Source organism: Vipera berus, assembly GCF_964194415.1.
Source record: "Vipera berus genome assembly, chromosome: 1".
NCBI classification, from domain to species: domain Eukaryota; kingdom Metazoa; phylum Chordata; class Lepidosauria; order Squamata; family Viperidae; genus Vipera; species Vipera berus.
Window position 1 is genome coordinate 352,889,858 of NC_138202.1, and position 72,089 is coordinate 352,961,946.

Consider the following 72,089-nt stretch of genomic DNA (forward strand, 5'->3'; position numbering starts at 1 on the left):
CCAGGTCATAGTTATCCCAAAGGTGCTTTTTCAGGAGGCAATTGGATTTTCTTGTTTTTCTTTTTATCTTTAAAGGCGTTTCGCTTCTCATCCAAGAAGCTTCTTCAGCTCTGACTGGGGAATGAGAGGATTTATACTCCTTGCTTACAGCTGGTCATTTGCCTTCTTTTAGAGAGTCGTTGAGGCCACTTGGAGGTTTATCTGTGTCCTCCCCTGAGTGGTGCAAATGGGTGTGGGGCCTTCTGGGAACTGCTGAAAGGACTGTGTTATAAGCAGTGCTTTTTTTGTAAAAGAAAAAGGTGCCGGAACTCACACATACAACCTGCCTTGCCTACCCTACAAGGTTCTATCCAAAAAAAGGTGCTGGAACTGCGTTCTGAGCATTCTATGACAAAAAAAGCCCGGGTTATAAGTAGGTGTTATAGGTAGGTGGTGTATCCCTCTCCCTCTGTTGTTCCATTCTCCTCCATTGATCAAACTGATTCCATTATTGGCTCCATCACTTGCACTGAGTTCCAGGAAGAAAGAAGAAAGAAAGAAGAAAGCTCCTTCTGATAACTTTTGCTTATCCCAAAGGTGCTTTTTCAGGAGACAACTGGGCTTCCTTTGTTTTTCTTTGTGAAGACGTTTCGCTTCTCATCCAAGAAGCTTCTTCAGCTCTGACTGAATGGTGGGGAATGGAGGGATTTATACTCCTTGCAGACAGCTGGTCATTTGCATTCTTCTTCTTCTTTTGTGGGAGGGATGAGAAATGTGTTGAAAGAAAAACAGGAAAAGTCCAGCTGCCTTGTGGAAAAGCACTTTTGGGATAACGAGGACCTGAATGACTGAGAATCTCCATGGACATCTTTTGCTTATATTTGCCTTGTTTAACAGCATCTTGATGGCCAATCTGTTGAGGATATCTATATGTCATTTTTCTTAAGCTGTCCATCTGCTGGTCTTCTACTTTAGCAGAGCAGATCAATACACTGGAGTGAAGATTGAGCCTGGAAGACCAGAAACATATTAGTTTCATCAGCCCCTCTAGAAGCCTATAAAAAAACTCACATTTGGTTTCCTCAGAAAAACTGCACTTGGGGGCGGAAAGGGTCCTGAGGGCCCAACAAGGGAAGAAACAGCCAGAGATCTCCTTGTCCTATGGGCCACCACTTAAAAAGCAATTAAAATGTGAGACTCCCACGGAAAGTGGCAAAACAACTCTGTATTCATTCTCCATTCATAAGTAGCTTGCTCTGTCAGAAATGTACAGATATTCAGGGTGAAAAGCTGCCGCTTATTTGTCAATTGTCTTTTTGGGCCTGCAGAAAATCCCAACCAAATAGGAAGGAATTTGATTAAAAGGCGTAATTTTCTTGTGGGTTGCAGCTCACTTCATCAGTTCATAATAAAAGGTGTTAGTCACAAAAAGTACTACCGGATTTTTTTAAAAAAAAATTTTTGCCACCAAAATTTTTTAAAGATGCCTTACAGGTAGTCCTTGACTTACAACCACAACTGAGCCCCAAATTTCCATTGCTAAGCAAGATTTTAGGACCGTTCTAGCCACAGTTGTTAACTGAATCGCTGCAGTTGTTAAGGTCGGAACATGGTTGTTAAGTGAATTTGGCTTCCCCGCTAACTTTGCTTGTCAGAAGGTCACGAAAGGGGATCACATGACCCCAAGACACTGCAACTGTCATAAATACCTGCCAGCTGCCAAGAGTTTGAATTTTGATCATATGACCATGGTGATGCTGTAACGGTGATAAGTGTGAAAAACAGCCATAACTTTTTTCAGTACCGTTGTAACTTCAAATGGTCGTTAAATGAACTGTTGTAAGTCGAGGTTTACCTGTACTGTGCTTCTAAAGGTCCCTAAACAGTTGTTATACCAGCAGGACTGGGGCCCTCAAGGGATGGGTGAACTTATGAGGTGGCTTCGTTACTATTATTTCCATCCCTCCATCTATTATTCTCCTTTCCTATTTTAGTTCTACTTTTAGTTCTGCTTTTCTCTCTTTTAATAATTATTATACACTGGCTTTAGATAATGATTGTGTTATTTATGGTACTATTGGATTCCTATACATACAACACCCAGAGTCGTTTTGTGTGAAATGGGTGACCATATAAATTTGATAATGAACAAATAAATACGTTTAATAAGGGTCCCTTCCTAGCGTATTTTGAATTATAAATAAAGAATAAAGAAATAAATTAATAAGCCTCCCTGTCTATCACATTTTGATTAGTAAATAGATTTAATAATGTATATTGATTTATAAAGAAATGCATTTATAAGGAGCCCCTTCTATCATATTTTGAAAAATAAATACATTTAAACAAAGGACCCTGTCTATTAAATTTTAATTCTAACAGTTTAACTTTTATGTAGGGTTTTTATATTCACACATATTATTGCACACTGCCCAGAGTCCCTCTTTCACTGAGATGGGCAGCTAAAGAAATGCGAAAGATAATAAACGTATTTAATAAGGGTCTCTTTCTATCATATTTTGATTTCTAAATAAATAAATGCATTTAATTGGTGTCCCTTTCTATCATATTCAAAATGACAATGTTATGACAAATTTGGGAGAAACAGATCTAAAGCTTTCAAGGTCACACGACCTTGCATTATAATCTGAATTAGAAAATAGATGAGGATCACTTTGTTTCTAAGCCATCGTCCTTAACAGTGCTCAGTTCTCTGCCTGGGCTGAGTTTGGCTGAAGTGTCAGGAACTTGATCTATTGCTCCCAGACTGCTGATACAGTTAATCTTTGGACTAATTTAGATGAAAGTCACTGCATTACAGTTAGAACAAATATTTCCTTTCTCTTCTTTTGGGTTGGCATGCAATTTCCAGAGCAGTTTAGAAACAGCAAGAATAATTTTAAAACTAACCATTCAGCTAGCATGCCCTTTACATTAGAGGAAATTACCCCTGCAGCTAATCAGTAAAGAAAATCAAATAAATGATCACTGTTATTTTTACTTGAAATCTCTATTTTGCCTAATAGTACAGACTTACGACCACAACCGAGCCCAAAATTTCTGTTGCTAAGCGAGACAGTTAAGTAAGTTTTGCCCCATATTACAACCTTTCTTGCCACAGTTATTAACTGAATCACCACAGCTGTTAAGTGAATCTGGCTTCCCCATTGACTTTGCTTGTCAGAAGTTTGAAAAAAGGGATCTCATGATTCCAGGACATTGCGACCGTCATAAATGTGAGCCCAGTGCCAAGTGGCTGAATTTTGACTAAGTGACCATGGGAATGCTGAAATGGTTGTAAGTGTGAAAAATTGCCATAGGTCACTTTTTCAGTGCTGTTGTAACTCTGAATTGTTAAAGAAACTGTTATAAGTTGAAGACTACCTGGACAAGAAGCAATGGATGGAAAATAATCAAGGAGAGAAGCAACCTAGAACTGAGGAGAAATTTCCTGACAGAAGAACAAGTAATCAGTGGAACAACCTGCCTCCAGAAGTGGTGAATGCTCCAACACTGGAAGTTTTTAAGAAGAGACTGGACAGCCATTTGTCTGAAATGGTGTAGGGTTTCCTGCCTCAGCAGGGGGTTGGACTAGATGACCTCCAAGGTCCCTTCCAACTATTGTTATTTGTTATTGTATTTAAATGTGGAAACCTATAATATACTGTCTCCTTTTGAGAAATAAGAGGACACTGCAAATTTCAACCTGAATTTTCCAGCACTGACTCCATTTTATATCTGTTTGGCTTTAAAGTTAGTATTTTACACATTAAATCCTTTATCATTACCATCTCCTAAATAGCTCCTTACGTTTCCCCCCTACAGATTAGACACAGATACTAGACAATAAGCCTTAATGCTAGAGCAAGCAAAATGCCACACATTTAAAACCGATTTGCAACCATTTATTTGCCTATAAGCTGCAATTTTGCCTCCACAATATACTATTAAGGATCGTTCTTTTTTTGCATAAAGTAAACACTGTCTTCTTCTTAGATGTTATGTTACAGTTGGGTAGACTTTTAATGCAGCAGCCAAACGAAGCATTTTTCCATTCGTCTTTCCTAACTCTTATGGAGAAAATGGGTTTAAGAATAATTTATATATGCCTGGAATTTTTCCCCTGTGTTTTCAAACAGGACCACAGTAACGCTATAGTTTTCCTCCTCCTCCGGACAGTTAATCATCAACTTATGACCACAATTCAGCCCAACATTTCTGTTGACAGTTGTCAAGTGATTTTTGCCCCATTTTATGACCTTTCTTGCCACAGCTGTTAAGTGTATCACGGCAGTTGTTAGTAACATCTTTGTTAAGTGAATCTGGCTTCCTCACTGACTTGGTCAGAAGGTTGCAAAAGGTGATCACATGAGCCCAGGGTACTTCAACTGTCACAAGTACAAGTCAGTTGCCAAGCGTCTGAATTTTGATCACATAGCCACGGGGATGCTTTAACAGTTTTAAATGTGAAAAAAAGTCAAAAGTTATATTTTTCATTGCTAATGTAACTTTGAACGGTCACCGAATGAACTGTCGTAACTCGAGGACTACCTATAGTAAGGCACATCACTGGAGTTATGGCTTTGGAGAGGAAGCAGAAAGTCACCCAACCTAATTCATGCTGTTCATGATCTGTAGGACACCAGCAGACAACTACATGGTCCGTGACAAACATTTCTCAGAAAGAATGTCCACCACATTGTTAGGAGAAGAGGTAGTGTACATATTACATATTAAGCCATTATTTGTACTAACCAGCACACCAAGCCATACATTGATTTGTGTCTGGGGACCAGTTTTTGACTCCTGGCAAACCAAAGGGACAAGTCCCTTCAGTTTACTTGACAAGATTTCAGAACTGGTTTGCCATTATTACGTAGGTCAGGAGGAGGGCTGAGAAAATATGTACAGACCCCTCACATCTTGAACATAATCTGTTTCAATTCCTCCCCTTGGAATGCTGCTATAGGGCAGGGGTCCCCAGCCCCCGGTCCAGGAATCGGTACCGGGCCGTGGCATGCCAGCAACCGGACCGCACAAACAAGCAAAGCCCCATCCGCGGGATGCAGGCAGCACACAAAACCACGCCCCCTCTGGTCCATGGAAAAACCACTCTCCACGTTACCGGTCCCTGGTGCCCAAAGGTTTGGGGACCTCTGCTATAGGGCATCACATGACAAAACAAATAGACACAGGGATAGTTTTTTTCCCTGGTGCCATCACTCTGCTAAACACCTAATCCTCACAGTACTGGCTTATGTCTAATTATATTCACCCATGTTGTATGGCTGTATTATCTTCTCATCTTCTCTACTACCACCTCTTATTGGTATAATTATACTATTAGCCTGTTACTTTGCATGTATACTGACAGCTTCTGCACTGGAGAGAAATTCCTTGTGTGTCTAATCACACTTGGCCCATAATGTATAATATGGTATGTGGTATGGTATGTCACTACCTCCATTTCTTCCCCATCTATTTGCCAGGAATTGAGAGGGCCGGATGCCATGATCTTAGTTTTCTTAATGTTGAGTTTCAAGCCCACTTTTGCACTCTCCTTCTTCACCTGCATCAAGAGGCTCTTTAGTTCCTCTTCATTTTCTGCCATTAGAGTGGTATCATCCGCATATCTTAGGTCAGGGCTTTTTTATTTTTTATTTTAATCCCATTTATATCCCGCCCTTCTCCGAAGACTCAGGGCGGCTTACAATTTAAGCACAAACCAATGTGCTTAGCAATAGCCTTCATTCTATGTATATGCCTGCTTATTAGGGCTTTCTGTCCCCGCCAAGCGGCATTATTACAAAGTCAGCTTATTGCCCCCAACAATCTGGGTCCTCATTTTACCTACCTCGGAAGGATGGAAGGCTGAGTCAACCTTGAGCCTGGTGGGATGCGAACCTGCACTAATTGCTTTTCAACCTTTTCACCCATTGTACCACTTTTAGGATATGGCAACATCAAAATACCACCAGTCGCCTAGCAAGGTGTCAAAAACCTGATGACCCCCCCCAAAAAAGGAAAAAAGTGATAAGTACAGGTAGTCCTCAACTTACAAGTTCGCTTAGTGACTGTTCGAAGTTATAATGGCACTGAAAAAAGTGCCTCCCCCCAAGCCACAGCAGAGCAAGAGACCTGCCTGCCCGCCCGGTGGTGCTCTTCCTCCTGTCCAACATTTTCATTGTTGTGAGCATTTCTGTTAAGGATTGGCAGTGGGGGTGGGGTGAGGGGTGTTTGGTTTTTATTTCTCCCCCTCTGCTGGGTGCTTGCAGCAGGTTTTGGTCATTTCACATGACCCTGGGACTCTGTGACCGTCATAAATATGAATCAGGCGGTGATCCTAGCGCTTCCACTGAGCCCTGACAGCCCCGAAGAAGTGCTGATCCTGGTGCTTGCCCTGACAGCCCTGCAACTCCAGCCATCTCTCGCTCAGGCTTGTGCGGTGCTGCCACCGGTTCAGCTCATTCCCCTCTCCCGCTACTTTTCTAGGATGGTCGCGTACCACCTGCCAGGTGCCACTGTACCACAGGTGGTACCCATACCACTGGTTGAAAAGCCCTGTCTTATGTTGTTGATATTTCTCCCAGCCATCTTAATTCCAACTTTTGATTCATCTAGCCCTGCCTTTCTCATGATGTGCTCTGCATGTAAGTTAAATAGGCAGGGCGACAGTATACAGCCTTACGGGACTCCTTTCCCAATTCTGAACCAATCAGTGGTTCCGTGTCCAGTTCTCACTGTTGCTTCCTGACCCGCATATAGGTTTCTCAAGAGACAAATAAGATGGTCTGGCACTCCCATCTCTTTAAGAACTTGCCACAGTTTGTTGTGATCCACACAATCAAAGGCTTTAGCATAGTCAATGAAGCAGATGTTTTTCTGGAACTCCCAAGCTTTCTCCATGATCCAGCGTATGTTGGCAATTTGATCTCTACTTCCTCTGCCTCTTCGAAATCCTTCCTGTACTTCTGGAGGTTCTCGATCCACATACTGCTGGAGTCTAGCTTGTAGGATTTTAAGCATAACTTTACTAGCATGTGAAATGAGTACAGTGGTGCAATAGTTTGAACATTCTTTGGCATTGCCATTCTTTAGAATTGGAATGTAAACTGACCTTTTCCAATCCTGTGGCCACTGTTGAGTTGTCCAAATTTGCTGGCAAATTGGATGTAGCACTTTTACTGCATCGTCTTTTAAGATTTTGAATAGCTCAACTGGAATACTGTCACGTCCACTAGCTTTGATGTTGCTCAGATTTCCTAAGGCCCACTTCACTTCACATTCTAGGACAGTGGTGGTGAACCTTTTAGAGACGAAGTGCCTAAACTGCAACCCAAAACCCACTTATTTATCACTGGGTGCCAGGTGGGCGTGGCCCACTGGGTGGGTGTGGCTGTGGTGGTCATGGAAGATTGGGTGGGTGTGGTCACCTCAATGTTGCTCATGGGGAGGGACACCTGTGGGGGGGGGTTGGGGGAGCTCCAGGAGGTCTCTGGCAGGTGGGGCAGTAGGCAGGAGACTCATCCTGTTGGGTGAGGCGAGGCAGGGTGGGGGTGCCATTGCCATGGGGCAAGTCAAGGGCTGGGGCAGCTGCTGCCTGACACCATCGGCCCCCGCACACAGAAGCCAGCGACTGCATGGGGGCCAACAGTGTCCGTCAGTATCCAGAGCCTGCCGGTCCCTTGACAGGCACACTCTGGGTCTCCGCAGCCCGTCGCCAGCAGTTCAAAGAAGCCGCCTCCGAGATGGATGGTCGGCCAACTGCTGAGGAGGTGATGCAGTGGGTCGTGCCTGGGAAAAGGAGCATGCGAGGCCAGGAGGGACGGGATGGGGGGGGAGGGAAACCAGCTGTGCTGGGATGCATTCAGCCATGTGGGACCTCGGCAAATTAGCAGGCGGCTGGTTGAAGAGGGACAGTTGCCACCTCCGGGGCATGGCGTGGGTGTCCACAGAGAGGGCTCTGAGTGCCACCTCTGGCACCCATGCAATAGGTTCGCCACCACTGTTCTAGGACAGTGTTTTTCAACCTTTTTTGGGCAAAGGCACACTTGTTTCATGAAAAAAATCACGAGGCACTCCACCGTTTTCCGCACCGTTGGACCTCCCCACGGTCGCTACACGAACGGTCGTAAGTCGAGGATGGCCTGTGTTCTCAAGGGGTTGGACTAGATGACCTCCAAGGTCCCTTCCAACTTCTTCTTCTTCTTCTTCTTATTCTTATTATTAGCCTCTTTATTTTATTTTATTTTGGGGCTTTTGTTTGTTTGTTTTTGCTGTGAAGGAAAAGGAAAGCTTGCATTTCTTTTTAATTTATCTTTCTGTATTTTCTTTTTTCTCTTCTTTTCTTCCTTCCTTCCTTCCCTCTCTTCCCTCCCTCTCTTTTCTTTATCTTCCTTCCTTCCTTTCTTTCTCCCACTTTCTTTCCCTCCCTCTCTCAATTTCTTGCTTTCTACATGTTGTGGAAATTGGAAGCTACTTGCATTTCTTTTTAATTTTTCTTTCTGCATTTTTCTCCTTCATTTATTTTTCTTTCTTTCTTTCTTTCCTTCTTTCTTTTCTCTTTCTTTTCTTTCTTTCTTTCTATCTTCCTTCCTTTCTTTCCTGCCTTTCTCTCTCCCACTTTCTTTCCCTCCCTCTCTCAATTTCTTGCTTTCTACTTGTTGTGGAAACTGGAAGCTACTTGCATTTCTTTTTAATTTTTCTTCCTGCTTTTTTTCCTTCCTTCCTTCCTCCCTTCCTCTCTCTCTCTCTTTCTTTTCTATTCTCCTTTTTTTCTTTCTCCCTCCCTTTTCCCCTTCCCCCTTTCTCCTTTTTCCCCTTCCTTTCTTCTTTCTTTCTCACCTTTACCATCAAAAGCACTTCACTCCAGAGGGGGGGGGGAAAACCCCAAAGGTTTTTAATTGCTTTGGTCCAAAGGACATTTTATTATGCAACGTATCAAAAGGACAGGTAAAAAAAAATCAGCCATGTAATTTTTCAGACGCAAGCGAAGCCTCCAAGAGCGAAGTGGTCAGATCCCTCTATTTCGGGCTGGGGCGAGGGGTCGCGGCGAGCAAAGAAAGCGGAGCCAGGCAGCCGACCAGGCGGGAGTCTCGCATCCTCAGCCGCGCGGGGAGTAAGGAGTAAGCGGCGCGTGCTGGGGAAGAAGAGCTTTTTCGAACGTTGCAGGCAACCAACCACGCGACAGCTCAGGCGAGCCGGGCTGGCCGCCCGTCCGTCCTCTTCCGATAAGCGAGCCGGTCGCCTCTCCCCAGCTTCTCTCTCTTCAGCAAGAGACCCTCCGAAGCCAGAGAAGGGGGCGGAGCTACGCTGCCGTGGAGCCCTGGTGCCTAGAGAGGTCGAGCCCACTTCTTTTCCCGGGCTTTTGCTTCCAGCTTAGCCAAGGCTCCGGTGCCCAGCGCTCCCCACCAGAGAGTCTTGCAGCGCCGCTCCGCCCGCGGCTGTTCCTCCTCCTCCTCCTCCTCTCACCGCTGTCTCCTAGGTCAGTATTTTTTCAATTTTTCCCACGGCACACCAGGCAACATCTCGCGGCACACTAGTGTGCCGCGGAACAGTGGTTGAAAAACACTGTTCTAGGATGTCTGGCTCGAGGTCAGTGACCACCTCATCGTGGTTATCAGGGACGTTAAGCTCGTTCTTGTATAGTTCTTCTGTGTAATTTTGCCACCTCTTCTTAATCTCTTCTGCCTCTGTTAGGACCCTGCCATTTTGGTCCTTTATCATGCCCATTTTTGCATGAAACGTTCCCTTCATCGCTCCAATTTTCTTGAAGAGATCTCTGGTCCTCCCTATTCTATTGTTTTCTTCTATTTCTTTGCACCGTTCATTTAAGAAGGCATTCTTATCTCTTTTAGCTATTCTCTAGAATTCTGCATTCAACTGGGTGTATTTTTCTCTTTCTCCCTTGCCTTTCGCTTCCCTTCTTACCTCAGCTATTTGCAAAGCTTCCTCAGACGGCCATTTTGCTTTCTTGCATTTCTTTTTCTTTGGGATGGTTTTAGTTGCTACCTCTTGTACAATGATGCAAACCTCAGTCCATAGTTCTTCAGGCACTCTGTCTATCAAATCTAATTCCTTAAATTTGTCACCTCTACTGTGTATTCATCAGGGATATGATTGTAGTTCATATCTGAGTGGGCTAATGCTTTTCCCTATTTTCTTCAATTTAAGCCTAAATTTTGCAATGAGAAGCTCATGATCTGAGCCACAGTCAGCTCCTGGTCTTGTTTTTACTGACTGTATAAAGCTTCTCCATCTTTGGCTACAGAGCTCATAGTCAATCGGATTTCTGTGTTGGCCGTCTGGTGATGTCCATGTGTAGAGCCGTCTCTTGGGTTGTTGGAAAAGTGTTTGCTATGACCATCGTATTCTCTTGACAAAATTCTATCAGCCTGTGCCCTGCTTCATTTTGTACTCCAAGGCCAAACTTGTCTGTTATTCCGGTTATCTTTTGGCTTCCTAATTTTGCATTCCAATCCCTCACGATGATAAGGACATCATTTTTTGGTGTTAATTCTATACAGTGCTATAGGGCTTCATAGAACCGGTCAATTGCATCCTCTTCAGCACCAGTGGTTGGGGCATATACTCGGACTACTGTGATATTGAATGATTTGCCTTGGATTCGCACTGAGATCATTCTGTCATTTTGGGGAGTGTATCCCAGTATTGCTCTTCCTACTCTTTTATTGACTATGAAGGCTACTCCATTTCTTTTGAGGGATTCTTGCCCACAGTAGTATACCTGATGGTCATCTGAATTAAATTCACCCATTCCTGTCCATTTTAGTTCACTGATACCTAATGTTGATGTTCAGTCTTATCATCTCTTGTTTGACCATGTCCAGCTTGCCTTGATTCATGGATCTTACATTCCATGTTCCTATGGAGAAAAAAATCTTTACAGCATCGGACTTTCCTTTCACCACCAGACACATCCACAGCTGAGTGTCCTTTCAGCTTTGGCCCAGTCGCTTCATTCTTTCTGGCGCTACTAGTACTAGCCCTCTGCTCTTCCCCAGTAGCATATTGGACGCCTTCCGACCTGAGGGGCTCATCTTCCAGCGTCATATCGTTTTGCCTTTTGGTACTGTCCATAAGGTTTTCATGGCAGAGATACTGGAGTGGGTTGCCATTTCCTTCTCCAGTGGATCACGTTTTGTCAGAACTCTCTGCTAGGACCTGTCTGTCTTGGGTGGCCCTGCACGGCATAGCTCATAGCGTTATGCAAGCCTCTTTGCTGCGACAAGGCAGTAATCCATAAAGGGGCCATACATATATTGTTTAAATGATTAAGCCTAGCTTCTCAGTTGTGCGATAAACCTAAACGTTTTAATAATGGTTATCTTCTTTCCTCTAAGAGGAAATACTTTTGGAAGCCTTCAGGATTTCAATCAATAATGGCATCGTGCTCTTTGCTGACCCACAGATCACCAGAGCGCATAGCTTCCGGGGAAGGCTCCACAGAGGGACCCGGAAGTGGCGTCAACCATAGAGTTGCGGCGGCCTCCTATATAGTCCATAGTGGGTTTCATCCGGAAGTTAGGCCTGGGCGTCCCTCCTCGGCCTAGTTGCCCCAGCAACTGACAGGCGAGCTGGAAACATGGCGGCCGAGGCCTGCATGGCTGGAGGAGACTGCGCGGCGGCGCCAACAGCAGCAGAACCGAACCCCGCCTGGACCGAATCCGGGCTCTGCTTGCAACGCTACCTGGCGCGGCTCAAGGCTCTGCGGCTCGCTCCGGACCCCAGCCAGGCCCCGGGAGGGGAGAACGTCGACCGCCGCCGCCCCGAGCTCCACCTGCTCTTCGACGAGCTCATTTCCGAGACCTGCGGCCCGGGGGGAGCGGCGCCGTGGGGGCCGAAGCCGGAGGCGAGTACCCGGAGAAGGGAGAGGAGCGGGCGGGGAGCCTGATGGGGTGGAGGAAAGAAGACTCCAAGCAAGGGTGGCTCCTCCAGGATCATCGTCCACAGGCGGGGCCAGTTTGACTGGCCCTTTTCCATTCCATCATTCTATAATATTCTTTTTTAATTCTTTTCTCCCCCCCCCACGATTTTGCGTAGCTGCTTCAGCTTTTGTGTAGCTTCTCCTGGCTGTCTTTGCATGCAAAGTGTGTATGTCAAGTCAAGTTGCTTCACTGGGAGAAAAATAGGGAGAGTTATTGGGGAAAATGTGAAACACTTGTGCCTGTACGTCCACGAGGTGACTTTTTATTTCCAAAGCAATAATAAAATGTTAACCTCACAGCAACAAATTTATCAGATAACTTGGGTTAAGAGATGCTGACCTGCTCATGATGTTTGGAGTTTCCGTAAATGACTGAATTTAAATCCACCCCCTGTCATACCCTAGCACCATAACTTCTATGTCATATTGGTAGTCCTTGACTTCTGACCACAAAGAAGCCCAAAAATTCTGTTGTTAAGTGAGACGGTTAAGTGAGTTTTGCCCCATTTTACGACCTTTCTTGCCACAGTTGTTAAGTGAATCATTGGAGTTGTTAAGTTAGTGACACGGTCATTAAGTGAATCTGGCTTCCCCATTGACTTTGCTTGTCAGAAGGTCGCAAAAGGGGATCGCATGACCCCAGGACACTGCAACTATTGGAAATATAAGCGCTTGAATTTTGATTATGTGATCATGGGGATGCTGCAATGGTCATGCGTGTGAAAAATGGTCATAAGTCACTTTTTTCAGTGCAGTTATAATTTCAAACAGTCACTAAATGAACTGTTGTAAGTTGAGGGCTACCTGTATTGACATTCAATTTTATCTCACTTCTCTGTTTACTTTCAGAGCATTAAAAATAACGAATGCACCTTCTTTTGTCATCTTTTATGTGGCAGGACATTTGTGAACTGATTGTCCAAGCTTGTAAACTAGTCCAGCTTAATCAAGAACATCTTGTTAATAAAGTATGCCAATTAATTCATCAGCTGCTCAATAGATTCCAGGTGAGAAAACTATATATTTTTGCCATATTCTGATGGAGCGTCTAATTTTAAATCAGCTACTATTTCAAATTCTCATAATTGTTTTCATTGACTTGATAATATATTGAGCCTTCTTGTATACATTATAAAAGAAGAGTTATTATGCTGCCATCTGTGGGCGCGCCAGACCTGTGGAACCGCCTTCCGGTTGAGCTCCGGATGGCCCCCGACCTGCGCTCCTTCCGGCGTGATTTAAAAACTTATCTATTTGAACAATCTGGCCTGGTCTGATGGGTTTGGGGTTGGATTTAAATAAGTTTTAACACATTTTTAGTATTGTATTCTTGGGCATAATTATTTAATTCTTTTAACCTCTTTTTTAACTTTTGTATTTACATTTTGATATTTATTGCCCTGTACACTGCCCTGAGTCCTTCGGGAGAAGGGCGGTATAAAAATTTAATAAATAAATAAATAAATAAATAAATAAATAAATAAATAAATAAATAAATAAATAAATAAATAAAAAATAAATATGATATAGTTACTATAAATGCAGCACAGTTTTTTTCTCATTTCAGTATTCGGATGAGACAGCCAGTGGATTTATTAGCTGTTACATTCTTCTGCTTCTGGATGTCATTTTTCATGGATAGGAAACAGTGGTTAATGAAACTGCTTTTATTTAATTTTTATTTTAATTGACTGCTTGCCTAATAAGCTGTTATCCTGAATTCTCCAATGCAGGATCATGCCAACTTAATTTTTCTTTCGGCAATTGCAGGTTGCACTTGATGAAGAGAGCCTGAATTATCTTCTGCCTTACTTTATCTCTGCTCTGAGAAAATGCAGCACTTGGACACATGTTGAAATTCTGCAAGCCTTGGCAGCGTCTGTCTACAACAATGGACACAAGTGCCAGAAGGTAAATTGGAGCATAATTTTTAATATCTTGCTTAGAAGCTTTTTCTGTTTGCATAGTGCAGAGGAATTATGGGCTGAATTATGCTCTTGGACTGGAGGCAAGTCGTTCCACTGATTAATTCTCAGGAAATTCTGCCTTAGTACTAGGTTGGATCTTTCCTTGATTAGTTTCCATCCATTGTTTCTTGTCCTGCCTTCAGATGCTTTGTAGAATAGGTTAACCCCTTTTCTTTGTGGCAGCCCTTTAGATATTGAAACACTGCTATCATGTCACCCATATCATGTCCATCTTTTCATTAAACTAGACCAGCGGCTTTTCTATACCCCACACCTCTAGAATGTTTCTGATATATTCTTGCACCCCTTACAACATTTTGAAACAACGGCACCGAATTATGCATATACACTATAATTTTGAGAACCCAAGTTTTCGCACCCCCTGGAATATCCCCTCGCACCCCCAGTTGGGAACCTCTGAACTAGACATACCCAATTCCTGCAACCGTTTGTCATATGTTTTAGCCTCCAGTCCCCTGAGAATTGCATCTCAATAGCAGAACCATAAAGAAATAGGTTCATAATTCAGCCCATCCCTTTGGATCCCTATGTATCTACCTAGTAACTCCAAGCAGAAGGACTAATAAAACTTTGTAGGTTCTGGTATATTTCTTGAAAATAGAAGAGTTAGTGGAAATGTTATGATCATCTTGACAGAAAGTAATCTGGAGTTCTTGAGTAGTGTTTCTACATCCTCAGTTCTGTTTTTATATTTTTATACCACTTTCACAATATAGATAAATTAAAAATTAAAAAAAATGCTAGTTTTTTTTTTTTGGAAAACTTCAAATATCCTGCGGTAAGGATATTTTTCTAACACCATCCTTCAGATATATTGGTCCAACTCATGTAATATACCGTATTTTCCGGCGTATAAGACGACTGGGCGTATAAGACGACCCCCCAACTTTTGAGATGATTTTCAAGATTTTTCGTCTTATACGCCGGAAAATACTTACATGCCAGTTGCCAAGTGTCCGACACAAGCCCGATTCAGACCCGTCTGATGCAGATGATGCAAAGCCCTGCCGGTTTCCGCCCGATGCCGGACGGCTCCGCCAGTGCCGCCTCGAGAGCGAAGGGCGTGAGGCGCCTGCCACGGCTCCCCGAGGACTCCTTAACACCCGGGGAGCGCGCGCGTGCGCAGGACTGCCCTGCCGGCTCCCACCCGACGCCGGACGGCTTTGCCGGTGCCGCCTCGAGAGGGAAGGGCGTGAGGTGCCTGCCACGGCTCCCCGAGCACTCCTTAGCAGCCGGGGAGCGCGCGTGTGCGCAGGACTGCCCTGCCGGCTCCCGCCAGATGCCAGCCTGCCCTGCTTCCTCCACAGTGAGAGGGGAGGGCGTGCTTTCCCGGGCTCGCTGACTTGCAGCCAAGCCGGAGCCGAAAGGGGCTTTTCCTTCCACCCACCCTTTGGAATAGACGCAAGAGCTCCCGGGGTCTGGCGTTTTCAAGGGGGAGGGGAAGGGGCTGAGAGGCTCTTGGGGGTGGGAAGGGGGAATCACGTTGGAGGGGGAACTGGACTAAGGAGGCTTGAAGTTGCTTTGCAAGAACGAGGGCGCTCGATTGATTTATGTACTATTTTCCGGCGTATAAGACGACTGGGCGTATAAGACGCCCCCCCAACTTTTGAGATGATTTTCATGGGTTAAAAAGTCGTCTTATACGCCCGAAAATACGGTAAGCAATAATCTGTACAGGGAGTGCAGAATTATTAGGCAAGTTGTATTTTTGAGGATTAATTTTATTATTGAACAACAACCATGTTCTCAATGAACCCAAAAAACTCATTAATATCAAAGCTGAATATTTTTGGAAGTAGTTTTTAGTTTGTTTTTAGTTATAGCTATTTTAGGGGGCTATCTGTGTGTGCAGGTGACTATTACTGTGCATAATTATTAGGCAACTTAACAAAAAACAAATATATACCCATTTCAATTATTTATTTTTACCAGTGAAACCAATATAACATCTCAACATTCACAAATATACATTTCTGACATTCAAAAACATAACAAAAACAAATCAGTGACCAATATAGCCACCTTTCTTTGCAAGGACACTCAAAAGCCTGCCATCCATGGATTCTGTCAGTGTTTTGATCTGTTCACCATCAACATTGCGTGCAGCAGCAACCACAGCCTCCCAGACACTGTTCAGAGAGGTGTACTGTTTTCCCTCCTTGTAAATCTCACATTTGATGATGGACCACAGGTTCTCAATGGGGTTCAGATCAGGTGAACAAGGAGGCCATGTCATTAGATTTCCTTCTTTTATACCCTTTCTTGCCAGCCACGCTGTGGAGTACTTGGACGCGTGTGATGGAGCATTGTCCTGCATGAAAATCATGTTTTTCTTGAAGGATGCAGACTTCTTCCTGTACCACTGCTTGAAGAAGGTGTCTTCCAGAAACTGGCAGTAGGACTGGGAGTTGAGCTTGACTCCATCCTCAACCCGAAAAGGCCCCACAAGCTCATCTTTGATGATACCAGCCCAAACCAGTACTCCACCTCCACCTTGCTGGCGTCTGAGTCGGACTGGAGCTCTCTGCCCTTTACCAATCCAGCCACGGGCCCATCCATCTGGCCCATCAAGACTCACTCTCATTTCATCAGTCCATAAAACCTTAGAAAAATCAGTCTTGAGATATTTCTTGGCCCAGTCTTGACGTTTCAGCTTGTGTGTCTTGTTCAGTGGTGGTCGTCTTTCAGCCTTTCTTACCTTGGCCATGTCTCTGAGTATTGCACACCTTGTGCTTTTGGGCACTCCAGTGATGTTGCAGCTCTGAAATATGGCCAAACTGGTGGCAAGTGGCATCTTGGCAGCTGCACGCTTGACTTTTCTCAGTTCATGGGCAGTTATTTTGCGCCTTGGTTTCTCCACACGCTTCTTGCGACCCTGTTGACTATTTTGAATGAAACGCTTGATTGTTCGATGATCACGCTTCAGAAGCTTTGCAATTTTAAGAGTGCTGCATCCCTCTGCAAGATATCTCACTATTTTTGACTTTTCTGAGCCTGTCAAGTCCTTCTTTTGACCCATTTTGCCAAAGGAAAGGAAGTTGCCTAATAATTATGCACACCTGATACAGGGTGTTGATGTCATTAGACCACACCCCTTCTCATTACAGAGATGCACATCACCTAATATGCTTAATTGGTAGTAGGCTTTCGAGCCTATACAGCTTGGAGTAAGACAACATGCATAAAGAGGATGATGTGGTCAAAATACTCATTTGCCTAATAATTCTGCACTCCCTGTAGTGACGGGAACTGAAACTCAATACAGCTTAGTATATAGGCTGTTTGGTGGCTAAATAAAGGAGCTAATTTCCTATCCCATTCTAACTAATCCACAATAATACCTGCTATCTGATGATGGGAAAAACAGTGAGATGTCCTGAATAAAACTTTTCGACTTTTACCTCTATTTTTATTTTAGCCTGAACCTGACCCACATATTTCATTCTGAAACCGTAATAAGACAGAAGGTGACTGAGCCTCTAGAATTCATGCACTAAGCACGCTTTTGTTGTATAACTTCGTTAATTTTAAATTCTGTTTTGCATCTGTTCTCCAATTTGTTCAACAAATATGTGCTGACTGGTGTTTTTTTTAAGTATCTCCCAGATTTGCTGGGGGAAAATGGACTTCTGATGCAGTTCAGCAGCCCGGTTCAAACTGATGCTGAACGGAAAAGAGCTGCAATACACAGCATGGCAAACCTGTGCCTCAGGTATTATCGAAACAAATAGATATGACTTGACTCCTTTCCGTTATGTTGTGCCTCTTCTAGGGATAGAGAATGTAAATATTCCAGCATTGGGGGGGTCGAGAAAAAAATGTCTAAATCTAGTATATAAACATGCCTATACATTCCAGCTTAGGGCACATTTTGGTGGAAGTGTGTTTTCTTTAACTGTAATAATAGGCCTCCAAAATAGCTGCTGTTAACATTCTAGTCCAAAGGTTCTTCACTAAAGAAATACAAATTTAACATATTAATTTTAATTGATTTAATTGTTTTAAACATCAATGGAAGTGATGGAGATGCTACTGAAGAGTACTTTTTCAAAAACAAATTGGTACCCAGCACTTGATGCTAAGCCATAATGTGGTTTATTTGTTTATAGCTTAATGCAATATATGAAACCAGAGTTGCGGTTTGGATGTAAGGGTTGTGGCAGCTTAGTTTGTTCAACAAAGTCTCTGTGTGTTGTTCAGCAAGCCATGGCTAAATGCAGTATTTGAACTCAGTCACTGTTAGGCTATAATATTATTCTTAATATTTTCCTTACTTTAATCACTGTTACATGGAAGAATCTAGACCAGACATGTCAAACACAAGGCCTGGGGGCCAGATCCGGCCCGCGAAGCCATCCTGGAAACAGTGAGGGAACGGCCCCCACTGCCTTGGCCCTGGCCCAGAGACCCTCCTTCTGCCAGAGACCCTCAGATCTGTCCCACTCCTGCCCAGGCCCCCACAGGCACCCTTGATGCCAATGATGTAGAGCTGGCCATGCCCACCCAGTAGGCCATACGCACTCTAGCCACGCCCACCCAGTAGGCCACGCCCACCCAGGCCATGCCCACCCAGCCCCCTGAGGGCAACTGCAATGCTGATGCGGCCCTCAATGAAATTGAGTTTGACATCCCTGATCTAGACAGCTGTAAAAAGATCTGTAATTTCAACACCTTGCCCCAGAAACTCCTAGTATTTAACATTCTACAGCAGAATTGCAAATACAGACAGTACAGAATGAAGCTTTCTGCAGAAAAGACCGGTCAGGCCACATACCTGGAGATATTTTTTAGCTTAAACATGCTTGGAATAAACCCCAAAACTTAACAAATTAAAAAAAAGAGCCCTCAAAGATCAGACTCAGTGGACCACTAGGCTTTTTCTGCCATCGGTTTTCTATGTTTCCGTGTTGCCTAATACTTGGAAGAATAATAGCACAGTGAGATGTTGCTTTTCTTAATAAATCCTTCCTTTATTTCATTGGATAAAGCATTTTGCCCCCTTTCTGCAGAGTCTCAAGATACAATGACCTTTCTGACGTTAAGTGGCTGCTTCTTTCCTTCCACCGCATTTTCTAAACAGATGGGATAAAAAGCATTGCTTCTTTTTCTGCAGTTCATCTTCCTCCTTTGCCTCTGCCTGTCTTTCAGCCTACCTGGACAGCCGTACCTAGAGGAGTCTTACAGAGAAGTCTGTTTTCAGGCTTTCTTGACCATCTTACAGTCTTCCAAAGGAACTGAGGTGGATGACATTGCCTTTTGCATGGTAAGGACAAAGAAGATTACTTAGGATGGAGGTGGGCAATAAGGGGGAGATTGGGGAATGACAGTTTAGCCCTCCCCACTTTCAGGGAACACAGAATGCCTCCCTGTTCTGAGAGGGAGGGGCTGGACTGTTTCGGTCCCTTTTTTTTTTTAAGGCAGGGAGGGCCCATTATTTCCTATGGCGTTCCAATATGTAATTTTTGCAAACCTTCCTCTTTCCGCTACGTATTCAAGATGGACAGTGATTAATATTGATACGTATTTATAGGTAAGGGTGCAGGTATATACATATGTTGTATATAGCATGTTTATATGTGTGTTACGTACGTGTACACTTTTGAGAGCAGGCAACAGGATTTCATTTTTGATGTGGGCCGGTGTGCCCATGGTAAAAAAAAATGACAATAAAGGTTATTTGAGAGTCGAGAAGCATAGCCAGATCTAGGGAGCACCACCCAGCTGCAGATCTGATTTTTCACGGCTAAAGGTAGTCCTCAACTTACAGCAGTTCATTCAGTGACCATTCAGAGTTACCGCCAAACAGAAAAATGACTTATGACCATTTTTCACACTTACGACCATGGCAGCATCCCCGTGGTCACGTGATGAAAAGTCAGATGCTTGGCAACCGACTCGTGTTTATGACGGTTGCAGTGTCCTGAGATCATGTGATCACCTTTTGCGACTTTCTGACAGGCAAAGTCAGTGGGGAAGCCAGATTCACTTAACAACCATGTTGCTAAACAACTGCAGTCATTCACTGAACAACCGTGGCAAGCAATGTCGTAACATGGGGCAAAATTCTCTTAACAAATGTCTCACCTAGCAACAGAAACTTTGGGGTCAATTGTGGTCGTAAGTGGAGGACTACCATGTTTCCCTGAAAGACCTACCCCCAAAATAAGCCCTAGCTTGATTTTTTTGGGGGTGGCGGTAGCGGCGGCCTAATATAAGACCTACCCCGAAAATAAGCCCTAATTTTGGGGGTGAGGCCCGTGCCTAAAAACCAAGCTGGGATGGGAGGGTGGAGCTTATTATTGCAGCCAGGCCTCACATGGATCAACACTTGCCTCGCCGGCCCGCTGCTTTTGCGGCCAAAGGAGCAGCTTCATTCTGCAGCTGAGAATTGTTCTGTACCAGCCTGCTACCGGCCTTGCAGCAAAAGCAGGGACAACCCCTTTACAAACGGCAAGAGGCTGGAATAAAGCCTGCGAAATTTATTAACATAAAACAGAGCAAGACAAGACACCAACCATGAAACAGGAGCTATGAAACAGGAACTATCCAAGCGGTTGCCTTCAGCAAACCAGCCCTCCCACACATTCCCCTTAAATACAGTTCAGGGCGTGGCCTCTCTCTGCCTCCTTCCGAGGAGCCCCATTGCCTTCCTCTGTTTACTCCTGATTGACTGCCTCCTGCGTCGGGCGTCCTTGAACAGGGCCAGCTGTGGGTCATCTTCATCCACGCTGTCAGGCTCACACAGCTGGGTCTCCGTCGTGACCAGGTGGGAGGGGCCCGGCTGAGGGCTCTGCGGAGCCTCAAGGCCATCATCAGCAAGCTCTTCAACACCCCCCTCCTCCTCCTCCTCTGAGTCGTCCGACCCAACTTCCGAACCCACAGGCTGACCCTGAATCACAACAAGAATGGAGCTCCGGCCTGCATTTTGCAGTCAGAGGCCTTTCCGGAAAGGCCTCTACAGCCGAGTGCCGTAACTCGGTACACAGCTGCACAGGCCTTCCAGAAAGGCCTCTGACTGCGAAATGCAGGCCGGAGCTCCATTCTCAGCTGCAGAATGAAGCTGCTCCTTCGGCTGCAAAAGAAGCAGGTCCGGCTGGGCAGGGCTGTCAGTGCCGCTGCCGTGAGGTGAGTAGAAAAGACACCCCCCCCCCCCCAAAAAAAAAAGACATGGTGCCTCTTTTGGAGGCATAAACAAACTAAATAAGAAAGTCTGGGTCTTATTTTCGGGAAAACTCAGTACCTGTACCAGTGCTTACCTTCAACTGGCTACCATCAAATAATCGTTCTGGGGATTGTTATTTTTTCTTTCCTCTGTTTTTCACCCACCCTGCAATTCCATCTGCAATTTCCCCGTACTTTTCTTGTCACTATTGGAAAGGAAAAAAAATAAAGCTAACTTGCTAGTATGTTGTTGATTTATTATTATTATTATTATTATTTATTAAACCTATATACTGCCCTTCTCCCATAGGACCCAGGGCGGTTCACAAGGCAATTAAGACAACATTACAATACAAAAATTAATAACAATTAAAATAGATTAAATTTTCCTTAATTAAAATCTAAAACCCCTATGACTCTGATTAAAAACCCAATTACAATAAGTTAAAAAATTAAAAAATTCCTCTGTCCTGGCCGGAAAGCTCAAAGAGCCAGGTCTTCAGGTCCCGGCGGAACGAACGAAAATCAGGGGCAGTCCTAAGCTCTACGGGTAACTGGTTCCAGAGGGCAGGCGCGCCCACAGAGAAGGCCCTCCCCCTGGGTGTTGCCCGCCGGCAATCCTTTGACCGCCGGCACCCTGAGAAGGCCCTCCCTGTGGGAGCGCACAGGACGAAGGGAACTTGATGCCGGCAGCAGGTGTTCCCTCAGATATCCCGGACCCAAGCCATTTAGAATGCCAAATCTCTATCTCTGTTCATAATTTCCACAGGATGGGCCCTTAGTTCCCAGAAGAAGCACACTGTATGCGGCCCTACTAAAAACAGCATCCCCAACATGACAGGAAAGCTTAGTGCACTCAGGAATTGTAGAGCAGTATTTAATCTCAGCAGCTTTAAGACACGGATTCTCCAGAATGCTGGTTTCGGAATTCTGGGAGTTGAAGTCCACACATCTTAAAGGAGCTGAGTTTGAGAAACATTGATATAGAGACAACTACATCTGAGGGATGGAATGGGGCAATTCAGCATAGCCATGTACTGTGTGGCTTCCTTAATCACTCTTTGGAAGTGGATTAATGATCATGCTTTCGAGTCAATCTTCTCAGATAGGATTCAGACTAGGGGTCTTCAAACGTGGCCCTTTTATGACTTGTGGACTTCGACTCCCAGAATTCCTCAGCCAGCGTGCCTGGCTGAGGAATTCTGGGAGTCGAAGTCCACAAGTCATAAAAAGGGCCAAGTTTGAAGACCCCTGCTCTAGATGATAGAGTTGCGCTACCCCCAGATGGTAATGAAGAATGCTCATTTCTTTTTGTTTCCTTCCAGCTGTTACAAAATGCTTTGAAAGGAATCCAGTCGCTCTTAAACGGAGGAAAGATGAGGCTGACCCAGACTGATCACCTTGGTTCCCTCCTTGCTGCGTTAAAGGTTTAAAGAGATTTAAAGTGGAAATCTTCCCTGTCTTAGCGGAGATTCCCTGAGTATTCCCTAAAACAACCCTGAAAGATTTTTCTTTGATGGGCCTTTGTACTCAAATGTGTAGAAAGCTTTTGAAATGGCTCTGGTTTCTAACATTAGAACTGCACCAACCACAGTACCCACAACTGATTTGATAACAGTGAGTCAAGCAGTTTTGTTTTCTTCTTGGTGTGTCTGTGAAGAAACGGTCAAGCACTGTTACAGGCAGTCCTTGACTTATGACCACAGTTGGGGCCAGAATTTGCTTTCCTAAGCAAGGTGAGTTGTGCCCAATTTTATGACCTTTTTTGCCCCAGTTGTTAAGTGAATCACATGGTCACTAAGCATATCCGGCTTTCCCCATTGAATGCTTGTTGGAAGCTGGCTGGGAAGACCTCAGATGCTGCAACCATTATAAATGCAAGTCAGTTGCCAAGTGATCATATAACTATGGAGAGGCTGTGATGGCTGTATGAGGTCTGGTCATAAGCAACTTTATTCAGGGTTGTTGAGCAGTTGTTAAATGAATGGTTGTAAGTTAAGGACTATCTTACTGCTGTTTTGGGCACTAAATTTGTTGCTGAAATCCAGATTGAGAGTAATAGTATCTATGTTTGAAGTAAATCAGCCAAATCATGAATTATGGTACTTCTGTACTGTAATTATTTTAGCCACAGTTTTGAGTGTGGGTGACTGACAGAATAGGGCTAACTCCAAAATAGTAATGAAAGCATGTAATCTTAAAGCCATGGTGTGCAGTGTGTCTCTGTGTACTGTGCATGTATAATGGGGGAGGCTAGACTGACAGCTGTCACAATAATCCATAGTGCATTATGATGTCCAAAGATAGTTCGCAGCTGGTTTCATATGTCACCCTAAGCCAGAATATGATTGGTTGTTTGAGCTTTGCATCATGAATGCAAATCTAATCTTTGTACAACATGATTTTTATCTCAGTTAAGGTGTGGCCCAACTCATTAGGCTTTATTCAGCAAACCATGATTTGGTGTGAGGTGCCAATTCAGTACCGTGTACACAAAATCTGTCCACTTCCACTTTGTGCCAATGAAACCTGTGCTATCCTGAACAAATTACCAGCTAGTAAGAATTTGGATACCCGTGGCTCATATTTATGACAGTTGCAGTGTCCCCGTGGGTCACGTGATCACCTTTTGCAACCTTCTGACAAGCAGAGTCAATGGGGAAGCCAGATTCACTTAGTAACCGTGGCAAAAAAGGTCGTAAAATGGGGCAAAATTCACTTAACAACTGTCTCGCATAGTAACAGAAATTTGGGGCTCAATTGTGGTCGTAAATCAAGGATTACCTATATTAGCCCTGGAGATTGGAGATAGTTCCATCTGGCTGTGAAATTCGGGTTAGAGATAAATGCTTAATGCTGTCCCCCAGGAGATTCTGAGTTATACTTGGGACATTCTCCTCTCTGCCCCAGGTCCTCTTAAATAGACTATGTTTGGATGATCCCCAGTTTTAAAGTGATGGGAGAAAGGAGGAAATAATTCTGTTTTTTCCTTATCTGCATATATGTTTTGTCTTAATCCCTTAGTTGACTTTTAAAAAAATTCTGCTCCCAAAAGCTGTCAGTACTTTATTCTTCCTTCTTTAGAGAATACTTAAGTCCTTTGAACTGTTTCTCTTCTCTATCATTTCCTCCCCAGGAATGCTATCTTACATCTTCTTGGAGTATTTGTACTTCTGTTTCCACCATCCTCCTTTGTCTCATTTTGTGATTCACTTAACAACTGTGCTACTATCTTAACAACTGTTGTGATTCGCTTAACAACTGTGGCAAGAAAGGTCGTAAAATGGATCAAAACTCACTTAACTGTCTCACGTAGCAACAGAAATTTTGGGCTCAATTCTGATCGTAAATGGAGGATTACCTGTAAAAGTTTTTTGCAAAAAAAAACCAAACACCAACAAAAAAATGGATTTAACTTTTCCTTGCCACTAAATAGATTATAGCACTGATGTCTCGGATTTTCTTTGATGATTTCAGAAATGCATGTTTCATGGACTCCCTGGAATTAACATAGAAATGCCCAGCATCTTATATCCAGCACTCCTTCCTCAGTATGACAGCCGGTCACCCGTCGAGCAAGAGAAATTGGAACAGAACAATGTTAAACTCAGCGGGGTAAAATTTTAAATATTGTTTTCGTCCATTAAACCTAAGCCACTTCAAATGTAATCTGGCCACAAGCTGAGGACTGTTTTTGTCTGCTTGAAAAATAGGTAATGTTTTGGCAATGCATGGAATTCTGTACATTAGAGCAGTATTTCTGAACCTTGACCTGCTTTAAGCTGTGTGAACTCCCAATTCTCAGAATTTCCCAACCAACATTGGGAATTCTGGGAGTTGAAGTCCACAAAGCTTAAAGCCCCAAGATTGAGAAATGTTGCTTTAGAGCAGGGGTCTTCAAACTTGGCAAGTTTAAGACTTGTGGACTTCAACTCCTAGAATTCCTCAACCAGGCACACTGGCTGAGGAATTCTGGGAGTTGAAGTCCACAAGTCATAAAAGGGCCAGGTTTGAAGACTCCTGCTGTAGAGCAAAGCCAGTGTTTATGAGCATATATCTGCCTTCATTAATTACTGCTTATGGGGCTTCTAAATCCCGTCGTCTTCACGAATGGCAGTTTTCATTGGGGATGAGAGGTTTAACACATCTGGAGGGGGCAGCAGGGTACGAGAAGAAGTTCTGTTCTAGCTGACAGCTTCTTTTCATATTTTCAAACGGATTTTCCGTTGCTAGCGGGAGATGCCAGGGATTCGAAGTGGAAGCTTTTGCTTTCCAAATGGGGGGGGGGTCTGAAATGGGACAGGAGGGGCTTCCAAAGCAGCTGTTGTGAAAGACGAAATATTTTTTTTACTATGACTTAAATCTTGAGCAGGAGGCTCTGTAAGCCACATGGTACCTTAAGCACCAAGTCGAAGAGGGCCTCTCGAGTTAGATTCCTTGATGCCAAAAGAAAAATCCTGTCCAGGCTATTCTGTGTTAATATTCGGAAGGCTGTTCATTAGATGAGCGGATTGATCAAAGAGAACTGTGTATAATTCAGTGAATTGAAAAAGATACGTGTTTGTATAATTTCTGCTCCCCACAACCCCTGCTAACAGAACCGCAGGAAAAAACCTAAAGGAAAAGCCAAGAAAGGGAAGCCTGAAGAAGAAGTAAAAGAACAGCCAGGAGGTGCCGAAGGAGCCAGAGTAGAGAAACCCTCATTGAAAGATGAGTTATCCCAAGATCAGGACCCTAAGATGACAAACTGGGCTTTCAATGATAAATATCCTTCACTTGCGAAGGAGCGTTTATCTTCCCACGCTTTTAGCTGGAAGAGAATCAGCAGCAGTGACTCAGAATATTCTGATGCTGAAGGTGGAATGCAGAGCAAAACAAGGTTTGTGATGGCAACCACTCAACATCTTTCCCCTCCCCCCCCGGCTGCCTTTATGCAGCACTGAAGTGTGTTCATTTCACAGCAGCGTGGCTGGATTCCCTTGGACCTGAGTTCTTTCAAAAGCAGAGATCTATTTAGATTTTTTTTTTCCTCCCTCGGTTTTCTTCACTTTCCTGCCTGCCTCCGTTTGTCGCAAATACAGGTAGCCCTCGACTTACGACCGCAATGCTGTTGCTAAGTCGGACTGCTGTTAAATGTTAAAATGGGTTTTGCCCCATTTTACGACCTTTCTTGCCACAGTTGCTAAGCGAATCACTGCGGTTGTCAAGTAAGTACCCCCCGTTGTTAAGTGAATCTGGCTTCCCCGTTGACTTTCTTTGCGAGATCGCAAGAGGGGAATCGCATCACACACACACACCCACCGGGACATCGCCACCGTCATAAATACGAGCCCATTGCCAAGCCTCTGAATTTTGATCCTGTGATCGTGGGGATGCTACAACGATCGTCAGTGTGGAAAAATGGACCTGGGTCATTTTTTTTCCCCAGTGCCCTTGTAACTTTCAACAGTCGCTAAGCGAAAAGTTGTAAGTCGAGGACTACCTGTGTTGGGAAGAGCAAAGAGAGGTTTTTTTTTACTTGTTATGGGTTAATGTTTGCATGCGGCTGGCTTCAAATTGGCATGTGGCAAATTGCATCTGTCAAAGAAAACCATGGCAACAAATGCCATCGAGACCCTCAACCTTCCCGGTGTCCTTCCTGATCATCTCAGAAGATTGGGGGGTGGCAACCTGGCTCTGTGCTGGCTTGCCTCCTCCTTCTGGGCTTGATTCCAGGCAGGGGTGACTGGGGAAAGGCAGACACACCCTCCCCAGGAGAGTGCTGTAAGGTTTGGTGGGCTCCCCTCTCCTATTTAACATCTGCGCAAGGCCCCCGGGTGAGCTCATCTGTTACCATGGGGGGGAGGGGGGGAGATACCAATATGCTGACGATATTCAGTTACACATACCTGCCCCTGGCGAATTAAGCAATTACGTGCAGTCTTATCTCAGTGCTTGGAGACTGAGGGTCTGTATAAGGAACAACATGGATAAGAGTGCAGAGAAGAGCAACAAAGAGGATCAGGGGACTGGAGGCTAAAACATATAAGGAACACTTGCTGGAATCGGCTATGTCTAGTCTAATGAAGAGAAGGACGAGGAGGGACATGATAGCAGTGTTCCAATATCTCAGGGGCTGCCCCAAAGAAGAGGGAGTCAAGCTATTCTCCAAAGCGCCTGAAGGCAGGACAAGAAGCAACAGATGGAAACGGACCAAGGAGAGAAGCAACCTAGAACTAAGGAGAAATTTCCTGACAGTGAGAACAATTAACCAGTGGAACAACCTGCCTCCAGAAGCGGTGAATGCTCCAACGCTGGAAGTTTTTAAGAGACAGAACAGCCATTTGACCGAAATGGTATAGGGTTTCCTGCCTGAGCAGGGGGTTGGAGTAGATGACCTCCAAGGTCCCTTCCAACTTTATTATTATTATCAGGCTTCAGCTGGACCGTAACAGAGTTAGAAGGGACCTTGGAGGTCATCTACTCGAACCCTCTGCTCTCGCAGGAGACCTATACTATACTAGTCTCTTCTTAAAAACCTCTGGGGATGAAGCAACCACAACTTCTGAAGACAAGCTGTTCCACTGTTTAATTCTTCTCACTGTTAGAAATTTTCTCCTTAGTTCTGGGTTGCTTCCCTCCTTGGTTAGTTTCCATCCGTTGCTGCTTCTCCTCCCTCTGGTGCTTTGGACCCGGCAAGACTTGAGTGGTTTTGGGTTTCGGGGCATTCTGGTTCCCAGAATGCGCCATCTTTGGGTGCTGGAGGGGAGACGTTAGGCACAATCTGGGGGTCCTCTTGGATTCACAACTCCTGCTCAAAGAGCTGGTGTTAGTTGTGGCCAGGAGGGCCTTTGCCCAGTTATGTGTTTTGTGCCAGTTGTGCCTGTTCCTCAGTCAGGGGCCTCTGGTCCCTGACACTCATGCGTTAGTCATCGCCCAGTTAGAATTCTGTAATGTACTCTGCCTAGGGACGCGATGGCTCAGTGGGTTAGGACGCTGAGCTTGTCGATCAGAAGGTCGGCAGTTTGACGAGTCGAATCCCGAGTGCCGCGTAACAGAGTGAGCGCCTGTTACTCGTCCCAGCTTCTGCCAACCTAGCAGTTCGAAAGCACGTAAAAATGCAAGTAGAAAAATAGGGACCACTACGGTGGGAAGGTAACAGCGTTCCGCGCGCCTTTGGCGTCTAGTCATGCCGGCCACATGACCACGGAGACGTCCTCGGACAAGCGCTGGCTCTTTGGCTTTGAAACGGAGATGAGCACCGGCCCCTAGAGTTGGAAACTACTAGCACACATGTGCGGGGGAACCTTTACCTTTTACCTTTACCTTTAATGTACTCTACGTGGGCTGCCCTTGAAGAGTACGCAGAAGCTTTAACTGGTGAAAAATGCGGGCAGTTATTTATGCCCCTAGAGTGGCACACATTACACCTCTGTTCTACGAGCTGCATGGGTTGGCACTTTGGTTCCGGGTCTAATTAAAGATGCTCATTTTCACCTTTAAAGCCCTTCGTGGCAAGGGGCCAGGTTATCTCCCCAAACATATCTGCCCCTCCCATTAGATCCGGCAGAGAGATTCTATCGATCAACGGCCTATACCTGGCAGGCTTCAAGAGGGAACCACTTGCCATAGTGCCATTTTATTATGGGATTTTTTTCCCTTCCTGGCAATGAGATTAGCTCCATCCCCCTAAACCTTGCGAATCAAGGCAAAAATACCTGTCCCAGAATACAGGGACAGGATCCACTTTCAGGCAATCAACAGGACCGGAGGTTTATTCTTCTGAGCTTTTGGACTTGTGCTTGAGCTCATCCTCAGTGAATTTCTCTCTCACCAGAATGTGTGGCATGGGCTATTTATTCTATGCGTAGTATTTACTGGCAGCCTCACGTTGCAGTGAACAAGGACCTGTATTCAGTTTCACAGCCACTAAGATAGTTGGCTGAGTAGGGAAATTATTTAAGCCTGGTAAACGGGCCCCTTGTGGGTCAACAGGAGTGCTGATTTATCACCAGCTTATCGGGTACTTAGGAGCCGAGGACTTGGCAGAGCAAGGAAACAACAGCCAACAACTTAGTGGCCAGCCAGCAGTACCCTAATCAACAGCTAGGGGACCACATACAACCAGGCACCACATAAATACAATGCATAGAATAGTCCAAAGCAGAGATCACCAATCTTTCTTGGTTGGCAGACCGGAAGAACAGGGAGGGGGAAGCATTTTATGCATGCTTGCATGTGCTTGTCCGCACGGGGCTACGAGCATGCACGTGACACAAATGGGGCAGGGCTAGTGCTTGGATGATACTCACTAGCCCTGCCCTGTTCTTGTGCACAGCACCCTATTTCTGCACCCCTGAGGCGCAGCATTGGCCCCTTTTCGTGCACCGAGGTGCGGCTTTGGCCTGTTTTCACACAGCACGGCAGCGCGTGTCCCGTTTCTGCGGTATGGTGGTGTCCCGTTTTTGCACCGCGCAGCACGGTGTCCTGTTTTCGTACCCTGTGGCTGCAGTGCAAGTGGCCAGCAGCCCACGGCCCAATACCGGGCCGCGGCCCATAGGTTGGGGACCCCTGGTCCAAAGCACATATTGTAGTAGAGAGAAGTTCCCTGAGGATGGGCTCCAGGACGTGTCGAAAAGCTTTGAAGACTAAACCTCTGGTCCCAATGTCCGACCCAGATTGGATCCTCTTTTAACTTTCCACAAGCCTTTCAAGATCTGGCTAATATCCTGCCTGGGAGGGTCCCAGGGAATCAGGAAGACATGGTGATACCTTCCTAACTGTGATTAATATCATCCTCTCTTGTTCTTGTGCTCTTTATACTTTTTAACAATGAAGGTTTTTATAAATTTATTGGTGTTTTTTTTAAAAAAAACTAAGGATTGTATGCTGCTCAGAGTCACTTTTTATGTGAGGTGGGCACCGCAACCAATACAACGTTCAAATGAAGAAATCTGAAAAATTTAGACATTTCCTGGCAGAACAATTAATCAGTGGAATGACTTGCCTTCGTAAATTGTGGGTGCTCCAACACTGGAGGTTTTCGAGAAGAAACTGGACAGCCATTTCTCTGGAATAATATAGGGTCTCCTGCTTGGGCAAGGGGTTGGACTAGAAGACCTCCAAGGTCCCTTCCAACCCTATTATTCTATGTCTGTGATGGCAAACCTTTTAGAGACTGAGTGCCCAAACCGCAACTCCAAACCCACTTATTTATCGCAAAGTGCCAGGGCCGCATCAGCATTGTGGTGCCCTCGGGGGGGGGGCAGGGAGGCACCTCTGAGTGCCACCTCTGGCACGCAAAATCCAGGGGTGCAAAATGCCACCGTGCTGCAAGGCGCAAAAACGGCTGCCACCGCAGCGCGTGGTGCAGATACAAGGCGCTGCACCACACAAGAATGGGGCAGGGCTAGTATCACGCAGGCACTAGCCCCGCCCCATTTGCAGCACGTGCGTGCTCGCGGCCCCTTGCATGCAGGCACGCATGTAAAATGCTTCCCCCTCCCTTTTCTTCCAGTCCACCAATCGACAATGGTTGGTGACCTCTGCTCTACCACCTCTACTTGAGCTTGTTAGTCGGCCGTTTTGCCTCCTTTGTGCTGGACGGGGCTCCTGCTTCGGGCGGCAGTGGCGGCCTGATGGACCTGCTGCTGGCTGTGGTGGCGCGTGTGCCAACAGAGAGGGCTCTGAGTGCCACCTCTGGCACGCGTGCCATAGGTTCACCACCACTGTTCTGTGTTCTATATTCTAAGTTCAAAGATTCTCCCCCCCCCGCCCACTTTGACCAATATGACAATGTCATTTATTTAACGTCTTAAATCAGTTTCCCTCCCCCCCCGCCTGTTTGTCTTTGTTTCACACCAGGTCTTTCCAAGCTAAAGTTCGCCAAGGGGCTTTAACCTGCTTCCTTTCCGCTGTGAAATCCGTAGAGAAGAAAGTTCTCTATGGCTACTGGTCAGCATTTATTCCTGATGAACCTGGAATAGGAAGCCCCCAGACAGTGTCTTTGATGACCATTGCATTAAAAGATCCTTCCCCCAAGGTAAGGGGATTTCATTATCTTTGTCATGTCTACCCATCCCATATGATCCAGCATAAGCCCTCCCCCAAGCACTCGTTGCAATAGAATAGAATTCAGTTCAATTTACTTTATTGCAGTCAGAGAACATTACAGGCAGAGTGCTCCATTCCATTCCATTCTGCTCCATTCCACTCTATTCCATTCCATATTTCCTGTCCTGTCCTGTCCTTATCCTGCCCTATCCTATCCTGCCCTGCCCTGCCCTGCCCTACCCTACCCTATCCTACCCTACCCTACCCTACCCTATCCTATCCTACCCTATCCTATCCTATCCTACCCTACCCTACCCTACCCTATAGCAATAGCAATAAGACTTATATACTGCTTCATAGTGCTTTACAGCCTCTCTAAGCAGTGTACAGAGTCAGCATATTGCCCTCAACAGTCTGGGTCCTCATTTTACCGACCTCGGAAGGATGGAAGGCCGAGTCAACCTTGAGCTGGTCAGAATCGAACTGCTGGCAGTCGGCAGAATTAGCCTGCAATACTGCATTATAACCACTGCAGTACCACAAGTCCTGTCCTGTCCTATCCTGTCCTGTTGAAGGTAAATAAAATAAGGTTTAACGTAGAGTTAAAACAACCTAACTAACTAACATCTATACATGATATCCAGGATGCAGGAGTAGAATTGAATGTGGGTCTTTAAAGAGAGCCCCACCCTCTTTCAATCCACATTCACTCTGAAGTTCCTCCACTGGCACTCTAGCCCTTTATCGCTTTCAACTACCTGGTACACCAGAGAGTTATTTGACCTTTTGCTAGAGAGGAAGAAGAATATGCTAACGGCGATCGTGTCAACTGCTCAGCCCATCTCTGTCTTCCATAGGTCCAGCCAAGACTTCCAGCAATATCCTTGAGAAATGATGCAGAACAGCGTTTCTCAATCTTGGCAACTTTACGATGTTAGGACTTCAACTCCCAGAATTCTGGGAGTTTAAAGTCCACACCTCGTAAAGTTGCCAAGACTGAGAAACATTGATGTAGAAGATAATTTGGAACAAACACCCCCCCCCCACCCCAACCCCAGGTGCCTAGGCTCAACTCCTTTAATGATTTTGTTCTATTGCAGACACGGGCCGGTGCTTTTCAAGTTCTCTCAGCCATTTTGGAAGGTTCCAAGCAATTCCTGTCCATTGCCGAAGATGCCATTGATCACAAAAGAGCCTTCACGCCCTTCTCCGTGAGCATTGCCTCCAGCATCCGAGAACTTCACCGGTGTCTGCTGCTGGCTTTGGTGGCCGAATCTTCGTCCCAGACCCTCACCCAGATAATCAAGGTAAACGTTTGTCTACCGATGTTGCTTTTGCACTACAGCTCCTAGTAGTTCGGAGTAGCAGAATAACAAGAGGTTGGAAGGGACCTTGGAGGTCTTCTAGTCTGACCCCACCTTTGCTCTGTGAACTCAACCTGTTGCACACAGGTAGTCCTTGATGTACAGCTATTTGTTTAGGGACCGTTTGAAGTTACACAGCACTGAAAAAAAGTGTCTGATGACTGTTTCTCACACTTACAACCGTTGCAGCATCCCCATGGTCACATGATCAAAATTCAGATGCTTGGCAAACTGGCATGTATTTATGATGGTTGCCTTATCCCGTGATCATGTGAACATATCACTTTACAGGCACAGAGCCAATTAACTTCACGATCTGAATATAATAATAATAATAATAATAATAATAATAATAATAATAATAATAATAATAATAATAATAATAATAATAATAAATAAAAAATAAAAGTTGGAAGGGACCTTGGAGGAATTATCAACTGAACATTGGCTGAATTGGAACACCTAGACCGGAAAACGCGTAAACTTTTGAATATGCACCACGCTCTACATCCACGAAGTGACATCGACAGGTTGTACCTGCCAAGAAGAATAGGGGGCAGAGGGCTACTGCAAATCCACCAAACTGTAGAAGAAGAAAAACGAAGTTTGAATGACTATGTAAATCAAAGTACAGAAAAATTGCTGCAGGCTGTGAAAACAGAGAGCATTATAAAAATAACAAAAACAAAGGCAGAATATAAGGAAAAACGGCTGGATGACAGATTAAATAGATGGAAAACCAAAGCTTTGCATGGACAACATTTGAAAAACATTGAAGGAAAATGTGATAACAACTTGAAACGGGCATGGCTTAAGATGGGAACCATCAAGAAAGAAACGGAAGGCTTAATACTGGCTGCTCAAGAACAAGCACTACAAACTAATGCCATGAAAGCGAAGATACAAAAATCTGACAATCCAAATTGCCAACTTTGCAACAACAAAGTTGAAACTGTTTCACATTTAATATGTGAGTGCAGCAAAATCGTGCAAACTGATTACAAAGCTAGACATGACCGAGTTGCTAAACTAATCCACTGGGCATTGTGTAAAAAATACGACTTGCCTGTGTCTGAAAAGTCGTGGGAACATAGGGTGGAAAAAGTTGTCGAGAATGAGAGGGTGAAGATCTTGTGGGACTTCCGAATACAGACAGATCGCCATTTGGAACACAACACTTGATTGATATCACTGTACCAGGAGATGCCAGAGTCGAAGAAAAAGAACTGGAAAAAATTATGAAATACCGCAACCTGGCCATCGAAACTGCGCGATTATGGATGAAACGTGTAACAGTGATACCCATTGTCATCGGGGCACTGGGAACGATGTCCAAAAACTTTGCAAAACACATCAAGAAATTTCAGCTTCCTGCAATATTTCCAGCAAAGCTACAAAGAACTGCGCTACTCAGAACATCTTACATTTTAAGGAGATACCTGGTTGATACCTAGGATGCTGGCAGCAACCCGTGTCAGCCATTAGTGCTAGTCAATTTGAGTGTTCAGTTGACTGAGTTTCATGTTTAATGAATAAAAGTTATATAAATATAAAGTTGGAAGGGACCTTGGAGGTCATCTAGTCCAGCCTCCTGCTCAACCCTATACCATTTCAGACAAACGGCTGTCCAGTCTCTTCTTGAAAACTTCCAGTGTTGGAGCATCCACAACTTCTGGAGGCAGGTTGTTCCACTGGTTAATTGTTTTAACTGTCAGGAAGTTTCTCCTTAGTTCTAGGTTGCTTCTCTCCTTGATTAGTTTCCATCCGTTGTTACTTGCCTTGCCTTCAGGTGCTTTGAACTATTTTCACTCCCAACTAGGCACCGTCATCTCTTACCTTCTCCTCAGAAAGAACAAAAGTCCTCCATCACTGGAGATTTTTAAGAAGAGACTAGACATTCACCTGTCTTGAGATGGTATAGCTTCTCCTGCTTGAGCAGGGGGTTGGACTAGAAGACCTCCAAGGTCCCTTCCAGCTTCTATTCTATTCTATTCTATTCTATTCTATTCTATTCTATTCTATTCTATTCTATTCTATTCTATTCTATTCTATTCTATTCTATTCTATTCTATTCTATTCTATTCTATTCTATTCTATTCTATTCTATTCTTTCAAAGTTACATTGAAAAAAAAGACTTAGGATCATTTTTCACTCTTATGATGGTTGCAGCATTGCCCATGGCCACGTAATGGAAATTCAAACTCTTGACAACTAGCATGTCCCAGAGTCATGCAACTGGCTCATATTTAAGACATTTGCAGTGTCCCAAGATCACGTGATCCCCTTTTGCAGCCTTCCAACAAGCAAAGTCAATGGGGAAGTAACAACCATGTTACTAACTTAACAACAACAGTGATTCACTTAAATGGAGCAAAACTCACTTAACCTCCGGTCTGTGAAGATTCTCAGTCATCCCAGGTCATGGTCGTCCCAAAGGTCCCTTTCCAAAAGGCAACTGGATTTTCTTGTTTTTTTTTTTTTATTATTATTATTATTATTATTATTATTATTATTATTATTATTATTATTATTATTATTATTATTATTATTATTATTATTATTAATTTGTTTGAAAATGTTTTGCTTGTCATCCAAGAAGCTTCTTCAGTTCCAAATTCAGTCAGAACTGAAGAAGCTTCTTGGATGAGAGACAAAACTTTTTCAAAGGAAAAGAACCAAGAAAGTCCAGTTGCCTTTTTTTTTGGGGGGGGAAACACACCTTTGGGACACTTAACAACCATTTTGCTTAGCAACAGAAATTTTGGGCTCCTTTGTGGGCATAAATTGAGGACTACTTATACTTTCCTGTCTTCCTTGTTGACAGTGCCTTGCCAATCTGGTCTCAAATGTACCGTACAACCGTTTAAAGCCTGGTCTGCTATCAAGAGTATGGAACCAGATAAAGCCCTACATTAAACACAAAGGTATGCAGTTATTTTATGTCATCCTGCGGGCAGCGGTTTTGTCATTGGTGTTATTTGCAGTAAAACATATTGTCCAGCTGCATGTTTTGGATGAACCAACTTTGCTTGTGGCCATTAACAGAAGCATCAGATGGTGGGGTCCAACGTGTTTATCCCATCTCTTTTTAGAAGTTTTGGATTGGATTGGTTTGTTTTTTTGCTCAGCTCACAAGTCTTTGTTCTTTTAAAAGACACAAGAAATATTATTATTTTTATTATTATTATTAATTTTATTTGTATACCGCCCTTCTCCCGGAGGACTCAGGGCGGTGAACAGGGCAATACATATTAAAAAACAAGATACAAAAATTAAAAACGATTAAACAAATGCCCATGAATAAGTTAAAACACATTAAAAATAGATTAAAACAGATTAATACAACCCAACCCCATCCCATCAGGCCAGGCCGGCTTGTTCAAAAAGGTAGGTTTTGAGATCGCGCCGGAAGGAGCGGAGGTCAGGCGCCATCCGGAGCTCGACCGGAAGATGGTTCCATAAATCCGGCGCGCCCACAGAGAATGCCCTCCCCCTGGGGGCCACCAGTCGACATTCTTTGACCGGTGGCACTCTGAGGAGGTCCTCTCTGTGGGAGCGTACTGGGCGGAGGGAAGTTGACGCCAGCTGCAGGTGCTCCCCAAGGTATTCCGGACCCATGCCATGTAGGGCTTTGTAGGTCATTACCAACACCTTGAATCTCATCCGGAAGACAACTGGAAGCCAATGCAGCTTGCATATGCCAGCACATAATCTATGCCCCTCTGTGTCTCTACAGAAATTGTTATCCAATTCGTTAGATCTTGTGTATGTGGTTGTGAGCCATCCATGTAAAGTGGTGTGGATGTGGGGAACTCCCATATAAAAGCAATAATTAATGGCATATGGAATTGTGAAGCTGTCCCGCAGAACAGATTTTCTGTTTGCTTCATATCTGTTACTGTTGGACATCATCTCTGATCATGGTACCAAGCAAGCTTTTTGCATTACGGTTTAAAAGAGAATAATTTGCTGTAGGAAAGGAATTGATAATGCACAGGTGTTCCTTGACTTAACAACTGGCCGCTTAGCGGCCATTTAAATTTGCAACCTACCTGAAAAAGGAGACTTACAACATGGATGCAAAGTTCTGACAGTCGCCCCCATTCACATGACTGAACTGCGGGTGCTCATGTGTGGTTGTTTGCAGGATGCCACAGTCATGTGATTCGCCGCGCCCTAGTGAACAGTGGGTTTGCATTTACAACCACTGCATTTGTTTAACCACCACCACAAAACACGTAAAATTGGGTCAATCGTGAGACCGACCCCTTTTAAAACCATCATGATATACAGCTGTAGTGGGTAGGTTTCATTATGTCATATGTCAAGGACTAGCTGTAACTGAGCATAACTTCCCTTTGTTGCATCCTAGTTCAGCCAGGGGTTTCATGGGAATCCTGCTATATATAGTAAAAATAGGGAAGATTTAGGCCAGCTTTATTTCCGAAGTGATAGTTCTGCATGAACCCGGAGCTAAAATTCTCTTCAGGTGGAAGGACAGATTTAGCTTTTGAGACCTTACTAAATGTTGATTATGGAACCATTAGGGGGCGTGACGGTTCAGGGGTTAAAGACACTGAGCTTCTCAGCTGCAAAGTTCGGGTTTGAGACCTGAGCGCTGCACAATGGGGTGAGCTCCTGTTCCTTCGTCCAGCTCTTGCCCACCTAGCAGTTCAAAAGCATGCAAATGCGAGTAGATAAAGAGGTACCACTTTGATGGGAAGGTAACGGCATTTTGTGTCTCTCAGCATATAGGCATGCTGGCCACATGACTACGGAACCATCTTCGGACAGTGCGGGCTCCCTCAGCCAAGAGATGGAGATGAGCACCGCACTCTAAAATTGGAAACAACTAGATAGGGGAAACCTTTACCTTTCATGGAACCACTGGGCACAACACACAAAAGTCAGCCGAACACCGAAATGCTGCTAATTTGAAGCTTTTTCCTTGTGCATTTCTGAACTGTGCCATTTTCCAGTCTTCCTTTCATAGTTCCCATCTTTCTTTTCCCAGCCCCATTCTGACTGCCGTGTTCCTTCTCATGTAGCTCAGGCAACGGGCTTGATATTTCCAGGCTGTTCTGTGACCTTGGGCAGCTTAACCAATCCGTAGCCATTGCTCCTCTCCTCCAGATCCCCATAATGCATTATGCTGCCATCTTTCTTTGGCTTACAATAGCTGCTCCATGTGGGCCATCTGTGTTTTGTTTTGTTTTTTGATTCCTAGATGTTAATGTTCGAGTGTCAAGTCTGACTCTACTAGGTTCCATCGTATCGGCTCAAGCCCCTTTGCCCGAGGTGCGTCTCCTTTTGCAACAGCCCGTCTCTTCGGGAGTGAGCGATGGCACCCCCCTCCTGCCGTTCCGTTCCGGTGCACCTGAATGGCGCAAAGAGCCCATTCTGGCCTCAGGAGAACCATCGCTTGCCCTGGAGAAGACACCAGCTGAGCCCTGTTGGCTCCTGCGTCTCTGCATCTCTCTTGCTGTGTTGCCTCGAGAAGATAGCTATTCGGACAGTGACACCAGCTGTCTGTCAACTGTTAGTACCTATGAACCCTCTCCAGTTCGCCTGGAGGCCCTGCAGGTACATGAATAAAGAGAGAGAGCTGGTTGGTTGCAGATAGAACAGGCACGGTGGTGATGGTATTGAGTGGTGATAAAGAAACTCTGGGGCGCTAAGGAAGTTAGTGGATAGCGAAAGGAGTGGCATATAAATTTAATAAATAATAAATAAAAGTTAGCGTTGCCCATTGGCGCTTATGTTGTCAAGATACTTAGTTACGCTTACTCGCTTTTGTATCGCTTAGTTACGCTTACTCGCCAGGGGGCTTCCGGGGTGAAAGGATTAGCTGGTGACATCACCATGGCTCAGGGGACGCCCAGCTGGCAGCTCCTTCCATGTTCCTGTTAAGTTGCCCACCAAAGTGGTACCTGTCATGGTTCCGATAAATGAGACAGTTCAGACAAAATGCAGGCATCGTTTATCTAAAAAGTCTTCATAACGAAACGAAACATCGGCACTCATGGAGGGATGCCAGAATCTGAAATCTCCTCCCCCCAAACCCAGTAACAGACACACAGTCCCCGCCCTTATCTACACGTCATAAATCACATTATCCAATTAGTTTTACATATGAAGTTTCACTTCCCATTCTCTATGCGGCTTTTCTTATCTTCTTAAAACATCTGGCTGACGTTTCCCCCCAAAGTGAAGCAATTAAAGTAACAGGCTGTCTCTTATATTGTCAGTGCAAAAATATGTCAGTGTTTGCAGCATTGACAGTACCCATCTATCTACTTGCGGTCACCCACTTTCAAACTGGTGGGTCAGCAGGAGCTGGAGCGAGTGATGGGGGCTCGCCCTGTCATGCAGCAGCATTCGGCTCTCGAACATGGGCTTGCTGATTGTTTACCCAGTGCCCTAACCACGTGAGCCATCGCACTCCCACTTGGTTCTATTTTGTTGACAGTTTAATTAGCTCTATAAATGTGATCTTTCAATTTCTAATGACTCGGTGGCTTTCCCAAAGTTACTAAAGGGATGCAGTAATCATTCCCAGCACAGTTACAGCTTCAGTGTCCTAACTTAATTTAGGGTGCATTAGGTACTAGAACCTCGCTCTGGGATGTAGCCTTAAATAGCGTTTCGGCTTGCAGATTAATTCATCTGAAAGCCCATAGGAAGTGACGGTACATCTGTTCGCCTTTAATATGCTGGCTAGTTTATTTCAATTTTTCAAATAATAGAGCTGACAGAAATTATAATTCGTATCTTGCTTTAATTTTTAGTTTATTCAGTTTAGATAGGTGCCCAGTTTGTGTAAACAACTCTGAGCACTATTTAAAAAATGTTAATATAAAATTCAAAATAAAAAGGAAGAATACATGAGAATAAAATGAAAAAAATGGCAGCCCTCTTTGATCACAGTTGTTATTGGCTATAATATTTAAATAACAGTTTAGATATGTTCACTGTCATGTGACAGGTTTTCTATTGGAATATTAAAACTCCCGTGTTGTTTCTTCCCTTTCCTTCCCCTTGTGGCTTCAATCTACTATATAGGTTTTAGCGCTGCTTGTCAAGGGTTATTTTATCCTTGCTCAAAGCTGTTTACTAGAACTTGGTGAAGTGGCTTGTAAATGCATGGAGGAAACAGATCCATCTCTTCAACTCCATGGGGCAAAAGTAAGTACTAATATCTATTTAATGCAGATGTGTTCATTCTGCAGGCCACAGGCCACATGTGGCCCTGGACAACTAATAATGTGGCCCCAAAAGATCATAAAAATATTTTAAAAATAAACATATGCATTAAATATGCATATACATTAACTATACTATATTTACTTACTATTTATTATCTATTTATATACAGGGTATTAACTAACTTATATATTCTATATGCGGCCGAAGACAATTTCTCTTCAGTGCGGCCTAGGGAAGCCAAAAAGTTGGACAATCAAGATTTAAAGCTTTGGAGAAAATAACTGTTTTTGTCTTATATGGATTTATTTTATGGAGAATGGTATTTAGCTTATAGGAATATTGATTCCTTGTTGATAAAAATGTTTCTTACAGGAAATCCTTAAAGAAACGTAACTTTACATGATATTTTTTTTAAAAAAACAATCTAGTTGTGCCATTGCATTAAAGAATGGCTTGATTCAAAAATCACTTATTTTGTGGATTCAGAGGCTCCATTTGGTGATTTAAATTACTAAACTATACTTATATGCTGGAATTAAATGTTGTTCATACAAAAAAAATTTGTGAGACTACCTCAAAGAAATCAACAGGGTTTCGTTTCGTTTGTTTTTCCTTGATTTATTCTGAAAAGGAAAACCTATCAGTAATGAGATTCGTGTTAAGCTATAGCTACTACATAAATCACACTTGAATAACCTAATCCAGACTAAACCATATTGTGATTTATTGCAATATTAGTTCTGGTCCAGTACAGGTAGTCCTTGAGTTATGACCATAATTGGGAGAAGAATTTCTGTTTGCTAAGCAATGCGTCCATTAAGGGAGTCATGCCTGATTTTATGAACTTTTTTGCCACAGTTGTTAAGCAAATCACTGCAGTTGTTAAAATCACTGCAGTTGTTAAGTGAATCAATACACTTGTTAAGTGACTCTGGCTCATCCCGTTGACTTTGCTTGTCGGAAGCCAGCTGGGGGAGGTGGCAAATGGCAATCACACAACCCCAGGATGCTGCAGCTGTGATAAATACTGGCTGGTTGCCAAGCCCAAATTTTGATCTCAAGTGACTGTGGGGATGCCGCAACCGCCATAAGTGCGAAGATTGACCGTAATTCGCTTTTTTAATGCCTACGTAACTCTGAACAGATTCTAGACAAATGATGTAAGTTGAGGACTCTCTGTATAACTATCTCCCTATGGCAGGGCTCTTCAAACATGGCCCTTTTATGACTTGTGGACTTCAACTCCCAGAAGTCCTCGGCCAACATGCCTAGCTGAGGAATTCTGGGAGTTGAAGTTCACAAGTCATAAAAGGGCCAGGTTTGAAGACCCCTGCCCTATGGTATCTCTCTTTGCAAATCTATAATATTCCTTTCTAATATCCCTTTCTTTTTCTTGCTTCTGGAAGCTTCTGGATGAACTTGGAGTGGGTATAATCCAACAGTACAAGCCAGACCTAGTTGCAGATCAGCGGGTACCCATTGACTTGGTGTGTATTGTCCTACTGTGATATTGTATTTTCTGTCCCGTTTTGTTTTTCTTTATTATTTATTTATCGCATGGCACATTCACATCACATTTCAATTCAAAAGGCACAAGAAATAAAAAATACGAAATACAAAATATGATGTCTAAAACATTACAAACATATGTGTAGATTACAGATACAATTTTTTTTGCTTCATTTGCCACAGCCAGGAAATCAGCTTTGTTTTTCTTGGCATTTGAAACATTTTCCCACCATCTCCAGTTGAAAAAGCTTTTTAAGTTAGCTGAATTAACACACAGTAGTGAAGAGGTCCCTATCAACCACAATGAAGGGGTAAAAATTCTGCAGGAAAGATAAATAGGGTAAACCTGTGCCCCAGTTCCTCACTGGTTAGAGTTGACGTTAGTCAGGGCAGCTGGAATGGAAAATAATTCAAAGGAAGGGAGTCAAAAGGGTAACAATCCTGCTTTTCTCCCAGTGATTGAGTAATCTGAAATCTGTAGGAATCGAGTCTTGCCTTTGAAAAACAACTGAAGCCATTTTCTGGAGGAAGAGGAAGAGAAGAGTGGCCACTCCCTCTCTTAGCCCAACCCACCTCACAGGGTCGTTGTAGGGAAAATAGGAGGAGGAAGGAGTGTGATATATTTGTTGTCTTGAGTTATTTCTAAAAACAATAAAGGTAGGATTAAAAATAAAATCTAATGAATAAAATAAATGAATGAGGGCAAGAGATGTGTGTTTGCAAACAGTGAGCCTTGCCTTAACTTCATTCATCAAACACAATCTCTCTGTGAATGATCCTCTGCAAGGATTCTCTTTTCAACCGCCTAGGTCGTGACATTCTGGACAAGGATGCTAAATGGACCAGTACCAGCTGCCCTCCAAAACTATGAGCACCCCACTCTCCAGACCAGCACCTGTGACGCCCTCTCCTCTATTTTGCCAGAAGCCTTCAGCCGTCTCCCCGTAAGTGCATGGCTAAAAGAGCGCAGTGGTTAGAATGCAGTACTGCAGGCTAACACTGCTCACTCCAGCAGTTCGATCCTGAGCAGCTCAAGGTTGACTCAACCTTCCATCCTTCCGAGGTCGGTAAAATGAGGACCCAGATTGCTGGGGGGGGGGCCATATGCCGACTCTGTAAAACCGCATAGAGAGGGCTCTGAAGCACTCTGAAGCGTTATTTAAGTCTTAGTGCCATTGCTATTGCTAGGACCTGTGTTTGTACTTGTTTTGCTAAGTGCAAGTTTTTAAAAAATCGTAAGTAAATGTGGCTTGGTTTTGCTGGCAGACAAAGGTGCTTGCTGAGACTGCGAAGCTGGCAAAATGCCATACGGTCATTTCATGTTGTGAACCAGTGCCTCTGTCGAGAACTACACTGCTTCTGGCTTCCCCTCCTATTCCCCTGTAAGTGTAAGCAAAGAGCAGGCAGAGGTGGGGTGGGGGGGGTACGTAGTTTAGCAGGTCATAAGCTTAGAATCGTTACATTCCCACGAATGGTCTGAGTCTACCCTCTTAAATTCCGTTGACCCTTATCGGGTGCCAATCTCCCATCGAACCTAACTTGACTAGATTCTGGTGTCTAGGCTTGAGCAGCAAATCATCTTAGCTGCAACTTGATGGTACAGTCCTGGTTCTTTGCACCTGACAGTAAGTCATTCTAAAAAGGTACATTGTACCAGTGTCCCAAAGGTGCTTTTTTTCAGGAGGCAACTGGACTTTCTTGTTTTTCTTTGAAGACGTTTCGCTTCTCATCCTAGAAGCTTCTTCTGCTCTGACTGGATGGTGGGGAAGGGAAGGATTTAATAGTAATAGTAATAATAAAGTTGGAAGGGACCTTGGAGGTCATCTAGTCCAACCTCCTGCTCAGGCAGGAAACCCTATATACCATTTCAGACAATTGGCTGTCCAATCTCTTCTTAAAAACTTCCACTGTTGGAGCATTCACAGCTTCTGGAGGCAGGTTGTTCCACTGGTTAATTGTTCTAACTGTCAGGAAGTTTCTCCTTAGTTCTAGGTTGCTTCTCTCCTTGATTATATTCCTTGCAGACAGCTGGGTCATTTGCACCCTTTTAGAATGTCTGCAAGGAGTATAAATCCTTCCCTCCCCCACCATCCAGTCAGAGCTGAAGAAGCTTCTTGGATGAGAAGGGAAACGCTTTCAGAGAAAAAGAAGAAAGTCCAGTTGCCTCTTGGAAAAGCATCTTTAGGACAACCCTGACCCGGATGATTGAGAATCTCCACAGACATTGTGCCAGTGCTTTGCCACCCTTCGGGGCAGTTTCCACATTGAGCATTTTAATTTACTCCCGAGGTGAAGCGCGTCAGCAGATTGAGTTTAAGTTTTGTGGCGCTCAAAAAGATTTAAGGTGCTGGTACTTACCTTTAAAGCCCTACATGGCTTAGGCCCGGGATACTTGCAGGACCGTCTGCTACCGGGGACGACTTCCCATCGCCCAGTGCGCTCACACAGAGAGGGCCTCCTCAGGGTGCCGTCGGCCAGACAATGTCGGCTGGCGACCCCCATGGGGAGGGCCTTCTCTGTGGGAGCACCAGCCCTTTGGAATCAACTCCCCCTTGAGCTTCGGATGGCCCTGGACCTCCGGTCCTTTCGCTGCGACCTCAAAACTTTCTTTTTCCATCAGGCTGACCTGGATTGATGATGGGTTTTTAAATATGTTTTAATTTTTAACTGTAGTTAATTTATTTTGGGGCTGTTATTTAATTCTTTTTAAAATTTTTGTATTGTTGTTTTTTATTGTTGTAAGCCGCCCTGAGTCCTTCGGGAGATAAGGCGGCATATAAGTCCCAAAAATAAATAAATAAATAAATAAATAAAAAAAAGGGCCGTCTTCTTTTCTGTTGTCGATGCAGGACGACAAGCAGATCCTCTGCATCACGATCCTCCTTGGGCTCAGCCACAGCGAGAATCCTCTGGTGAAAGCCGCAGCTTCACGGGCGCTCGGGGTCTACGTTGTCTTCCCGTGCCTCCGTCAGGTAAGGACCGCCAGCTGCTTCGGGTTTTGCTTTATCTGGCTCCGAAACGAAACTTCCTCAGCCAGCACCGCCTTAGCAGCGTCGTACCTGGAGACGGAGGAATCCTGTTTTGTACCGCTGGGGAAAACCTTTCAGTGTTTTGTCAAAGAGTAGTTGACAAGATTTGCTCACAGGTCGGAGTGAGGCTTCCCGCCGTTTTTTTCCCCCCTCTGCACAAAAGCCCCTCAACTCTTCCAGATACTAATCACCATGTAGGAAATCTTTGCCACCTTGTTTATGATTTGTGATAATGAAATAATAGCTATAATGACTTTAGAGCCCCCCGAATCCAGATATCTCTTCCTTAAAAATTAGAAAAAACATAAAACTAAGCCAGAAAAAGACCCTGTTTTTGTCTCGAAAAGATCATCATCGTCATCATCATCATCATGTTTAGCCATTGTCTATCCACTTCAGGATAAAAGCCTCTTCTGCATGTTTCCAACGGTCCTGAGTTTTCTTTTGCCAATTGGGCCCACAATACTTGTTGATATCGTCGATCCGTCTTGTTTTAGGTCTCTTTCCGTGGCTGCTTTTTAATCAAGCGGGATCCGTTCTGTGAGTGCCATCAGTTCTTCTTGCTGTGTAACCAGCCCATTTCCATTCCATTTTTCGCTTGTTCTCTAATCCATGGGCAGGTCTTTCTATCTGGTCTGGTGATGCCGAGCATGTGTCTTTCCATGGCTCTTTGTGCCGCTTGTGGCTTTTGTGGAAAAGATAATCGATAGTGAAGGAAAAAAAACACACACCAAGGCTTCAGCATTTACCTTAGCAACGGGTCTGAGAGAATCGGCTAGGTCTTCAAAGACTTCTGAAATATCATTAGGATGGGAGTCCTACGATGTGTCCTGTCCAAAAGCAGGGGGGGAAAAAACCACCCCAGGCATTTAAATCTTTGTTTGCAAGTGAGCTCTCTTGCCTCAGCAGATGGCAGCATCTAGCCAGCCTTGGTTGATCTCAAAAGTAATTGGCAAGCGCTACTAAGGAATCCCAGGACGGTGGGCCAGATAAGGGAGTTGAAACATGAGCAGAAAGCAGCGACAAACCACTTTTGAATAAACGGCAGAGATGCATATCCCCAGTCACCTTGATTTTCACACTGTAAGCAAGAGTCACCCTTGAGTTGGGCAGCCTTATAAAGCAGGATCCAATCTGGGTCGGTCACTGGGACCAGAGGTTTAGTCTTCTGAGCTTTCGAATTGGTGCTGGAGCCCCTCCTGAGGTTCGGAACGTCTCTCTCGGCAGAATGCGTGCTTTGGGCTATTCTGTGCGTAGTATTTATGTGGTGCCTGGTTGTGTGTGGCTTTTTAGTTGTCGGTTGGGGTGTTGATGGCTGGCTACTAAGTCATTGGCTCAACAACCCAATCAACAACTAAAAAGCTACACACAACCAGGCACCATATAAATACTACGCATAGAACAGTCCAAAGGACACACACTGCTAGACAGAAGTTCTCTGAAGGTGGGCTCCAGCACAAGTCCAAAAGTTTGGAAGACTAAAACTCTGGTCCTGGTGACCGACCTAGATTGGATCCTGCAACATTATTCTGGGACACATATATTTGCCTTCATATGAATGAGTGACTGAGTGAGTGAGTAAATTGTCCATCTGTCCATCTGTCTGTCTCTTGGGGGAAATGCAAGATTAAATAGCTCAGCAATTGAAATGGAAATGAGGTTGGGGCCTGGTTACAAAAGAAAGTGATCAACAAAAAAGGAGAGTCAAATAGGATTTGGTTCTGAAGAGCAGCGTAGAATCACAAGGTCACCAGCAAATATACGAAAGCAGTTAATGCAAAGGTAAAATTGCGATGAGGATATGAATAAGTTTCGTGTCTTGAGGCAATTGCTTCATCCGCAGTTGCTTCTAAATAGCCATGGAATGAAAACTTACTCCAAAGTCCTTGTAAAATCAGGGGATCAGACAGGCTTGGATACACAAATGAAGGCAAATCTACGTGTCCCAGGATAATGTTTATTTATTTATTTTATTTATTTGTTTTTATAAACCGCCCTTCTCCCGAGGGACTCGGGGCGGTGTACAGAGTAAGGAAGGTATACTGATTGAACAATAAAAAACAATAGTAAAAACAAACTGGGACCCCAATTAAAGCTATCAGGCCAGGCCGGACTGCTGGAACAGGAAGGTTTTTAAGTCGCGCCGGAAGGTGCGGAGGTCGGGGGCCATCCGGATCTGGGTCTCTCTCTGGGACCGAGCTTTTGGACTCGTGCCGGATCCCATCTTGAGAGAACTTCTCCCTTCTGGAATATAGCTCATCTGTAATGAAAGATTAATAAGATGATGAACAGAACTCTAAGACAATATTGCTTCCTTAAGAGGAAAAGGCAAATTCTTCAACTTTGATGGTGCCGAGGAAGAAATTGCACAGATATGGAGCAGAGGATGTGGGAAGAAATAGCAATCCATTAATGACCAATATCTGATCTTAGGATGTGATGTTTGTCGCTGACACGGCCAACACAATTCTGAATTCGCTGGGTGATAGTTCTCCGAACGTCCGTGCCAAAGCAGCTTGGTCTTTGGGCAATCTGACCGACACTCTAATCATCAACAAGTAGGTTGCTGGTTTAGGGTTATTTCTTCTTAACATTTTATTTCCTTTCTTTAATGCTGAGTCTAAGTTCCGGGAACACATGTTCAAAACAGAAAAACAACCTTACGTTACAGTTAGTCCTCGTTTACCAGTCTCTCAGTCACATGATCACTTCGCAACTGGTGTGCATTTCCACTTGCAACAAGCAGAATTAATACTATGCAGCATGGAAGGCAGAAGTAAAATTGTGAGGCAGTCTTACCGGCTGAGTTGCTGGTCCAAATTGTGGTCAGTAAGCAAGGACTATCTGTCCAATTCGTGACAACCCTGCGGCTTCAAAAATCCAACTTAACGTTTCAAAGGGCTTGGAGAATTTTTTTTTAATCTGAGAGTATTTGGTGCCTTTTAATCCATGTTCAGATAAATCAACTCTCTGAGGCCCAAGACAGAAAGTTAGTACAAGTATGCCATCATGAAAAAGGTTCCATCTTGAGACGTCGGTTCTTGTTTTATGTTTATTGAATGAAGTTAACACAGCAATGTTTTTCAAACTTGACAACTTTAAAGAGACGTGGACTCCCAACTCCCAGAATGCTGGCTGGGGAATTCTGGGAGTTGAAGTCCACACCTCTTAAAGTTACCAAGTTCAAAAAACACCAAGCTAGTGGATGGTTGCCTCAGTTGTGTGCTGTTTAGATTAGAGGTCTCCAACCCCCGGTTCACAGACTGTCAGTGGTCCCTGGCCTACCAGGAACCAGGCCATGCAAGCAAGTGAAGCCCCATCTGCGCACGCATGATGAGATCCAGGCAGCATGCGGGGAAAAAACCCCACCCCCCACACACAGAGTCTGTGGAAAAACTGCCCTCCACGGAACTGATCCCTGATGCCCAAAAGGTTTGGGACCGCTGGTCTAGACCCTAAGCCTGTGTTTTGAGATTTTGTACGTATCCAAATTGTCAAGAGATACCTGAATTTTGCAACTGCAGCTTCATTTTTCAGCTATTAACATATTTTATTTGGCCATAATCAAAAGGAACTGTTGGTGGCTTACATAATTTCGGTACTATTGAAAAAACAACACACAGAAGCATCCTGAAGGAAGGGAATGAGCTCGGAGAGGCCATTTTCAAATGAATACTATATCTTGCATGCTGAAAGGGACAGAGGAAAGAGAATAAAAACTCCAAACCAGTTTGTTTTATCAGATGTAGAGATTGCCCACCTCACTCATAATGCCACATTTTTCTAATGTCTCCTCACATGTCTCCAAAACAAGCCCTCTTTAAACATAACCGCCCTGAGTCCCCAGGGAGAAGGGCGGTATATAAATTAAATAAAACATAAAACAAACATAATGGACACAAAAGGAATAAATTGTAGGGGCTGCTTTAAGATGGACCTCTGTGGGTACTGAATTTGTTGGTGTTTTTAATCCAGCTGGAGCTGTTTCTGATTTCTTTGTTTTTTGTTTGGTGGGAAATAGGGAAGTAATGGGACAAAGCTTCCAGGATGAGTTCTCAGACGTATTACTCCTGAAAATGTTACGATCAGCAACTGAGGCATCGAAAGACAAAGATAAGGCAAGTATCTCCAGATTTGTGCCTTTGTGCACAATGGAGGCACAGCTGGAATTGGACAGTTTGGCAGGCAAAGTTTGTCAGGTGGGAAAATGCCAAGATCAACACCAAGGAATTCAGTCAGAACAAATAATGTGCTGAGATGGACTAGCCTCTGAAAGGCAGAAAAGTCAGAGTTTAAATGGGGAAGACTTTCATTTGAAAGTGGATGCATTGTGGGTTTTCTGTCTTCAGAGCTAGTTTGGTGTAGCAGGTAAGATGCTGACTTAGAAACCAGGCGATTGTGAGTTCTAGTCCTGCCTTAGGCATGAAAACCAGCTGAGTGACTTAGAAACCAGGCGATTGTGAGTTCTAATCCTGCCTTAGGCATGAAAACCAGCTGGGTGACTTAGAAACCAGGCGATTGTGAGTTCTAATTCTGCCTTAGGCATGAAAACCGGCTGGGTGACTTAGAATCCAGGCGATTGTGAGTTCTAGTCCTGCCTTAGACATGAAAACCCGGCTGGGTGACTTAGAAACCAGGCGATTGTGAGTTCTAGTCCTGCCTTAGGCATGGAAACCGGCTGGGTGGCTTTGGGCCAGTTACTCCCTCTCACCTCAACCCACCTCAACCCAGATAGAGTTGGAGGCGACTGGATGGAGCTGAGCATTTACTGGACAGATGCCCTTCCTGACACCTACACAGAGTTTGCAGCACATTTTTTTTCCTTTGTGCCTTAGGAGAGAAATGTCTGCTGCTACCTAGGATTGAACACTCAACCTTCCGAGTGAGAGGCGAGCGTCTTTATACCAGCAGGCCACCATGCTGCTCGGTCCAGAAGAAACATCTTCCCAATTGTCCCAAAGATGCTTTTTCAAGAGGCAACTGGACTTTCTCTGTTTTTTTTTTGAAGACGTCCAGTTGCCTCTTGAAAAAGCACCTTTGGGACAACCATGACCTGGATGACTTGAGAATCTCCATGGATATCACCCCAGTCAAATTTTTACACTCTTAGCTTGCAGGAAATGAAGCAGATGGCTTGAAATGTGGCACCCTTGTCCTCAGGAAGACCCAGTCCATCCTACGGGCTCAGCAGCCCGAAAGGCTGGAGTACAGAGCAAGATGGACTCAATGGCATCATTCAGTGCTTGAAGGCAGTAACAGCTCTAGTTTTTACAGGCTTTTCCAATCTCTTTCAGGTCAAGAGCAACGCTGTCCGAGCCTTGGGAAACCTCCTTCATTTTCTCCAGCCGTCCCACATCGCCAGTCCCAGATTCATCCAACCCATTCAGGAATCCATCCACGCTCTGACTTCGACGGTGCAGAGTGACGCCACGATGAAAGTGCGCTGGAATGCCTGCTACGCCTTCGGAAACGTCTTTAAAAACCCTGCCTTGCCGTTGGGTAAGTAAAAACAACGGCGTGTGTTTAGGTGCCGTGGAATTGAATAGTTTATTTGGCCAAAGTGTGTTTAGACACACAAGGAATTTGTTTGCAGTGCAGAAGCTCTCCGTGTGCATGCAAAGCAACAGAATGATGATAATCATAGTAACACAGGTAGGCCTTGACTTACAGCGGCTCATTTAGTGACCGTTCAAAGTTAAAACAGCCCTGAAAAAAAGTGACTCATGACCATTTTTCACACTTAACGACCATTGCACCATCCCCATGGTTACATGATCAAAATTCAGATGCTTGGCAATGGACTCACATTTACGACGGTCGCAGTGTCCCAGGGTCACGCGATCCCCTTTTGCCACCTTCCGAACAAGCAAAGTCAATGGGGAAGCCAGAGTCACTTAACAAAAGTGTCATTAACATAACAACTATGGTAAGAAAAGTTGTAAAATGGGGCAAAACTCACTTAACAACCTTCTCGTTTAGCAACCGAAATTTTGGGGTCAGTTGTCATAAGTCGGGGACTACCTGTATTATCAATAAGGGGAGAGTAAGAAAGATAATAAGGATAAATACTAACACTACAGCCCTACTACGTGGGTAAATACAGAAATGCCCCCCAGCTTTTTATCAATGCCAACTTCCCCTCCCATCTTGTTGTGTCAACTGGTTATAATTTCTGGCTGTGTAAAGACTGGGGGGGGGGGTGTGTGTGCAAGATTACGAAGAGAGGCAGCTGGATCAGACCAAGAGGGACGTCTTGCTTTCGACAGACGCTGCCCAAATTCCTGGAGAAAGCTCACCCATGGATTTAACTGTAGTAGCTGCAACCTACAGGTAGACCTCAACTTACAACCATAATTGGAATAACAGTTGTAGGTTGCAATGGTCGTTAAGTCAAGGAACCCACGTGACCGGAAGTAAATTTCCAGCGTTCACAGTTGTTCAGTGAATGCAGTGGTCCTTAAACAAATGCTGTGGTCGTTAAGCAAACCCATTCGTTTTTGCTGGACCCGTAACAAAAAACATCACGAATCCTGTCGGAGGAGTCAAGGAGCAATTGTTGGCTTCCTGATAAGCCTGGTGTGTGTGTTTGTGTGCGTGCACACACACACACATACACGTACTGTATGTAGTTCTTGGCGTATTCGGGTCTTTTTCCGTGTAGGATTGAGGGTGTCTTGGCGACGTTTCGACGAGGTCCCACTCGTCATCTTCAGGCTGGTGTCTTCGGCTTTGTGCTTGTGCGAGCAAAGCGTGGTCGGAGCTGCCGTCTCTCTATAAATATTGGTGGGGGGGTGTGGGGTGCTCGCTTTGTTGCTGTAAGCGGGTTGGTTGGCTGTGTTGTTACATGTTGATTGGTTGATGGGGTTATTGTTTGTGGATTAGTCGGCTCTTTTGTAACATCCTGTGTGGCAGAGGTGTTGGCTGTGTGCCCATTAGTCTTTTGTGTTGTAATGACCTGGATAATGGGCTGTGTGATGACATCCTGAGCTCTTGTGTAGTGATATATACATATATGTGTGTGTGTGTGTTTGTGTGTGTGTGTGTGTGTGTGTGTGTGTGTGTGTGTATACATATATACATATATGTTAAATGTTTGTTAAGCATTCAGAATACACTTTCTTAGTCCCAGACACGGGACAAATCTTATTTCCTGTTTCAGCCTAGCCCAAGGCCATCTACAGGCAGTAGCCACAGCAGTGGCAGCTCATATTTGTGTAAATCTTTTGGCTTGCTAACAAAAAATAAAGGGAGACTGATATGATCATTTCAAACTTATATATATATTTTATGTAAATTACTAACAAAGAATCTAAAGAGTTAAGTATTTGACACACACATATATATATACACACACACACACACACACACACATACATATGCATATGCATATGCATATACATATACATATATATGTTAAATGCTTCTTAACTATTTAGATTACCTTGCTAGGCCCCAAACATGGGACAAATCTTTATTTCCTGTTTCAGCTTAACCGAAGGCCATCGACAGGCAGTAGTCACAACAGTGACAGCTCATATTTGTGTAAATTTTTTAGATTGCTAACAAAGAATTAAAGGGACACTGATATGCATTTCAAACTTATTTGTTTTCATCAGTCAGCCATACCCTTCTGAGATTCGAACCTGGGCTGATTGCACATTAGGCAGTTGTTTTAACCTCTAGGCCACAAGCTCTATCTCACTTTGTTAGCTGAGAAGCAAGGGAGATATGTGTTAAATGCTTGTTAACTATTTAGATTACCTTGCTAGGCCCCAAACATGGGACAAATCTTTATTTCCTGTTTCAGCCTAACTGAAGGCCATCGACAGGCAGTAGTCACAACAGTGACAGCTCATATATATATAAATTTTACCTGTTTTTAATTCTTTAGGAGAAGCACCTTGGACTGGCAAAGCCTACGATGCCCTCACGTCTGCGGTCAAGTCCTGTAAGAATTTTAAAGTCCGCATCAAGTCGGCCGCAGCTCTCTCCATGCCCTCTGAGAGGAGGCATTACGGGACTCCCAAGCAGTTTTCCCAGATTTGGGATGCGCTGGTGACCGCTTTGCAGCGGAGTGAGAACACCGAAGACTTCTTGGAGTTCAAATACAGCGCTAGCCTCCGAATGCAATTGTGCCACGCTCTGCTGCATCTGCTGAGCCTGGCCGAGCAGACTGACCTACCAGACATCAGGAGGTCCGTGATAGAGCAGGGAGAAATAATTCGGCTTTATATGTTGCAGTATATGAAATCAGGGACTGTAGGTGAGGAAGCTGGAATAGGAGAGGCCATTCCTGAAAGAGGCAAAATCCTGGAAAGGGCCATTGAGCATGTGCGAAGGGTGGAGGAAGCATCGGAAGGCTACCCAGTGAAAACGGGAACGTTGGCTTACTTAGAAGACCTCTTGAAAACCCACAACTGTTCCGCAGAATTCACCAAAGCTTAAACCAGTAAAATAAGCAGGAGCCAGGCCAGCCTTGTGCTTACTACGAACACCCCAAAAAGGAAGATTAGAGAGGAAGATACCAAGGGATCCCAAGTCATACGGCGCAGCCAGTGTCTTGCGGAAGAATTGAAAAGTTTGGTGGCTACACTCTCCTTCCCTTTTTAATCACAGGGACAAACTCCACAGAGCCTTTTTATGTACCTTAAGCGTTTGCCTTGCCAACTGCCTCATTTCCAAACACTTCAGACAAATAATGTGAGCGAATGACAAGAATTGGGGAAGGGTTTGCTACCTTACGAATACATTTGGAAAAAAAAAGCAACTAATCAAGGACACCCCCCCCCCCCCGTATTAACATTCTCTAAAAATATCACTGTTTCAGTGAACAATAATAAATATTTGGGTTACTAAACATATTTCTTTTGCCTTCTTGTGTAAGTACTCTTATTTATCTTTTCTCTCTTATTCTGAAGATTAGGAAAAGGTAGTCTAAAATGGGGGAGAGGGATAGTTTCTTCTCTCCATTTGTCATGGTGTCCTACTTTCAGAGAGATGCCTGTCCCCAATTGTGCTGCCCTGCTGATTCACACATAACCGCAGTGAGTTAAAGGTCTTTATTCACCCCCATCTCACGCTGGCTGAGGAATTCTGGGAGTTGAAGTCCACAAGTCATAAAAGGGCCAAGTTTGAAGACCCCTGCCCTAAAGAATGATTGTTAGCAGGGGGGTAGAGGGTCAGTACGGAAAACCCAGTGAAAGGGAAAAACCGTTCCGGTACCTTGCCTTGCACTGCAGTAGTAGAATTAAATGCGATGTCCCTTGGCCAACCTCTAACATATTAGCCCATTTAGGATGGTAAAGGTAAAGGTAAAGGTTCCCCCGCACATGCGTGCTAGTCGTTTCCAACTCTACGGGCCAGTGCTCATCTCTGTTTCAAAGCTGAAGAGGACGTCTCTGTGGTCTTGTGGCCAGCATGACTAGACGCCAAAGGCGCATGGAATGCTGTTACCTTCCCACCGTAAGGTAAAGGTTCCCCCGCACACGCGTGCTAGTCGTTTCCGACTCTAGGGGCCGGTGCTCATCTCCGTTTCAAAGCCGAAGAGCCAGCGCTTGTCCGAGGACGTCTCCATGGTCATGTGGCCGGCATGACTAGATGCCAAAGGCACACGGAACGCTCTTACCTTCCCACCGGAGTGTTCCCTATTTTTCTACTTGCATTTTTATGTGCTTTCGAGCTGCTAGGTTGGCAGAAGCTGGGACGAATAACAGGCGCTCACTCTGTTACGCGGCACTCGGGATTCGACCCGCCAAACTGCCGACCTTCTGATTGACAAGCTCAGCGTCCTAACCCACTGAGCCACCGCGTCCCTCATTTAAGATGAGGGGTCAGTAAAAGAGCAGCCATGTTGGCAATAGAGAATCTGCTCACCATTACAGACCCTTCAGGAGGAGTTCAAGATTTGCCGAATTTTTGTCCAGTGCTTCTCGCAATTTTTGTTCATCTTTGCTGCAGAAGTCAACCTGACACTTTGTGGGGTCAGGCTAGGGTGAGAGCTTTACCTTTCCCATTGTCTTCATCCATCAGAGCTTTATCTAAAACGTACAGGTAGTCCTCGACTTACAACAGTTCCTTTAGTGACCATTCGAAGTGGCAGCAGCACTGAAGAAAGTGACTTGTGGCCATTTTTCACACCTACGACCTTTGTTGCAGCTCCACGATCACATGATCAAAATTCAGACGCTTGGCAACTGGTTCATACTTACGACCGTCGCTGTGTCCCCGGGGTCACGTGATGCTCTTTTGCAACCCTCTGACAAGCAAAGTCAAGCCAGATTCCCTTAACAACTGGGTTACTAACTTATCAACTGCAGGGATTCACCTAACAACGGTGGGAATAAAAGGTCGTAAAATGGGGCAAAGCTCACTTAACAAATGTCTCACTTAACCACAGAAATTTTGGGCTCAGTTGTGGTCATAGGTCGAGGACAACCTGTATCCAATGCACGCACAACTTTTTAAGAACAGAGACTCTTTGAGTAGTCAGCTCTGTGCGTGGGGGACTTCCAGCTTTCAGGGGGAGGCATTGTGTTGGGACAAGGGTGGGTTTAACAACCTTTAAGTGTGCAGGTGGCAGGTTTTATGGGGATTCTTGCCTCCTCGCTCTGTTTGCAAGCCAGCCCTTTGACATCCTTCCCTTGGATTGTTTTCAAGGTGAGGGCCCTTTGCTTATCAGCTGGAAGTAGGATTTATTATAGGCCGGAAAAGTGACAGGCCTTTCCTAGTTTTCTGTGGCCTTTGAAAGATAAGTAAAAATTTTCAGGCGTCTGTGTCTGTGTCTGTGTGTTTTGTCCTTCGTGGATAGAATTGCTTTGGATAGTGAAATGGGTGGCATATAAATTTAAGAAATAAAATTGTACAAGAGCTACCTATTAATTGATCTGAACCATTGACCCATGCCAAGGAATGCCTGCGCCTTGCAAAAAAAATCAAATCAAATCAAAATACAGGTACTGTCTCATTAATCGGAACCATGACAGGTAGCTCTCTTCTTACGACCACAATGGAGCCCAAATTTCAGTTACTAAGCAAAACAGTTATTAAGTGAGTCTGGTAACTATCATACAGGTAGCCCTCAACTTTACAACGGTTCCTTTAGTAACCGTTCAAAGTTACAAACGGCGCTGGAAAAAAGCGACTTTCGACTGTTTTTCGCTCGCCACCGTTGCGGCATTTCCCGGGGTCACGTGATCAAAATTCGGATGCTTGGCAGCTGGCTAGTAGTTACGACCGTTGCCAGGTCACGGGGTCACCTTTTGCCACCTCCTGGCAAGTTAAGGGGAACCATCCTGGTTCTCAACCGATCACCTTCCAACCCCTGAGCAATCAAAGGTCCAAGGTCCAGGTGGTAGCTTCAAGTTATACAACCCAGGTCTGTCACACAATCTCGCTATGTCAATACACTATTTTCCTCTGTAGAAAAAAAGAAGAAGAAGAAGAAAATTGGATTGTTTCCTTGACTCCGGTGCATTTCTGGGCTGTGCTGCAGGTGCCCAAACCTGCAGCTTTTTGAAAGGTGAAGAGGTAATGATTTCAAAGGTTGGCCCAAGCTCTGAAGGGCATCCCCAGATTTTCTTTAAAAGCCCTAGCTTGATTGTATATCAGGGGTCAGCAGCACAGCCCCTGCAGATGTTAAGATCCTCTTTGGAGTCTGTGAGGCTCCCTCTCCCACCTGCATTTCATTCTTCTTCTTCTTTTTAATCTTGTTAATTTAAAAACAAACAAATGGAACATTCAAAGCAAAGCAGCCCTTTCTAGCACCTCCTTGATAAAAGGGGCCTCGTGGCCTTTTATCACTCCTTATGAACTACGCTTATAAAATAAACATTGGCGGGTTGCTGCAATTTGATGCCATTTCAGAAAAGTGATTATCCAATTTCTTAAAAACCTCCAGCGTTGGAGCACCCGGAACTTTTGGAGGCAAGTCGTTCCACTGATTAAGGAGAAGGAAGAATATTATGTATATTCACCACTCTGAGTTTATGAATAATAAAGGTAGGATAAAGGTTCCGTGCGCCTTTGGCGTCTAGTCATGCCGGCCACATGACCACGGAGACGTCCTCAGACAAGCGCTGGCTCTTCGGCTTTGAAACGGAGATGAGCACCGGCCCCTAGAGTCGGAAACGACTAGCACGCATGTGCGGGGGAACCTTTACCTTCTACCTTTTAAAGGTAGGATAAATGTCCGATAAATAAAAATAAAATCTAAAATGGCAACAAATGGAAGAGATCCTTTTTAAGCATAGAATTGCTACACCTAGTATCTCCATCTTAGAGTTACTTTGGTGAGGGGGATGGTTTCGAAATCTGATCAATCAATAAACAGAAATCTTCCTCTTTGGATCTGATTTCTTTCTTCCTGAGTAAAGGTTTTGTCTTGATTGTTATTATATTGAATTCTGCTAATTTTCTCTCACACATCCAAACTCTCCGGCACCCAACTGATACACCAAATACACATGTTATCCAACCTTGCTGAATAGCCTGTTAAATCAGAATACCGTAGGATATTTTGCCAAATGCTTTGCTGAAGTCAAGATATATTATGTCTGCAGCATTCCCACAGTCTATGGAAATAATCTGAAAAAAGAGAGGTAAAATTAGAATGGCAAATCTTCCCTCTTTCTCCTTCTGACCGTGTAGATTTAACTCATTAAAGACTAGGAAGTCTATGGAAACTAACCAAAGAGAGAAGCAACCTAGAACTAAGGAGAAACTTCCTGACTGTAGAACAATTAACCGGTGGAACAACCTGCCTGCAGAAGTGGTGAATTCTCCAACACTGGAAGTTTTAAGAAGAGACTGGACAACCGTTTGTCTGAAATGGTATAGGATTTCCTGCCTGAGCAGGGGGTTGGACTAGATGACCTCCAAGGTCCCTTACAACTCTATTATTATTATTATTATTAAGTAGTTCCAGATAATGTTTTTCTCAGGCTCCAGTGAACTATATTTTTTACCAAGCTTTGTACTACACCAGCAACCTACAACACTGATTGTCCCAAAGGTGCTTTTTCAAAAGGCAACTGGACTTTCTTTATTTTTCTGTGATGATGTTTTGCTTCTCATCCAACTAGCTTCTTAGAAGCGTCTTGGATGAGAAGCGAAACTTCTTCAAGGAAAAACATAAAAAGTCCAGTTGCCTTTTGAAAAAGCACCTTTGAAAAAGCAACCATGATCTGAAACATTGATGTGTTTTATTTATTTATTTATTTATTTTTGGAAAAAAAAACCTTCCTTGTTTGGTTGGTCTTCCCAGCTATTAGCATCCTCTAGGTTTTTGTTTTATAATAATTATTATAAATTCTATAAATCTATACATATATTATAGATTGTTTCCAATGCTGTTTTAATTCTGGTTTCAGCACTGTTCATCTTCTTAAAACCGCTTCCAGATAAATAGAGATCAGAAGTGATTTAAAAACTCATTTCACCTTCATCGTGATGGTGATGCCATTGAAAAGCTGTTACTGGACAAAGTTGGGCTAACTAGAGAAATCCATGATCTGATAGCCAGGAGTCTACTATCTACCTGTATTCATCTGATTTGATGAAACCGGATCGAAAAGAGAGCAGAAATCAGAGGAGGTGTCTCTTTGGAATGCCCCTTACAAGTTAAACATCATCTTTCCTCGATCATAAAAATAATCCCACTTGGCTCTTGTTTATCTTGCAGGGAGCTTTGCAAAGATCACCCTAAGGTGTGGTTTGTTTAGCTTTAGCTTACTGTCCTCTGGCTTAATGCAATGTGTGAACTCAGCCAAAGCTTGGGTGTTTTCGTCTCAGAGTGAAAAAAAGAGATGTTTGCTAGGCATGTCAGAATCTGCAAACATCACTGCCATCGATACAGTATTTGTGGGACAATCCAAGAATAGCAGACTAACAGAGTAGCAGAGTTGGAAGGGACCTTGGAGGTCCTCTAGCCCACCCACCCCTGCTCAAGCAGGACACCCTATATGTCATTCCAGACAAATGAATGGCTGTCCAGTCTCTTCTTAAAGACTTCCAGTGTTGGAGCATTCACAGCTTCTGGAGGCAGGCTGTTCCACTGGTTAATTGTTCTCACTGTCAGGAAATTTCTCCTTAATTCTAGGCTGCTTCTTTTCCTAAAAGTTTAATTAATTTCTATAGCTGCTAATCTCAGTCAATGACCCTAGGAGGCTCACAATTCCAAAACATAGTACAAATAAAATAATAATTATTTTTTTAAAAAACTAATTTATTATCCTGAATGTAACTGGTCCAGGGAGAAAGATCTCCACTATCCATTTCAGTTGCTAGAATTAGATCAGGATGATACTTTGGGGGTGGGAAATCTCTCTCTCAAATTGCAATCCATCAAACCTAGACGAGACAAGCCACGATCTGGTTGATTGGGGAAAGATAGCCATCAGATCTGTTTATTCCTCTTCGTGTTTCTCCCCCTTGAGATGATAAAAACACATCCGGGAAATGCCATCGGTGACCCCTTGACAGATAAAACAAAAATCCCAACTCGAAATAGAAGCTTGTGTGTTTTTCTCAGATTTGCAGAGTTACAAACAAGAAGTTAATCTTAGGTCAAGCAAACCCAAGTACAAGCTGTAGAGGTTTCGGTCCGAGTCCAATGTCCGAGCTTGGGGTGAGGAGTGGAAGGGCAGAAAATCAGCTGGGAATCTGCTGACCACAACTTGTGTGACAGTCTTCCATTCATCCTGGATGGTTTGCCCTAATGTTCTTCTAGGAAAGGGGATGGAAAGGACTCAGGAACAGTAACAGAGTTGGAACGGATCTTGGAGGTCATCTAGTCCAACCCCCCGCTCTTGCAGGAAATCTATACTAGTTCTGATAGATGGGTGTCCAGTCTCCAGTGTTGGGGCACCCACAATTTCCGAAGGCAATTTGTTCCACTGGTTAATTGTTCTCACTGTTAGGAAATTTCTCCATAATTCTAGGTTGCTTCTCTCCTTGACCTCTCTCCTTGGTTCCAGGTTGCTTCTCTCCTTGACTTTTCTCCTTGGTTCTAGGTTGCTTCTCTCCTTGACTTTTCTCCTTGATTCTAGGTTGCTTCTCTCCTTGACTTTTCTCCTTGGTTCTAGATTGCTTCTCTCCTTGACTTTTCTCCTTGGTTCTAGGTTGCTTCTCTCCTTGACTTTTCTCCTTGGTTCTAGGTTGCTTCTCTCCTTGACTCTTCTCCTTAGTTCTAGATTGCTTCTCTCCTTGACTTTTCTCCTTGGTTCTAGATTGCTTCTCTCCTTGACTTTTCTCCTTAGTTCTAGATTGCTTCTCTCCTTGACTTTTCTCCTTGGTTCTAGGTTGTTTCTCTCCTTGACGTTTCTCCATAGTTCTAGGTTGCTTCTCTCCTTGACTTTTCTCCTTGGTTCTAGGTTGCTTCTCCCCTTGACTTTTCTCCTTAGTTCTAGGTTGCTTCTCTCCTTGATTTTTCTCCTTAGTTCTAGGTTGCTTCTCTCCTTGACTTTTCTCCTTGGTTCTAGGTTGCTTCTCTCCTTGACTTTTCTCCTTGGTTCTAGATTGCTTCTCTCCTTGACTTTTCTCCTTGGTTCTAGGTTGCTTCTCTCCTTGACTCTTCTCCTTAGTTCTAGATTGCTTCTCTCCTTGACTTTTCTCCTTGGTTCTAGGTTTTCTCTCCCTGACTTTTCTCCTTAGTTCTAGGTTGCTTCTCTCCCTGACTTTTCTCCTTGGTTCTAGATTGCTTCTCTCCTTGACTTTTCTCCTTGATTCTAGGTTGTTTCTCTCCTTGACTTTTCTCCTTAGTTCTAGGTTGCTTCTCTCCTTGACTTTTCTTCTTGGTTCTAGGTTGCTTCTCTCCTTGACTTTTCTCCTTGGTTCTAGATTGCTTCTCTCCTTGACTTTTCTCCTTAGTTCTAGATTGCTTCTCTCCTTGACTTTTCTCCTTGGTTCTAGGTTGCTTCTCTCCTTGACTTTTCTCCTTAGTTCTAGATTGCTTCTCCCCACAGGATATGGATTCAGTGCTGAATGGTGTCTACTCAGCTAATGAGATTTTTGTGTACTCTCACCAAGATGGAGCCTGGAGATGACTCTGAATCCTTGTGAGAAAATGCTGAAATGAATTTTCACTATCTGATATTAAGAATGATGCTTAAGAGGTTTACATTCACTAATTCCATTCCACCTTTATGGATAGTCCTCCACTTTCAACCATAATGGAGGTTGCCCATTAAAAGTCATAAGTTATGGCGGTCATATAAATGGATCAGTCCTGTGACTGACCCAATTTTACAACTTTTTTGTGGTGGTCGTTAAAAGGAAGCAATGGCCATGGGTGTGGTTCCGCTGAAAACTGGAAGTGCCTATTGTACTGTGAGAAACGCAGGTGTGTGACCATGGGACACTGCAAATGGATGTAAATGAGGTCATATTGTTGACAAAGCCCGCAGTTTTGTCACACGACTGCAGGGGGGAGAGGACTTAGAAGTTCAGAACTGGTCGTAAGTGGCCCCGAGGTAGGTCCGCTCTAACTTTGAACGGTCACTAAGCTACTGGTTGTAAACTGAGGGCTACAGATACTCCTCGATTTACAGTGATTTGTTTAGGGACCATTTGAAGTTACGACACTGAACAAAGCAACGTGTGACTGCTTTTCACACTTATGACCACTTATGACCACTGCAGCATCTCTGTGGTCACTTGGCATCTGACATGTATTTATGAGGGTTACAGTGTCCCGAGGTCATGTGATCTCTTTTGGTGACCTTCTGACAAGCAAAGTCAACAGGGAAGCCGGATTCACTTAACAACCACCTCCCTAACTTAACAGCTGCAGCGATTCACTTAACAACTGTGGCAAGGCGGGGGGTAAAATGGGGCAAAGCTCACTTCACCGCCATCTTGCTTAGCAATGGGAATCTCCGGCTCAACTCTGGTCGTAAGTCAAGTCGGACTTGTGACAAATTCTGGTGGGAGAGAAGTTCCCTGAGGATGGGCTCCAGCTCCGAAAACCTGGAAGACTAAACCGCTGGTCCCGGTGACCAGCCAGGATTGGATCCTGCAAAGCTTAGAGTTCTAAAAATGGGGATGGATGGGGTTAATCTCTTTAGAGGATTTCCATTGTACCTGTTTTCTTTATTTTTCTAGGTGTTCTTTTTTTAAGCTGGACATCATGACTGTGGAATTTAGCAATTTTAGTGGTGAATGGGGACAGCGGCAAAATTTAGAGATATATCCAGTGGTGGGACTCAGCCGCTTTGCACCACTTCGGCACAACCGGTAGCTAATTTTTTGTTGCCCAGGTCCAGAATGGACTTCCGGAAGCGGCATCCACACAGAGAACCGGTTGTTCACATATTTGAATCCCACCACTGGATGCATCTTGCTGTTCCAGGATATATCTGTTCTAGGCCCAGTGCTCTTCAACATCTTCATTAATGATTTGGATGAGGGGATAGATGGGGAACTCATCAAATTTGCAGATGACACCAAGCTGGCAGGAATAGCCAACACTCCAGAAGACAGGCTTAAGATACAGGAGGATCTGGACAGACTTGAACACTGGGCGCTATCTAACAAAATGAAATTCAATGGTGAAAAAAGTAAGGTTCTACATTTAGGCAAAAAACCCCCAAATGTACAGGTATAGTATAGGGCAGGGGTAGGCAACCTCGGCTCTTTTATGACTCATGGACTTCAACTCCCAGAATTCCTGAGTCAGCATAGGGGGTACTTTGCTCAATAGTAGTAACTGTGAGAGGGATCTCGGAGTCCTAGTGGACAATCACTTAAATATAAGCCAGCAGTGTGCTGCAGCTGCCAAAAAGCCAACACAGTGCTAGGCTGCATTAACAGAGGGATAGAATCAAGATCATGTGAAGTACTAATACCACTTTACAATGCCTTGGTAAGGCCACACCTGGAATACTGCATCCAGTTTTGGCCACCACAATGTAAAAAAGATGTTGATACTCTAGAAAGAGTACAGAGAACAGCAACAAAGATGATTAGGGGACTGGAGGCTAAACCTTATAAGGAACAGTTGCTGGAATTGGGTATGTGTAGTTTAATGAAGAGAAGGATGAGGGGGTGACATGATAGCAGTCTTCCAATATCTCAGGGGCTGCCCCATAGAAGAGGGAGTCAAGCTATTCTCCAAAGCACCTGAAGGCAGGACAAGAAGCAATGGATGGAAACTAGTCAGAAACTAGTCAGAAACTAAGGAGAAACTTCCTGACAGTTAGAACAATTATTCAGTGGAACAACCTGCCTCCAGAAGCAGTGAATGCTCCAACACTGGACGTTTTTAAGAAGAGACTGGACAGCCATTTGTCTGAAATGGTATAGGGTTTCCTGCCTGAGCAGGGGGTTGGACTAGACGACCTCCAAGGTCCCTTCCAACATCATCATCATCATTATTAATGAAATCCTTGGTGATTTTTTGCTATTATGGTGGAGAACACCATCCTGAATAGCTTTTTCCTTTTTTAAAGGCAGGTTATAGGAGATGTTGACCCTTTGGGGTCATGCTAGCCGTGCATGCATGCACTTAGGGTCACGTAATCCAGATTAGTTAAGCCTTGGCATACATCTGGCTTCTTTTTTATTGACACAAACAGGAAGACAAAATGAATCTGCTTCATTTAGTCTCCTGTTTGCACAGAGGAGGTGCAGAAAGGAGAAGAGTCGCCCCTTGCAGGCAGGGATGTCTTTATTTTATTATAAATGAATATATCTTCAATCTACTTTCCACATCATTGTTTCAAAGCTGTGTCCAAACACAGGCAGTGCTCGACTTACCACCACAACGGCGTTCAAAATTTCTGTGGGCTGACAGCTGGTAAGTGAGTTTGTCCCTGTTTTGTGACCTTTCTTGCCACAGTTGTTAAGTGAACCAATGCAGTTAGTAACACAGTTGTTAAGTGAATCTGGCCTCCCCCATCAGCTTTGCCTGTCGGCAGATCATAAAAGGGGATCGCATGATCTTGGGAGACTGCAGGTGTCATAAATATGAACCAGTGGCCAAGCGTCCGAATTTTGATCGCGTGACCCTGGGGACGCTGCAACAGTCGTAGGTGTCAAAAATGGTCATAAGTCACTTTTTTCAGTGCCACTGTAACTTTGAATGGTCACTAAATGAATGGTTGCAAGTCAAGGACCTCCTGTAGCCATATCAAAACGAGTAAAATACCACCGTAACATTACAAACAATTCCACCAGTGCAAAACTCTTCTAGATCTTTACTTTGACTTTTCCTAAATTTATATAATTTAACGCATATGCCTCAATTTCAAGATATACAGGTAGTTCTCGCCAGTGGTGGGATTCAAATATGTGAACAACCGGTTCTCTGTGTAGATGCTGCTTCCAGAAGTCTGTTCTGGGCCTGGGCAAGAAAAAATTAGCTACTGGTTCTGCCGAAGTGGTGCAAACTGGCTGAATCCCACCACTGGTTCTCGCTTAAAGACCAGTTGCTTCGTGGCTGAAGTTACAACAGATTCCCCACACACACACCAAAGTTACTTATGACCAGATTCATTCCCTATTTGTTCTGCCTCTCAAAGAGGAAAGTCCTGTTCTGAGCATCAGAATGGAAGGAGTTGGACAACTTGAACAGATATGAAATTTTGATCATGAAACCACGTGACCACGAAAGGGTGAAAAACGGTCATAGGTCACTTTTTTGGGTGGCTGTTGTAACTTTGAATGGTCATTAAACGAATGCTTGTAAGTCGAGGACTACCTGTACCTTTTTTTTTTTGGTCCGTCATAACTTCGAACAGTCTAAGCCAGGGGTCTCCAAATTAGGCAACTTTAGCACTTGTGGACTTCAACTCCCAGAATTCCCCAGCCAGCACAGCTGCACAAGATGCAGTTTCATCTAATGCAGGGGTCCCCAACCCCTGGTCTGTCCACGGCATGCCAGCAACTGGGCCGCACAAACAAGCAAAGCCCCTCCACGAGATGCAGAGAGCACACAAAACCACAGAAAACCACTGGGCCATGGAAAAACCTCTCTCCATGGAATCGGTCCCTAGTGCCCAAAAGATTGGGGACCTCTAGTCTAATGTGTATATCTATTAAACCATATAGTGTGGCTGTAGTATTATTATTTATCCTTCTTATCTTCTTCACTTCCTCCTTTTATTGATGGTGGCGGCATCATCATCATCATCATCATTATTATTATTATTATTATTATTATTATTATTATTATTATTATCATTATCATTATTATTATTGCCAGCAGTGTGCTGCAGCTGCCAAAAAAGCCAACACAAGTGCTGGGCTGCATTAACAGAGGGATAGAATCAAGATCACGTGAAGTGTTAATACCACTTTACAATGCCTTGGTAAGGCCACACTTGGAATTCTGCATCCAGTTTTGGTCACCACAATGTAAAAAAGATGTTGAGACTTTAGAAAGAGTACAGAGAAGAGCAACAAAGATGATCAGAGGACTGATAAGGAACAGCTGTTGGAATTGTCTAGTCTATGAGTATGAATAGGTCTAGTCTAATGAAGAGAAGGACGAGGGGTGACATTATAGCAGTCTTCCAATATCTCAGGGGTTGCCACAAAAGAGTCAAGCTATTCTCCAAAGCCCCTGAAGGCAAGACAAGAAGCAATGGATGGAAAGTAATCAAGGAGAGAAGCAACCTAGAACTAAGCAGAAATTTCCTGATTGCTAGAACAATCAATCAGTGCAGCAACCTGCCTGCAGAAGTTGTGAATGTTCCAACACTGGAAGTTTTAAAGAAGAGATTGGACAACAATTTGTCTGAAATGGTAAAGGGCTGGACTAGAGGACCTCCAAGGACCCTTCCAACTCTTCTCTTCTCTTCTCTTCTCTTCTCTTCTCTTCTCTTCTCTTCTCTTCTCTTCTCTTCTCTTCTCTTCTCTTCTCTTCTCATTCTCATTCTCATTCTCATTCTTTCTCATTCTCATTCTCTGTTGTTTTGCATGTATACTGACCGCTTCTGTACCGGAGACAAATTCCTTGTGTGTTTAATCGCACTTGCCCAATAAAGTACTGAAATCACTTTTAATTTTCATAGTGAAAAGGGTGTCAAGACTGAACTCGCACTTTCACCTATATTCCACTTTGCTCACAGCTTGACAAAGAAGAGGGAGGATGGAATGCAAGGCAGGGGGGAAATTGCATCTGAGCATCGCTGGTTCCCGTGGTGCTCGGACCCAAGGACACATCAAGCAGGTGTCCTAGTGTGGCTGGCTGGTACCCATAACAAAATGAACAGAAGTGATTGGTGGACATAATGGACTGTGGGTGGCTCAAAGGGAAAGGGGGGAATTAACTATGCTAGCTTTTGCGCGGGAAACCCAGAGCTGGTTTTGCTTTGTCTGTGCCAATATGGTTTATTCAGTAAAGTTTATGCTCTTGATAAAATAATATCCCAAGAGTTTCTTTTTCTGGATCTGCCAACTGGACAGTTGACAACGGATCCATCAACACTTATTACAGGGAATCCTCAACTTACGACCATACTGGAGACTGGCAATTACAGTTGTAAATCATGATGGCTATAAAGCGGGTCCCTCATGTGGCCAACCTTTTTTCAGCCATTGTTAAGTGAATCCCAGGGTCATTAAGTGAACCTATTGTTTGCTATGGAATATTTTTGCCAAAAACCAGAAATGTCACCTATCGCGGTCATAAACACGGGTTGGTTGCAGAGTGCCCAAAATGCAATCATGAGACTGCAAGAGGGGTGGCCATCAGAACGTCAGAACCAGGTCATAAGTATCTTTTGGGGGACCTGTTGTAAATTCGAACAGTTGCTAAGTGACCGATCGCAACTCAAGGACTATTTGTAATTCTTACAATAAAATGGAACAGTCTGTCTCCGAAGCCTATCAAGCAACTAATAGGAAGGATTGAATCTTGACTGATTTCCCAGAAGTGCTCAACTAGAATCCCAGTGGAAATAAGAGGATAGATTGAATCCCGGCTCTCCAAACTCGGCAACTTTAAGTCTTGTGGACTTCAACTCCTAGAATTCCTCAGCCAGCCAAGCATGCGGTACCCATAATCCTTCAAAGGTTGCTCAATTGCAACTCTGAGCAAGGTCAGCCAACTTGGGCAATGCTGGGTGATGCTTGGAAATGTAGCTTAGCAAAACCTGGAGTTAACCCTGGATTAGCTCTCTTGTACTAGTAAGGTTCTTCGTCTGTTCTTCAGGGCTGGGCTTCTCTTAATTAGACTGAATTGAACGGAAGACCAAATGCAAGATCTAATACAGCAGTGTTTCTTTAAGATGTGTGGACTTCAACTCCCAGAATCCCCCAAAGCATAGACGATGCTTCAGTTGCTGTCCTGAGTCTGGTCCACACAACTGCTAAGCTATAATGTGGTTTGTTTGGTTTGAGTTCAGCCTATCACAAACCTCAGCCACTGGGGCACATAAATAAGTCGTAACTACAGCTTAGCACAGACATGTCAAACACAAGGCCCGGCCCGCGAAATTTAGCACAAATTCTGAGCACAGATTAGTACTGATGCCATATCCCTTTCTAGCTAGCCAAGATCCTTTGTCCAGTTAGCTGAAATCTCCTTGATTTCCGTGACAACCAAAGGCAACCAACACCCTCGTTCTTAACGGCAGAACGGAGTGATTTTTTCCTCCCAACAACAGCATCCTTTTCTCTGCTGTCCACACAGGGAACCACCCAAAACACTCCCACCGACACTGACAGGGCAACGTTACTAGACGGGGTCTTCAAAACTTGGCCCTTTTTATGACTTGTGGCATGCTGGCTGAGGAATTCTGGGAGTCAAAGTCCACAAGTCATAAAAGGGCCAAGTTTGAAGACCCCGTCTAGTTTAAATCCTATCTGAGAAGATTGACTCGAAAGCATGATCATTAATCCACTTCCAAAGAGTGATCAAGGAAGCCACACAGTACATGGCTATGCTGAATTGCCCCATTCCACCCCACAGATGTAGTTGTCTCTATACCAATGTTTCTCAAACTCAGCTCCTTTAAGAGAGAGTTTCCACCTTTAAATTTCTGGGAGTCTACCTCTGTGAAGATCTTACCTGGAAAGTTAATACAACCCAGGTGGCCAGAAAGGCCCAACAGAGACTCCACTTCCTCAGGGTCTTGCGGAAGAACAGGGTAGAACAACGGCTAATGACCCTCTTTTGCCGGTCTACTATAGAAAGCGTCCTCTCGTATGGTATTGTGGTTTGGTATGCTGGTCTGACAGCCGCGGATAGGAAAGTATTACAGAGGGTGGTGAGCACAGCACAAGACATTGTGGGCTGTCCCCTGACACCACTGGATGACCTCGCCAAGGCCCACTGCCTTGGAGGAGTGAGGAAGATTCTCAGGGACGACTCACACCCTGGACGGTATCTCTTTACTCTCCTACCATCCGGTAGGAGATATAGGAATAGAGCCAGCCGTACCAACAGGCTGAAAAATAGCTTTTATCCGTGGGCTGTTAGGCTTTTAAATGGGACATAATCTTATGCAGAATTGACTTGGGAGGCCGGTGTGTGGTGTAGTGGGTTCACATGGTGTGGTAGGATGGAGGGTTTGTTGTCACTGTGTGTTGGGGGGAGAGAGCACGGGGGGGGGAGGCTCAGCTAATCTCAATGTACACATGTTGTACTTTGACAATAAAGGTTTATTATTATTTATTATGTGTGGACTTCCAACGCCCAGAATTCCGAAAGGGCCAAGTTTGAAGTCCCCTGTCCTAGAACATAAACTGAGAGCAAACCCCACTTGCTACTAGCCCTGATGAAGTTACCGAGTGTGGTAATGAAACGTCTGCAAGGAAACAGCCAGGTTCAACCCTGAGCTTCTGTTCCTAGTGAGGCAGTCCTGTTCCCAGCCTTTTCTAATTTCTATGTTGGTCAACGCCTCCATCGGCGCTTTGCCCAACCCACAAGAGGGGGGGGGGCGCATCTGCCCAGGGGAAGAGAGAGCGGTCAAAAAAGTCAACACAACAGCCGCAGCCGTGCAGGTTCAAGCTTGCTTCTTTTCTTATGGGTCTCTGCAATGCTTTTTGACACCCGCTTCCCCCCCCACCCCCAAACTCTGGGAAACGCCCCTGCCACAAAATCTGAAATAAGAAAAGTGAGCTAGCCAGACGCCTTATCTTCGCTGAAACTCTGGGCTGCATAATGCTCCTGAATCCTTTCTCTCCAGAGCATTTTTCTCCATCGCTTCACCCACTGCAGTCCCCACCTAGGCCATAGGGCTGGGGAGGCACAGGGAGGGCCCTGTAATTAGCTTTTTCTGATAAAAGAGCCACTGCCAGCCTTTGGCACCAGTTCAAAAACAGAAGAGAACCGCGCCCAGCACTGGTCAGAGTGTGTTTGATCTATTGTTAGGAGGGTTTAGGCTTCGCTTTGGGCTCAATGCCCAGATTGTAAGATGTAACAAATAGATGTGCATGCACGTGCGCGCACACACACACACACACACACACACACACACGCTACAGGTAGTCCTCGACCTATGACCACAATGGGGGCCCGACATTTCGCCTGCTGAGTGAGGCAATTTGTTCAGTGAATTGGGCCCCGTTTTGCGACTATTCTTGGCCCGGTTGTTACGCGAATCACTCCAGTCGGTAAATGAGTAATGCGGTTGTTAAGTGAGCCTGCTTTTCCCATTGACTTTGCTCGTCAGAAAGTCGCGAAAGGGGATCACGGGACCTGGAGGCACTGCGACCGTCTTAAGTACGTGCCAGTTGCCCAGCATCCGAATTTGGATCAAGTGATCGTGGGGATGCTCCAACGGTCATAAAGGTGAAAAACAATCAGAAGGTTCCCCAAAGGGGATCCACGTGACCTTGGGACACGGCAACTGTCATAAATATGCAGCATCCCTTGGTCATGTGATCAAAAGTCGAACATTTGGCAATGGACACATCTTGATGATGGTTTGGAGTGTCCCCGGCGTCATGTCATCCCCTTTTGGGACCCTTCTGACAAGCAAATCCAGTTGTCGAGCATCGGAATGGAAATCACGTGACCATGGGGAATGCTGCGATGGTCGTAAGTGTGAAAAATGGTCATAAGTCCCTTTTTCCGGTTGTACCTTCAAACAGTCACTAAATGAACTGTTGTAAGTCGAGGACTACTTGTTACGTACCCGCACTCTTTGGCCCTCAGATGCATTCGTACTGGTTCACAGATTGTTACCCAATGAAATTCAATGACTGTTAGTGCAAATCTTGAAAGGAGAAAGATCAGCAAAGTCTTCCCATTTTGATCCTCCAGAGTCCAGGCCTTCCTCCTTTAAGACTGATTCAGGCCTACCAGTTGGTTAGGCCAGGGGTCTCCGAACTAGGCAACTTTAAGACTTGTGGACTTCAACTCTCAGAATTCCCCAGGACTGGCTGAGGAATTCTGGGAGTTGAAGTCCACAAGTCTTAAAGTTGCCAAGTTTGAAGACCTCTGGCTTACATCATAAGCATAAGCTTTTTCTCTTCCTGTCCCCTTTCCCTTCACTTCTTCTTCCTTTTCCTTCATTGCATTTATATCCTACCATTTTTTTTTACTTTTGGCAGTTTGGACTGCATTCCACAGAAAGCCCCCTCCCTCACCAACAGGGAGGAACTTTCAGAAGTGTTGGGGGGGGGGAGATGATTTTCCAAGGGTCAAAAAGCAGCAAGCAGGAAGGAAATAATCCTCTCACCAAATCCCTGTCTAGAACATCAGTTTCCTCCTGTCCATTATCATTAAAAGCAAGCAAGAAACAGACCCGTTTGTGTGGTTTACTAAGTAGGGCAAGCACGAATGAATCATAAAATTACATAGTTGGAAACGGATGTATAGGCCACTAAACTCAGTCTCTGGCAAACTGAAAGACAAAAAAGGTCGAATACAAAAAAATGGACCCAGGAAACTACAGACCGATCAATTTAACATCAATACCTGGGAAGATCCTAAAAAAGATAATGATAACAACAACAACAACAACAGATCTGTGGACAACTATAATAAATAATAATAATAATAATAATAATAATAATAATAATAATAATAATAATAATAATAATAATAATAATAATAATAATAATAATAATAATAATAATAATAAGTTGGAAGGGACCTTGGAGGTCATCTAGTCCAACCCCCTGCTCAGGCTGGAAACCCTATACCATTTCAGACAAATGCCTGTCCAGTCTCTTCTTCAAAACTTCCAGTGTTGGAGCATTCACTACTTCTGGAGGCAGGTTGTTCCACTGGTTAATTGTTCTAACTGTCAGGAAGTTTCTCCTTAGTTCTAGGTTGCTTCTCTCCTTGACTAGTTTCCATCTGTTGCTTCTTGTCCTGCTTTCAGGTGCTTTGGAGAGTAGCTTGGCTCCCTCTTCTTTGTGGCAGCCCCTGAGATATTGGAACACTGCTATCATGTCACCCCTCGTCCTTCTCTTCGTTAAACTACACATACCCAATTCCAGCAACAAAGTTATAACTAGTAGCCAGCACAGGTTTGTTAAAAACAGATCACGCCAAACCAATCTTATTTCATTCATCGACAAAGTGACTAAACTAACTGACCAATGAAATACTGTGGATGTAGTATACTTAGACTTCAGTAAGGCATTTGATAAAGTAGACCACAACCTACTCCTTGGTAAGCTAGAAAAAGGTGGAATAGACAACATCACCACCAGATGGATCTGTAGTGGACGATCACTTAACCATGAGCCAGCAGTGTGCAGCAGCCGCCAAAGAAGCTAATACAATCCTGGCTTGTATAAAGAGAGGCATACAGTAGAATCAAGATCACGCGAGGTATTAGTACTGCTTTATAAAGCCCTAGTAAGACCACACCTGGAATACTGCAGCCAATTTTGGTCACCATATCAGAAAAAAGATGTTGAGAGTTTGGGAAAAATTCAGAGAAGAGTAGCTAAGCTGATTAAAGGCCTGGAGACTAAAACATACAAAGAACGGCTTCGGGACTTGGGTTTGGCTAGTCTAAAGAAAAGAAGAAATAGGGGAGACGTGATAGCAGTGTTCCAGTATTTGAGGGATTCCCACAAAGAAGAGGGGGTCACATTATTCACCAAAGCACCAGAAGGCAGGACAAGAAACAATGGTTGGAAACTGATCAAAGAGAGAAGCAACCTGGAATTAAGGAGAAACTTCCTAACAGTGAGGACAATTAACCAGTGGAATAGCTTGCCCCCAGAAATCGTGGGTGCTCCATCATTGGAGATTTTTAAAAAGAGGCTAGACAGTCACTTGTCTGAGATGGTATAGGTCCTCCTATTTGAGCAGGGGGCTGGACTAGAAGACCTCCAAGGTCCCTTCCAGATTCTATTCTATTCTATTCTATTCTATTCTATTCTATTCTATTCTATTCTATTCTATTCTATTCTATTCTATTCTATTCTATTCTATTCTATTCTATTCTAGTCTAGTCTAGTCTAGTCTAGTCTAGTCTAGTCTAGTCTAGTCTAGTCTAGTCTAGTCTAGTCTATTCCTGTTTTGTGCAGAAGCTTAAGGTCACCCCCATTCATCAGCATTTCCAATGCTTGTGACCATTTTTCATACTTATGACTGTTGCAACATCCCCACGGTCACGTGATCAAAATTCAGACACTTGGCAACTGGTTCATACTTATGACCGTCGCTGTGTCCCCAGGGTCACGTGATCCCCTTTTGCTACCATCTGACAAGCAAAGTCAAGGGGGAAGCCAGATTCCCTTAACAACCGGGTTACTAACTTAACAATTGCAGTGATTCACTTAACAACTTTGGCAGGAAAGGTCGTAAAATGGGGCAAAACTCACTTAACAACTGTCTCACTTAGTAACAGAAATTTGGGGCTCTGCTCCTGTATTCCAGGAATTTCCAATATTAGCAGCCACAAAAACTGACAAAGATGTTGAAAAGATGAGCCTGATACCTATATAGATAATCCTTGACTGATG

At 44.2% G+C, this 72,089-nt stretch overlaps 1 protein-coding gene across 1 annotated transcript; it reads left to right on the top strand.

The window, feature by feature from the left end:
- Window positions 1-11,576: 11,576 nt before the first annotated feature.
- On the top strand, window positions 11,577-53,073 carry HEATR6 (HEAT repeat containing 6). Its single transcript, XM_081346569.1, has 20 exons — window positions 11,577-11,851; window positions 12,826-12,933; window positions 13,697-13,837; window positions 17,511-17,626; window positions 19,063-19,177; window positions 22,401-22,502; window positions 24,553-24,690; window positions 25,674-25,954; window positions 30,919-31,096; window positions 32,208-32,414; window positions 35,297-35,396; window positions 37,700-38,055; window positions 39,535-39,657; window positions 41,085-41,165; window positions 41,997-42,131; window positions 44,037-44,159; window positions 46,650-46,774; window positions 48,238-48,334; window positions 49,511-49,715; window positions 52,108-53,073. The coding sequence occupies exons 1-20, from the start codon at window positions 11,585-11,587 to the stop codon at window positions 52,659-52,661; spliced, it is 3,552 nt and encodes a 1,183-aa protein (XP_081202695.1). The 5' UTR covers window positions 11,577-11,584; the 3' UTR covers window positions 52,662-53,073.
- Window positions 53,074-72,089: the final 19,016 nt, after the last annotated feature.

Excerpts from the sequence above, each read along its gene's own strand:
- HEATR6 (XM_081346569.1), top strand. The coding sequence starts at position 11,585 with ATGGCGGCCGAGGCCTGCATGGCTGGAGGAGACTGCGCGGCGGCGCCA. Across the intron at positions 22,503-24,552 it reads CCCTCCTTGCTGCGTTAAAG|AAATGCATGTTTCATGGACT; the intron begins GTTTAAAGAGAT and ends TGATGATTTCAG. Across the intron at positions 41,166-41,996 it reads AGCGGGTACCCATTGACTTG|GTCGTGACATTCTGGACAAG; the intron begins GTGTGTATTGTC and ends TCAACCGCCTAG.